The 72,089-nt window shown below is 38.6% G+C and overlaps 1 long non-coding RNA gene and 1 other non-coding gene across 4 annotated transcripts; both read right to left on the reverse strand.

Annotated features, from left to right (window-relative positions):
* Positions 1–28,145: 28,145 nt before the first annotated feature.
* Positions 28,146–37,861, reverse strand: LOC148210390 (uncharacterized). 3 transcript variants are annotated; one of them, XR_015792354.1, is made up of 5 exons: positions 32,155–37,860; positions 29,016–29,183; positions 28,681–28,753; positions 28,486–28,581; positions 28,163–28,406 (listed from the first exon to the last, which is right to left on the reverse strand). It is a non-coding gene; the product is annotated as an uncharacterized LOC148210390 (long non-coding RNA). The 3 variants fall into 3 exon arrangements; XR_015792353.1 differs by having other exon boundaries at positions 28,160–28,406; positions 28,681–29,183; positions 32,155–37,861; XR_015792355.1 differs by lacking the exon at positions 28,486–28,581 and having other exon boundaries at positions 28,146–28,406; positions 28,681–29,183; positions 32,155–37,861.
* A 31,521-nt stretch (positions 37,862–69,382) lies between these two features.
* On the reverse strand, positions 69,383–69,489 carry LOC148210391 (small nucleolar RNA R71). Its single transcript, XR_015792512.1, has one exon. It is a non-coding gene; the product is annotated as a small nucleolar RNA R71 (small nucleolar RNA).
* Positions 69,490–72,089: the final 2,600 nt, after the last annotated feature.

Raw genomic sequence — 72,089 nt, forward strand, 5'->3', positions numbered from 1 at the left:
TGAGACATATAAATAGTTTCTTCAATATTGACATTCAGAAAGGCAGCAGTCTTGACATCCATTTGCCAAATCTAATAGTCATAATTTTTTGCAATATACAAGAGTATTCTTATGGACTTGAGCATAGCTACAAAGAGAAGGTTTCTTCATAGTTCACCCATTTCTTTTGTGCGTATCTTTTCGCCACAAGCCTCGTCTTATAGGTTTATAGCTTTCTTTCGACGTCTCGTTTTCTCCTATAGATCCATTTGCACCCTATAGCTTTTCCCCTTCGGGTTGATCTACAAGTTCCTAAATGGAATTAAAGTACATAGACTCCATTTCTAGGTCCATGGCTTTGACTCATTTGTCAGTGTCAACATCTTCTATTGTCTATTTGTCGGTCAATGGATCCTCAATGCCGACATCAGGAATGACAACTTGGGATTTAGTTAAACCCACGTAGCGGTAAGGTTGTGACACAATCTTCCCACTACGTCGAGGCACCTTCAATTCTCGAGGTGGATGTAACTTACGTGATGTACTGGCTTCATCAACTACTTTTGTTTAAGTGTCATCTTGATCTACAACTCTTGTTGACGTTTTTGTAGCCTCCACCAACAAAATCGGGTATGATTCCTCTTGAACCTCCTAGGATTTCTCATGATAAATTAGTTTTTGATCCTAGGGAACAAAGAAGAAAATATGAGAAAGCTATAAGAATGAACCCTAGGAGAAATCTATCCATAGGTCGTACAAATTCTGAAAAAATTAATATGGAATCTAATTATGTTAGGGTTAGTAAAAAAGATTCTAGTGAGAAGAAATTAGGAGGTATTAGTAAAGTCTATCTTCAAAAAAATCAATCTCTAGAGGAAAAAGGTGCTGCCTTAGATGAATAAATAGCTCGACCTCAAGAGAGAGGGGAGATGTTCAGTAAAAATAAAGAAATTAGGGATAAAGAAAATGATAGGGTTTATGCGAAAATTGAGGAACTAAACATAAAAATGGCAAGAATTCATGGAAAACTCAAAGAAAGTGAGTGAGGAGATTGAACTTTAGTTAAATAGCATGAGTATACGTCGTAGGATGAATCTTTCTCAAGATAATCCTGTTTCAAAGTCTTTAGAATTGTCTATCCCTCCCCCTTTTTCCAGTACTGTTGCTGTGCATGTTGAAGGTCAAGAATAGGTTAGTGGGTTTTCAGAACACGACACGGAGCCCTTGGAGCACTCAGATTCGGCCACGGTCGAAATTCAATGCCAATTTGCGTCTAGCGCAATTTTGGATGAATCTCCCCGGCCACTAGGGCAGGTATTTTGTCTCCATCTTTTCCAGATCCTATATTGACTAAAAAGCCTCTAGTTTTTTATGATTCAGAACAGGAAAGGACAACGCTGAAGCTTTCCTTAAAGCCCCTTGACATTAATGAGCAAGCGACGGTTTGGATGTGTGTGGTGAAGAACTGGTTGATCCCCACTTCTCACGATTCCTCCATTAAGCGCAATAGGCGATGATGGTGTACATTCTCATGAAGAGCATTGAGTTCAACTTTGGGGAGCTCATAAAGAACGATATTCAGAGTGGCTTTGAGAAAATGGTAGCTCTTCTTGTTTTTCCTGGACTAATAAATGAGCGATGCTTGCAGGCGGGAGTGGAGGCCGATGATGCTAATGTTGTGATGCCCAAGAAGCCGTTCACATCCCTAAGAAGAGTTCGGGGGTATGCCATTGTTCGAGAGGAAGATTCTCTCATTACCGCTGCGGATCCCAAGACCTGAGGGATGGTGACTAGGGAGTAGTATGATGAGCTTAGGCACAGGTACGAGCTTCTTTTGGTTACTCAACGTGCAACATGTGCTTTCCTCAATAAGATATACGGTGATGAAGCACCTTCATTCCCCGATGAGCTTGCGGCCGACTTACCATCTTCTTCCCGTTTTCCTAGCATGGACCATCAGCTGAGAATGTGTTCTCGTGGAGCCTTTCCTGAGACTTATATGATTCATTTACTTAGAACATTTGGATTCTTGATCATTCATCTTTCTAGCATGTTGATTGTTTTAGATTTGTTGTCGTTGTTTTTACTTGAGGACAAGCAAATGGCTAAGTTTGGGGTGTGTTAAGGTTTACTTTTTACTGCAGAAAATGTGTCGGTAGCCCTGTTTGACCATGTTATTTACCCATTTTCCATTATTATTTGCCAAAAAGGACCACATATTCCTAAAGTAGAACATACATGGATTATTTATGCATAAATGTCAAACTATGGTACTTTAGGAAAAATATGAGATAAATGCGGTCAACATTAGAAGAAAATAACAGAATTTAGTTTTTTGCAGAATTGCGCCCGGCACATTTTTGGAGGGCAATTTGTCAAAACGCACGTTCGTATTGCTTTTCCACCTAAAATGGAGGGAAGTTTCAACCAACCTATTGTGCTATAAAAGGAAGTCATTCATCCCTCAGCAAATCGTCCCTTTCAAGATTCATTTCATCTTCTTTTAGATGCTCTCTAGTTGTAGAACACGTTTTTAGGGTTTATGTTCATGTTCTAGTTGTTCATTTCTTCGTCTTTTACGCTTTTACCGTTCATAGTACTTTTAATTAGAGTTCTTACTTTCGTTCCTTGTTCATTCTATTATCTTAAAGTTCTTTAGCAAGTTTCAACTTCCCTCACGCTCGAGAGAGAAGAGGGTCAAGCTAGAACTTCTTGTACGACTTATTTATTCATTTAAATTCAATGAAAAAAACTTTCTTTATGTTTCGTGCATTTACTTTCATTTAATTATGTTCTAAATTTGTTATCAACCTCCTTGTGGAATGCCTTAGTCAAATGATTTGATTTTCAACAAATCGGGATTTTTGCCAGATTGCGCCTGACACTTTTTTGGGTTGGTTTATAAAAACTTCTCTTTATGTCTTTTTTCCATTTGGCCAGTGGGAACTTGATTTATACAGCAAAGCTCAACCTTGGGAAAGGTGAGTTAGGTAAGATAATAGAAAAACAATATGGGATGTGACTTATGAATAAACACATAAAACATGGTCCTAGGCATAGGCCCTCTGACCCATAATGCAAATGAGTTGGTAGATATTCTCTAGGATTATAATCACACATAAGAATATGATTATAGGTTGCCCTAGCCTCTACGACAACCAAAAGCGGTAGTGAAAGAGTAGAACTCAAATCTCAAGAAAAGTCAGGAATTGCGCCTGGTGCATTTTCTCAACATAGTGTGTTTTCCATGTTTTGCATCAAAACTAAGGTAGGAGACAAGGAGGTTGAGTTTTATTAAATTGTTTGTTAGTTAAAACCCCAAACAACAATATTTCATCACATTTTTCTTCTTAAATCACAATTGCATTTTTTAACTGTTCACTTCTTAAAAATTGTTTTGAACAGGAATAAGTCCCTGAGGATTCGACCTTGGATTACTTCCGAGTATTACTTGTGACCGTGTGCGCTTGCACGAGTCTCTAATCTTTTTAAAGGTAGAGAAAATCCCAACAATTCACATGGGGGTAAAGCATCGTCTTCTAACTCACTCAGAAGGCCACTCTTAACCAACAGCTTCCAATCCTATTGAGATTAATGTGACCCAATCTTAAGTGCCAAAGATAGATATTTTCTTTAAGAGAAACTTTTTGTCTTTTAGTTTGAGTTTTAGCACTTTTAAGCAACTCAATATTTCAAGCTGCTTTACTATTAGTTGGTCTTAGCTTATACAATTTATTCTCAAGTTTAGCCTAACAAATATTCACACCATTTCTAAAAATGAACGTTTCATTTGTATTAAAAGAAATGGAGTACAAATGTTCTATCAAACAAAAAATTGAAATTAAGATCCTTTTGATTTTTGAACTACGTACACATTATCTAATAATGTATACATATTCCTGTTTGTAAACAACTTGAGCTCCCCTACCGCCACAGTTGAGACGACTTCTCCTCTTCCTACCTTGAGAGTCATCTCTATGACTTCAGGCTGCCTCTAGAAACTAACTCCCCAAAACGAATAACAAAAGTGGTTAGTGGATCCTGAATGTAATATCCAAGCAAAATCATCGTTCTCCACTAAATATGTTTTCAAACCAAGTAAGTCATATTTACCTTCGTCGGCTTTCTTCTTTTCAGCTAAGTACTGCGGGCAGTTGCGCTTCTAATGCCCATCCAAGTTGTAGTGGAAACGTTTTCCCTTGTCTGCAACCTTGACCGCGCCTTTGTTGGTAATGGCAGCGGCAGAGTCACGCTTGGGCCACTTACCACCAGCCTTCTTCTTCATAAAGTCTTAATTCCAGAAAAATAGGGTGTAGATTTGGTTCCAGAGGTCGAACCTTGGTGGAATCTTTTGGAGGCTATAATGTGTGCCTCCCCTTCGTGTCCCTTCTTTTTCATAAGTGACTAGTAGGTCTACAGCTTCTTTAAGAGTGTGGTAAGAGTGTATTCTAACTTATTCATAACCACATTACTGCAGAATTGTAGGAAACTCTTCAGAAGAGATTCCATAATGAAGCTGACCTGATTCTGCTCGTCTATGACAACCCGTTCGTCTCTGAATGGACCATCAGCTGAGAATGTGTTCGCGTATTAACAAGCCCTCCTTCGTGCAAGAGTTATCTATGAACTTAACGACTTCATGTCGAGCCTGTGAGGACGGTTATCCAAACATGGATTGCAGCGAGTCCATGATCTCCTTGGCGGTGACCATGTTCTCGTGCTTCTTCGAAAGCACATTAGATATGCTCATTAAGATGTAGATTTTGTTCTTGTCATTGGTCTTGATCTATTAGTAATAGACTTTGCACACCGCCATAGTGGCATCAGATGCAGGATTTGGCATCAGGGTGCGTGCGTTGATGTTTGTTATTTATTTGCTGATGTGCTGTTTATGACGTTTAATATTGGTTCTGATATGTTGTTGGGCAGTGTAACTCTTGTTTATGTTGGTTTGTATGCCTGGGTAGTGTTGAATGTCCGTCGGTGATAATAGTGGGAATTTTGTATTGTTGAGCTGCTGACATCTGTTGTAGAATGATGTATGTTATAGGGAATGTTCGTTAAAGTGGATTTATTTTGGGAATGTTTGTTGCCTGAACCTGTATGAAGTGTTTGGCGTGTCTCATGAATTGTTTATTATATCTGGCAATGCTTATTGGATATGGACGTTGGATATTAAGTGTTTGGATGAATTGTGTTGGGCTCCAATCGTTTGCAATTTGTTGACTATGCTTTGTTATGACTAAACTCACGGTGGCGCGGTTGTTAAGAATTGATATGTTGTGAAAGCATGTTTGGTTTATTTTTTAGCTACTAGAATGATGATTATGTTGTGAAAGCATGCAAAACTGTACTTGTGAGTCGAAAGATGCAGGGTTAGTGGTGAAGGAAAATATCTAGTAAGACTCTGGTGAAAGATGGAACTTTTGGAAGGAATGAAAGGGGTGGGTGTCAGGGCCTCGGGTATAAATGGTCGGGGGCTGATACGTCACTAACGGAGTAGCGAGGCCTCGGGTACAAATGGTCGAGGGTCGATACGAGAAGTCCTTTGGAGGAAAGACTATTGGGGCCATGGGTATAAATGGTCAAGGGCCAATAGATGGTGGAGTCATCGGGGCCTCGGGTATAAACGGTCGAGGGCCGATGCTGCAGGGTCAGGGCTCTGGGTATAAATGGTCAGGGGCCGACTCTACTCGAAGGAGATAGTTGAGGAAGGGTAGGATAACTGTGAAAAGCATGGAGGTACTGGTAACGTCATGGAGACAGGAGGTTGGGTGTTAACATGTTTTCTGGTTGTGGTTCTCACTAATATGTTATGAAATTTGTATATGTTTAAATGCATAATGTAATGAAAAGCGTGATCTCGAATGTTTCTTGATATAGTTGAACATGACGTGTGTGTGTGTCGGTGAGGGCTACTTACGGAGTATATTTTATATACTCACCCCCCCTCTATAATGATTGTTTTCAGGTGAAGGACTCGTGCGTGACCATGGTGATGGGACGGAGGAGACATGACGAACAAGGACCATAGGCTGCTGAGTTACTCCGGTTTAGTTTAAGTCATTGGTTAAGTCCTTATGTTATGGCCAATAAATGGTTTATTCGTATTTGAATAATTGAGAGAGTTTTCTTCTTTCCTTGTTGTTAGTTCCCTTTCGGGATAGGAGCCCATTTGAGTTTTATTCCATTTATTTAGATTCATATAGATTGAATAATAAACTTGCCTCGTGGAATGGATTACGAATGTTGTTGATTGTTATTCTTTGAGATTGAATTATCGATAAATTGATGAGGATTGAAACTTTATTTTATATGTTTGTTTGCATTAGAAAGTTAATTTAATTAGTTGGGTAGTAAAGGTGACCTAGAGGTGTGCGGAAAAGTCTGGGTCGTTACACTAACAACCTCGAATAGCTTAGATCTGTGATACCCGGTAACTTTTCTTTGACCCGCATTTGTTCGAAGTTAGATTTGGATTACCCACATCCAAACGAAATCGATTTGGAATACCCACACCTAAGCGAAGTTGTTTTGTAGTAACGGACATCAAAACGAAGCCGTTGGAGGTCGTTTTGGGCACTTTTCGCTGCTGCAAAAAAACGTGGACAGTTGTGTTTTGGTGGTGTTCGGCGATTATCTTCATCCGTTCGAAGCCCGATTTACTCTACCCACACCTTTGCAAGCTAGATCTAATTTACCCACACCTACACGAAGTCATTTTGCGGTAATGAGCCCTTTGAACCCTCGTACAGTCGTTTTTCGAAGGCTGAACAGTACATTTAAATTGATGTATTTTTCTGTTTTTGGTGCTTAGGTGTGAGATCAACGCAAACTTAAAGACGTGGTTGAGTAAGTAGCACCAGGGGGCAAGTGCGTGCGTTATTTAGCGTTAACGGAATGGTTTTGATGCTGTTCTTTTTCTTGTTAAAATCATTTAAATGAGCATGTAGGGATTGTTAGTTTGATTTGTGGATTTCAAGCGATCGTGTTGCCGTCTTTCTATTATTGAATACTTTTAAGGAAACATGCTTCCTATTCTTATTGTTGTAGGTAACTAGTAGGTTCTGAACTGTTGTAGTTAGAAGTAACTGGCTCATGACGTTTTGCAAATGGGATGTAAATGAAATGCTAGCGTGGTTATACCGATAATTTAATTCATATTGCTCTGGTTGTGAGCTATTGGATGTATTTTGTTTATTACGTGGAACAACATGCTTGTAAACGGTGTAGTGATTTAGAATGTGGGAGTTTTACTTGTAGGTGGCCATGGAAGGGTTAGTGAAGTGGTGAAGGGTGAAGGGTAAAGGGACGGGTTGATAGTCCGTTAACCACGGGTGTTCTGACCTGAAAAATGCATATAAATCGCTTGGAGGTTCAAAGCCCTGAGTAGTGGCCTTGGGAATAAATGACAAGGCCGAACGTCAAATCTCTGTAAACGTGTATTGCGGTCTTGGGGATAAATGTCAAGGACCAATACGCTGGGAAGTCATCGGTACCTTGGGAATAAACGGCAAGGACCAGTGCACAGTTCAGGCCTTGGGAATAAATGGCAAGGTCGAACGTCAAGTTTCTGTAGAGGAGTATTGAGGCCTTGGGGATAAATATCAAGGGTTAATGCGACTCGAGGAGTTAGGCTTGAGGGATAAAAGTAGAGTGGTGTTTGCGAAGTAGTGGTGCTTGGCCTTGGGAATAAATAACAAGGTCGAACATCAAGTACTGGAAAATGAGGGGGTACGGTGACTTGGGAATAAATGTCAAGAGCCGTCATGCCTCGATAAGTTAAGCGGGGAGTAACACAGGGGGGTGTAGAGGAAGGTTTAGTACCATGAGACGAGGGCTAGTGAATCATGGGTTGTGGTCTTGGTAGTTCTGACGCATGGTTGTTGTATGTAAATGTCTAGTTATTGTTTGCTATCTCTCACTGCTTATTTGATTGCCTTGCTATCGTTTTATTCTTTATGCCTTGACTATGAGCATGATTTTTGTGTTAGTTAGGAAGTGCTACTTACGGAGTACCTTATGTACTCACCCCCCCTTTCTACCCTTATATATTTTCAGGTGTGAACAGGGCCGACCGCGGTGATGACGTGGAGAGGGCTTGACCGAGGAAGGATCACTAGCTTAGTTAGTGAGGATAGAGGGAAGGGTCGTTGGGTACGAGTAGCATTGAGATTTATGTTATTGCTAGGTGTGAACCGCGGAGGAAATTTTGTATTCTTTAGAACTACTTTATTTGTTATGGATGTTGCTGGTAAACGCGTCACTGTCGTCGTTGGAGTTTAGGTGTACGGTTGTTTTATTTATTTATGAATTTTTGCCACTAAGGCGGATATGAGACGTTTCTGTTTTTTTTTAATTGCCTACGGAGGGCGAAGTCCTGACAGTATGTGACATTTGTAATTCTGACATTATTTCGTTTAAATTATTTTTCCAGGGAGTTGCTTATCGCGTGTTTAGAGTTAAAGCCAGCCAGGTGAATTATTTAGCGTTGCCTAGGATGATATATAAAATCCTGGGGCGTTACAATGAGCCCTCCAGGGCTGGTGTCAACAACTCACTCAGGATTGAGAATGAGTTGTCTGGTTATCCTGTGAAATAGCAATCTGGTCGCAACGTGATCGCGACGCGGAGCGACCGACATCCTCTCTTAAGGTTTTCTTAAAATAAAATAATTTGGAGTCACCACCAATCATGTTGAGGGTTTCATTGGTCACCTAATTAGAAATAGGGTACAGAAAATTGGTCTGCATAAATTATATCGAGTTCGGGAGTCATTTGTGTGTACAAAATGTGCTAGCACCCTACCACACCCGTGAAAATGGTTACTGATATTTTATTTTTTATTATCTTATTTATTAAATTATTAAAGGTCCACAAAAGTTTATTTTATTTTATTTTTAAATGTCTCATGTTTATTAATCCACATTTTATAGAAATAAAATATGAATTAATTACTATGGGTGACATAAATGCACTTCAAAATATTAAATTTTCTTTTGGGAGAAATTTCATGTATTTAACAAATTTAACAAATTCTAAAAAGAGAACACTACTCAATTTCCCTTTTATTTGTTTAGAAAATTGTGAATGACTTTGAAATTTGTTTAAATTGATTTATGATAAATTGTTTTTAATTATTGAAATTCATTTTAGAATGGAAATTTCATGTATTTATAGTATTTATAACATCCACAAAGAGAACACTACTTTTTCAAAATCGTGGAAATTGATATTTTTATTTGTACGAGAATTTTCATGTAGTTATGAATTTAAAAAAAATCCACAAAGAGAACACTGTTAATTCTAAAATGATTGATTGTTATTGTTGGTAAAGTAATCGGCTTTTTGGAACTTTGTAAAATTACATTTTTGGAGGAATTTCATGTATTTATGAGATTTTAATAGAGCTTAAAAAATTTAATATTTATTTTGAAATTATAGGAAAAAAAACTGTAGTTGATTAATTTTCTATTTTTTATTTGACATTTTATGTTTAGATAGATGGAATTTTAAGGAATAATAATATATATAACAACAAATTGCAAAACATGATTCTAATTCTTATAAAATAATAATTAATAAGAAAATAAATTAGATCTTCCATGTTATCTAATAATAAAATATTTGAATGAAACTAACAATAAAGAATGGTTCAGTGGATAGATATTACAAGGTAGAAAAGATGCCAACATCTCAAACACATTAACAAATATATGAAATTGAAACTGTGATGTAAGTCAAATCATCAAAATATATTCTACAAAATAACAGTGCAACAAGATTGCATTCCCTCCTATTCTAATTTAAAATAATAATAATAATAATAATAATAATAATAATAATTAAATAAAGAAAAGGAAAGGGAATTTCAAACCTTTTGGGTGGATTAGAGATTGCCAACTAAGAGAAGGAAGAGATTTTCAGGAGAATACCTCCGATATCTATAAGAAAAAAGGAAAAAAAAAAAGATATTATCAGGGAGCAGTGATGAGAGAGATTTTGGACAAAATCCCGTATGTTAATATTACACTAAGTAAAAAATGAGGATATTTTGGAGAGAATTACCTTATAGATTTAGATATTCCACCAAAAATTGACAAAGAACTCCCCTTTCCCTATGTGTTTTTTTCTCATGGAGATACCCTGAGTTGAACCAAAACATAAGTGGGGGCTTAAGAGTGTACCAATTGGAGAGATAATAAAGAAATAAATTTCGGTAAAAATCTCCACGTATTTTTTCTCTTTGTCCTTTTGTGTGTTTCTTCCTTCTTCCCTTTTATCAAAAAAAAAATCAGTCATTAGGGAAGATCAAACAAGTAAAGAAAGGATGTGAGATGTATGTGAGAGAAAAAGAGAAAGATTAGTGGAATCGACGGAGAATATGGTGGAGGAAAAAAAATAGTTCCGATGAGGAAAAAATGTGAGAGAGAGAAGGAGATACTTTTTGGGAAAGAGGGAAAAGTTATCCGATAATCGGGGAGAGATAAGGAGAGAAAAAGGGAAGTCAGATAAAGATATTAAGACAAATTAAAGAGAAATATTTTTGTATTTAAAAAATATTTTTTATTTCAATTTTCATTTCTAAATCCATAATTTCAATTTCAATTTTTTATTATTTTGTTATTTTGTTATTTTTTGTATTTTTAATAACACATACCAAATACCACACGAGAAATATCAAATAAAATTAAAATGACTCGGACGAAATACGGTATCTACATATTGGTCTATGCAATTAGATCTAAAGATTGGCTATTTCGAAGTTCAGTCTTATACAAACTCATTGTATAGGATACCTCGCTTGCATGTCTCCAGATGACGACTTGGATTGGGTCGTTTGTTACATTTACAAAGTCGGCCGTATCCATAGTGTTGCCAAGATAAGGTATCCAACCTTATCCATATACGATATGAAGGGATCGAATCCTCAGTGGAAGTGGTTGATCGCTTCTTATTCTACTCCGTTTAGAAAATGTGAGAGAGAATGAGTATTGTTGGGAAAGAGGAGGAAGTTACATATAACTGGGGGAGTGGGTGAGGGAGAATGAGAGAAAAGGGAAGTGAGATAAAGATGTTAAAGAGAAATTAAAGAGAAATATTTTGTATTTAAAAAAAATATTTTTTATTTCAATTTTCATTTCTAAATCCATAATTTCAATTTCAATTATTATTATATATTTTTTGTTATTTTGTTATGTTCTGCATTTTTAATATCACATACCAAATACCGCACAACAAATATGAAATAAAATTAAAATGATCCGAACGAAATACGATATCTACATAATGTCATCTAAAGATTGACTATTTCGAAGTCCGGCCTTATACAAACTCTTGTATAGGATACCTCCACTGGCATGTCTCTAGATAAAAGACCTGGATTGGGTCGTTTGTAACATTTACAAAGTGGGTCATATCCGTAGTGTTTCTAGGATAAGGTACCTAGCCTTATTCGTATACTATATGAAGGGATCGAATCCCCAACGGAAGTGGTTGATCGCTTGTTATTCTACTCGGTTTCGAATACAATACAATACCGGTTTTAAAACATAACAATTCTATTCTAAATTAAAGGTTAAGTCTCTTGGGGAAAAAAATGACGTACATTTGAAGATCGTTGGCAAACCTGCTTCCTCGAGCACGGGATTGGATTTAGCACGAACGCACGAATGAACACCACCACAAAGCAACCTTGCTATGTCTTTAGAAATAAGAACCCGGATTGTGGGATCTTATCTCTTGAAAAGAAAAATTTAGGGGATTGATAGAAGTTTTTAATGTAATGAGAGACTTGATTGCTCTAGAATTTTCCTAGGAGAAGCAACCAACCCAACATAGAGAAACAAGTTGTGTTTTTAAAAAGAACGAGGGGAGAGAGACCTCTCACTCTCCACCTCACCACTTCCCACCAAAATTGCTAGGAACTACTCGATATGTTAATTATGTTAATTAACAAAATTATCATATTTAATATATATTTATTTAAATTATATTTAATTTAAAAAATAAACTAAATTAAACCTATTTTATTTTAATTAATAATTAATTAATTAAATATAATTTAATCAAATCATATTTAATTAAATCAAATGAATTCAAATATACATTCCCTTCGTAACATATAATATTAACATGAATCTAATTCACATTAAACTTAACCTATAGTTTTAATATGAATCATATTCACATTATTCTTTAATAATATATAGTTTTATAATGTATCATCATACGTTATATTAAATTATGTTAGACACAATTAACTCAAATTTCCTTTAATAAAATTTGAACAATTAAAACTCATTCAAAGACTTAATCTTCTTAATTACCCTTTACGAGCTAGCAAGGAGACCTAATAGACGTATAGATCAGAAACTCCAACGTTACAAGATTAATTGGTTAAACTCATCAACCACCTCAATCTACATTTGTTTACCCATGGGTTACTCCACTAAAAACTCGGAGCTGCACTCTTGTCACTATAGAATATTTTTGTGTCCACGGATATTGACCATTAACGGCAAGTCAGTCCTTCACAAGTGTTCGTAACTCAACTTGCGTCAAATTACAGTTTTACCCTTGAGTTACATCTTACTCTTTAAATACCACTGCTCCTCTAATGAACAACCCGTTATGGTTCGACCAATAACCGGAAGTCTCTCTCGGGCCAATGAGAGGGTGTGGCCCCTTGTTCAAGTCCCGAAGTTAGCATTTAAGAGAACACTAATCTACTCCCCTAAAGTTGGGGAGGCGTAAATTCCATCTCGTTAAATTATGTTCCCAGCTTCCTACTAGGTCTCGTCCCCAAAATGGTAGGAATGTTAAGTCAGCGACTCGGGCCAGTCTCACCCATATAGATCAAAGAAAGAGCTCTCACGGACAGGAGTCCATAACTCACTCAAGATTGATAATGAGTTACCTGGTCATCATATGAAATAGCAATCTGTTAGTCAACGACGTTACATCTAAAGATTGACTATTTCGTGGTACAATCTTATACAAACTCATTGTATAAAATACCCCACTCACATGTCTCCATATGAACCACCTAGATCAGGTCGTTTGTAACATTGTCTATGCAACTCTTGAATCCTAAATAAATTAAATGTCAAATTATGTTTAACGGGTAAGAGAGCCTATGCTAGGATCTTGTTTCAGTTTTTATTTCTCAGTAACTTCCCGTTTTACCTTGATGAGATCCATTTGACTCTAACCTTCTCAGAATTAAACTCAAACTAGTGTGATTTTAACAAGTGGCCAATAAGAAAATCAACTGGATAAATTGTATCAATCAAGATAAGCAAAGAGATCGTAATACGTCGTGCTCACTTATAGATGTAATTTAAAATAGATGAACTAACCATTCCTATGAGGGTTGAAGAATTAATTTAGCTACTCATGGAATTAAAATAAATGCAATAGCAAAAAAAGATAACATAAGAATGCATTTTCATTGAATTGGGAAAGAAGAACACAAGTTAGAGTAACTAGAATTGCGATAAAATAAGCAAAGAATAATTGTAAAAACAATAAAGGAAGAATAAAACTTAAGCTGGAATTAAAACTTATAAGCTAAATTTGACAAGAATTTAGAAAGAAAAGGCAAAGCATGGAATTGAGATGTCTATAAGTGATGTTTGGAGGCTCCTTTTATAGGCCATGGAAGTAACAAGGATTTGAGAAATTCCAGGGAAGTTGGCAACCGCTTGTTGTAGAGATATTAGGAGTAAAACCGAATCTTGGACCAATAATTTGTCAAAAGTTGTTATTCTCGTTATGATAATTTATGCATCAAATGTGGCTGGCGCATTGTGAAGCTGGAATTTCCAAAGAAATTGGCTGGCGCATCCTTCTAATAATCTAGAAATACTTGGCATGCGATGTGCCTGACGAATTGTAGTCATCATTTCCAATTCTCCTTACAAAATAAACAAATTTTCATCAATTAGCCTCTATTTGCTTGTAACTAATTGCCCAAGTCCTTAATAACGAACTATGCACATTTTCCACGAATTATATGCACCAACATACATTTTCCATCATAATTAACTCCCAACTAAGCATAAAAACTACTATTTTTAGCCTTTAATCAAGTCTTATCATGGCCTTCGACAAGCTTAAGAGCTACATGAGCTCAACACCACTATTGTCAAAACCGCTGCCTAGCAAGGAGCTCACGCTGTACTTGGCGGTTTCTATAACTGCAGTGAGCTCGGTGCTGGTAAGGTAAGATGGAGGTCGGGAGAGGCCAATATACTATGTGAGCAAATCCATGACAGATGTCGATACCTGCTACCCACAAATGGAGAAGTTCGCACTGGCGCTAACTATCGTAGCGTAACGTCTCCGACCTTACTTCCAAGCTCACAGGGTGAAAGTCCTGACTAACTTCCCCCTTAAACAAGTCTTTCACATGCCTGAGACTTCCGGGAGACTTATGAAGTGGGCTCTTAAGCTGAGCAAATACGATATCAGCTTTGAACCTATAGCCGCGATGAAGGGCCAAGCTGTGGCCGACTTCATAGTCGAACTCACTCCACTACCCTGCTCGGGGGAGAAGAGCTTGGACAAATGGATCCTTAACATCAATGGATCCTCGAATGAAAAAGGTAGTGGGGCTGGAATCCTACTCCAGGTACCCAGTGAAGATTGGTTTGAGTACGCAGTGAGGTTCAGCTTCCCAGCCTCGAAGCATGAAGCCGAATACGAAGCACTGATAGCAGGCCTACGTATGGCTGTGGCCATGGGAGCAGTGCACTTTCATATAAGGAGCGACTCGCAGCTTGTAGTCAACCAGATTATTGAGTACCAAGCCAAAGATAATAGGATGGGGAAGTATTTGCACAAGGCGCACGAGTTGTTGTCTCGGTTTCACGGGTATACCATAGAATGAGTACCGTGCTGAGAATGTCAATGCAAATGTCTAGACGAAGTTGACATCTTTTTACCCTACCGAGCTGCCCAGGTCAGTTCTAGTCAAAATTTTAGAGTTTTCCTCTGTCCCGGAGCTGGAAGTGATGAATATTGAAGCTTCGACGCTGACCTGGATGGACCACATAAAAGCTTTCTTCCGAGGGGAAGGTTATCAGAAAAAGCCGACGTCAGGAAGATGCAACGTAAGGCAGCGGGTTGTATCCTCCTAGGTGATGTGTCGTACAAGAGGGGGTTCTCTCTACCGCTTCTAAGGTGCCTAGACCTATACGAGGCAAACTACGGAAATACACGAAGGGGTTTGCGACAACCGTGTAGGGAGACGATCCCTCGTCGCTAAGCTGGTCAGCACTGTTATTACTGGCCAACCATAGGGTGAGACTCCATAGAGCTCGCGCGACGATGTGATATATGCCAATGGTTTGCTACGGCCATCCACCTGCTGCCTGAGCTCCTTATACGGATCTCAGCCCCCTAGCTATTCGCCCAATGGGGGATCGACCTCATTGGACCTCTCCCACTTGGGAATGGCCCAATGAAATTTGGGTAGTAGCCGTGGATTACTTCACTAAGGGGGTGGAGGCCGAGCGGTTAACCACCATAACCAAGGCCAAAATTACAAACTTCATGTGGATTAACCACTTTTGCAGGTTTGGCATACGCCATGCCATCATAACTGGCAATGGGAAGTAGTTCGACAACCCAAATTTCAACAAGTTTTGTGAACAGCTCCGCATAAAGCATTTCAGTTCCCCATTAGATAATCCATAGGCTAATGGCTAGGTTGAAGCTGTGAACAAGATCATAAATTGTGGCCTAAAGCTAGGCTAGAAAACCACAAAGGTAGATGGGTCGAGAAACTGCCCAACGTGTTATGGTCGTACAAGACGACTACGCGAAACTCGACCGGAGAAACCCCATTCGCCCTGGCATTTAGCTCAAAAGCCGAAGTACCAGTCGAGATCGGACTACCGATAACTCGGATCGAAGTCTTCGATGCAACCAAAAACGAATAGGAACTCCACCTAAACCTCGATCTTCTTAAGGAGAGAAGAGATATCTCATAGCTCGAGCTCACTGAATACCAACGCAAGAGTAAAAACACGCCGCTTCCAACCTGGAGGCCTCGTCATTCGCAAAGTCCTATGAGAAGGTAGAGCCCTGGAGCCCACCTGGGAGGGTGCATTCCAGGTGAACTACGAAAGGCGACTCGAGACCTACGCCTCGATCGAACTGGAAGGAAACTAGTTACCTCACCCATGGAATGCGCAACAGTTACGCATATATTACCACTAAGTATAAACGAGTGAGCTGCTTAGAAACGTTGTACATCTAGTGAAATTTAAATGCAACTCCTCCTTAATTGGCAAACCGAGCTACATTTAAATGGGCACTAAAGAGCAACATTTATTATTGATTATTATCGTTAAGTACGAAAGTCAGAGCTATTAAAGAAACAAGATGCTAAAAACAAGAGAAAGAGATGAAAAACGGAAGCGCCGAAGTTTTATTTCAACTTCTGAGGAAAAGGCCTCAGACTCTGGTACATAAGTGAAAGAGGAAGGGACAGAGATGTAGCAGAAGAGTGTAGGCAGATGGATCATTCTTCCAAAAGGTCGGATTGGGCAACCTTGGCCAAAGGATCGTCATCCACGAGAGCCACAAGGACGAGCTAATCCATTTTTTTCACCCCAGCCTGGATGACTTATTTGGAAGCCATGGTGCCATCAGGAGAAATGGTCCATGACTTAACGTAAGCGTGCTTCAGAGGGGCCAGGTCCATCCCTTTGTGATTTTTCTCCCTGTATATATCTTGATAGCGAACATCCCTGTATTTCTCATTGTACTTTCACTTTAAGTTTAGGGGTATGCTACAACCTTACATTCTAGATCTCCTTAGTCGCATTAAGGACAATACAACCTTTTAAATATGAGGGAATGAACCTTCATCTCTTACATCTTTAAAAGTAATTGTACAGAACCATGAATCTTTCAAATCCTGTAATTCAGCCCTTCAAAAAAAGTAATAAATAAAATAAATAAGGAAATAAAGGAAGGGCGGCTAGTAGCCCACCTCCAGAGCATAAGGAGGCTGCAGGATTAGGAAGGGCTAGTAGCCAATGGTTAAGAAGCCCAAACTGGTAGTGCAAGGTCTAAGAGTTTAGGCTAGTGAAAAGAGCTGAAGAAATGAATCCCAAAGAGGAGTTAATATTGAGGTTGGGAAGTAGAAGAAAGCTAGAGTTGGGTAGAAAATAACGTCTTCCAGAGTTTGAATAAACTTAAGCTTTCAACATTTCTTTGCTCCAACTGAAGTACTTAGTAGAGTATGTAAGTTCTATACAATCTTGATAAGACGGAAAGCTTGAGGCAAAAGATTAGATTGTTTAAAGTGCATATTTCCAGTACATTCTCTTTGTTTTTTGAACTGAAATGCATGCTCTTGCTTGGGGACAAGCAAGATTTTAAGTTTGGGCGTGTGATAACTCACCAAAGGAGTGTTATTCTCATGATTATTTGAGTGAAAATTTGAATTAAAATGTCTAAGTTTGTTGGTTTTAGGTCATGAATAGCTTGACTAGTGTTAAAATGTGAATACTTAGCTAAATATCCTTAGTCTTGAGAGCTTTGGCAAAAAACAACATAGACTCTCGTATTGTTGGTTCATTTGCACACGTTTTTAAAGAAAATATAAAGTAGGAAGAGAGTGCTGAACCACAGAAAAGCAGTAACGACATCTTTGAGACAGAGCATGTGAAAGCTGGAGCAAAGCGGTGCTCAAGCATGGAGTTACTGCACAGTTAAAGTCAAAACACGGGATTTACCCATGTCTGTACCAACTCCAGTTGGGTGCGCTAAAAACGGAACCCGGTATTTAAGGGATGTTTTGCCCTTGCTGACAGGTACATTGATCCCAAGAAAGACAAAGTTAGAGAGCTAAAAGGACAAAAGAAAGGAATATCTCTATTTTCGGGGCAACAACTGATTCGGGAAAGAATGACCTCACCTGCTTCGACGAGCTGACAGCTTCTTCTTCTCTACTTCGTTCTGCTGCTCCCCTGAAACGGTTTGTATTCTTCTTTCTTCCATTTTATTTTCTTCACCCATTATGAGCTAAACCCCATATTGGGGGAGACTCGCATGTTGTAACTAACTTGATATCGAACCTCTAGCTGCAACATCTATTTTTGAATAAAGTTGTTTTATATTTCATAAATCTTGCGTGACACTGATGACACGTTTGCTAGCTGCTGTATTGACCCTTGACATTTATCCCCAAGGTCCCGACGACTACTTAACGTATTGGTCAATGACCGCCACCACGTCTAGACCCAATACTCATCATCAAATAGAGACTCATCATGCCGACCCCCGACCTTTTGTACCCGGAGCCTCGACACTCCTTTCTACCAAGACTGGTCTGTCAACCCCCGGCCTTTTGCTCCCGGAACCTCGACACCCAGTGGTGACGTAATCGCCTCGACCATTGTCCACGAAGCCATGAACTTGTATATCCCCTTTTCATTACACGATAGGCCAGACATTTGAATCATAACCCTCCACTAGGTTTCAATCACATAAACCCCCAAGTCATTCTCTATAAGGGCTTTGGATAACCAAACGACTAGTCTGCAATTCCACTTCAGACAAGTCACGGAATAACAAACCACTAGTCCGTTCCACCAATCTAGACGACTCCAACTAATCCCTCCAAGACATCTATAAGTCGTGCACACTTCTAATCACAAAACAGTATTCCAGCATGCTTTTCGTCATACATAACGATAAAAAAAAATAATCCAGTAGCTTCCAACTAACAAACATACACCAAATAACATGAAACTAACACGTGCATTTTATTCTCAATACATGTTTTCAAAAATCACAACTTAACCACCTCCAATCATACCAATAAAAAACTCCCAATATTTCAGTCGACAGGCATGGATACAAGTTGTATACCTATCAAATAAACAAAAATAGCAAGTTACAATAGTGGTATCAACCTCACAACTATGTCCAATATATTAAAATGGCAAGAGAAACACACTTATAATAACATCCAACAATAACAATTTTTATTAGCACATCACAACGCACACACCCACCCCTCATACTACTTACACACTGCTACGCTCCTAAATCTTGCGTCGATTCAACACCCAGGCAACAAAAACAAACAAAACAATAATTACAACAAAGCTTCTACCAAACGAAAACGATACCAAAGGGATTTGAAAGGTCCGTTACCGCCGAACTGACTTCGTTTCGATGTGGGTAGTTTGAATCTAACTCGAATAGGCGTGGGTTGTGTAAAATGGGCTTCAAACGATTATGGGTAGACGCCGAACGTCATAAACGATGTTGTACACGTGGTTGCCACAAAGAGATAACGCACCGAAGGGAGCGACACTGTTGTGCGCCGTGGAAAAACAACACCCGAGGTCGCCAACCACCACGAATCACCGCCACCAGACCAACGCCCCACAACCCGCACCCAGCTGCAGTAGAATCGTCGCCACCGCTGCCAAGAGTTTTATCTTGCGCCGTCCACTACTGTTCGTCGGAATTGGGGACGCGCCGCGGTGGGATGGAGTCGCCGGCATCGGAAAGTGAGGGCACCACTGGTTTTCAAAGAATAAGAAGAAGAAGAGCACGAGGGTGGCTGGTGGTTCACGAACTAAATGATTTGGAGGTTAAGTTTTTCCGTTATTTTTCTCATTTGTTTTAAAAAAAAAAGGAAGAAGGCCCACTTACCCAATATTTTTGTTAAAACAAAACAAAGACCATGGACTAAAAGATTAGAATTCTAGTTCCCAACATCCATAAACTTAATTATCTCCAATAATAGAAGTAAGAAATCGGCCCAACGACCTAGGACAATTGCCAAAGAAAACAAACTCTTTGTCAAACAATAATTAAATACACACATAAAAGCCAATAACTCACAACAAAGACCGTAACAGCTCAAAATAACTGAAATAGAACAATTAAATTAAATTAATTTCTATGAAAAGAACCCTGAGACTCGAGGGTAATTTAACCTGAGTAACGTGGGGCGTTACAGACTTCCCCCCTTCAAAAACTTTCATCCTTGAAAGTTCGTTGATCGAAGAATTCAGGATAGCGGGTTCTGATCCCGTCTTCCCTTTTCCCAGGTAGCTTCCTCCACTTGGTGATTCCTCCACATAACCTACACCAAGTCAATCGCCCGATTCCTCAGCATCTTGGTCTCTTTTGCTATGATATCACAAGGTTTCATCTAACTGCAGTGGTTCGGGAATCCAAGACATGAAAAGGGTCATGGCATACTTCCTCAGCATGGACACATGGAACACGTTATACATTGCATCCAACGATGGTGGCAAGGCCAACCTGTAAGCGATTGGACCAATTCGCTCCAAGATCTCAAAAGGACCAATAGACCTCAGACTAAGTTTTCCCTTCTTACCAAAACGTAGAACTCCCTTCACCGGCGCCACACAAAGAAAAACGTGGTTGCCGATGCCAAACTCCAACGCCCTTCGCCTTACATCAGCATAACTCTTCTGTCTGCTCTGAGCCATCTGCATTCTTGCCCTAATCCTTTGGATGGCGCCATTAGTCTCCTGCACCAACTCTGGTCCCAACAGGACTCTCTCACCGACCTCGTTCCAATGTACCGGCGACCTGCACTTTTTCCCATACAAAGCTTCATATGGAGCCATTGCAATTGTTGCCTGGTAGCTGTTGTTGTAAGCAAACTCTATCAAGAATAGGTGTTTGTCCCAAGAACCACCGAATTCCAATATACAGGCTCTTAACACGTCTTCCAAAATCTGATTCAGATGCTCAGTCTGACCATCGGTCTGGGGGTGGAACGCCGTACTAAAATCAAGCTGAGTCTCAAGTGCTTTATGCAAACTTCACCAAAAAGTTGACGTGAAATGGGGGTCCCCATCTGATACTATGTATACTGGTATGTCATGAAGTCTAACTATCTCCTGCAAATAAAGCTCCGCCCACCTTTCTACTAAATAAGTGGCCTTGCCTGGTATGAAATGAGCAGACTTTGTTAAGCGATCCACAATCACCCAAATCACTGTGTATCCTTTAACCGTCCTCGGCAACCTTGTAATGAAGTCCACGACCACTTGTCCCATTTTCTAATAGGTATTCTTAAAGGTTGCAACAACCCAGCGGGTCTCTATCTTGAGGCCTTCACCTGTTGACACGTAAAACACTTACTAACAAACTGGGCAATTTCTCACTGCATGTTGTGCCATGAATAGTGTTTTTTGAGATCCCTATACATCTTGGTGCTCCTACGATGCACTGAGAATGGGGTATTATGAGCCTCGGTTAGTAAATCCTTCCTTAAAGGGAAGTCTCTTGGTACGCACAATCTTCCCTAATAGAGCAAGGTCGTATCTTCTGAAAGAGAGTAATCTCTTTCACCCACCATACCGAAACCTTTGATTAAGCTGGGATCTCCCTTTTGTGGAGCGATGATCTGCTGTCTTAAGGTGGGTTCAACCGAGAGTCGAGCTGACACTGCCGAAACATCTTCCACCGCTAACTCCACCTCATAACGGTCTAACTCATCTAATAGCGCTCTATGATACACTGCCGGGGGTGCTAAGCTCGTTGCTCTTCTACTAAGTCCATTGGCCACCACGTTCGCCTTACCCGGATGGTAATTGATCTCACGGTCATAGTCCTTTACCAATTCTTGCCATCTCCTCTGCCTTATGTTAAGTTCTTTCTGAGTGAAGAAATATTTCAAACTTTGGTGGTCAGTGAAGATTTGGATTCTTTCTTCATACAGGTAGTGCCTTCATATCTTCAAGGCAAACACCACCGCAGCAAGCTCCAAATCATTGGTGGGATAGTTAAGCTCGTGTACCTTTAACTATCACGAGGCATAGGCAATGACTTTCCCGTGCTTCATCAGAATGCAACCCAATCCTCTCCGTGAAGCGTCACTGTACACCACTAAACCTCCCGTCCCATCAAGTACTGTTAGCAACACTGCCATGACCAATCGCTCATTTAGTTCTTGGTAACTTTTCTCGCACCCGTCGCTCCAAGCCAAAGTGGCATTTTTACTAGTCAACTGAGTCAAAGCCGCTGCCAGCCGGGAAAAATCTTGGACGAACCTTCTATAATAGCCAGCTAGTCCGAGAAAATCGTGGATTTCAGTCACTATACGAGGCCTGGACCAACAACTGACCGCTTCTACTTTCGCTAGGTCGACGACAATACCCTCCCTAGTGATATGTGACCAAGGAAAGCCATTTTATCCAACTAAAACTTGCATTTCGAGAACGTCGAATACAAACTGTTTCCCTCAAGGCGGTAAGGACCTATTGCAGATGCCCTTCGTGCTGCTCTACTGTCTTGAAGTAGATCAAAATGTCGTCGATAAACACAATCACAAACAGGTACAAAAATTCCATAAAACCTCATTCATGAGGTCCATGAATGCCGCAGGGGCATTAGTGAGTCCAAAAGACATTACAGTAAACTCAAAATGTCCATACCTGGTCTTAAAGGTTGTCCTCGGTATGTTGGCGTCCTTAATTCTCAACTGGTGGTATCTCGATCGCAAGTCTATTTTCGAGAACACCCTTGCTCATTTTAGTTGGTCAAAGTGGTCAACGATGCGAGGGAGGGCGTACCTATTCTTTGTCGTCACCTTGTTTAACTCTCGGTAGTCAACACAAAGTTTCATAGATCCGTCTTTCTTTTTCACTAAAAGCACTGGAGCACCCCAAAGAGACACACTCGGACTAATGAAGCCCTTGTCTAAAAGCTCTTCTAGTTGTGCCTTAAGCTTCTTAAGTTCCACTAGAGCCAAACGATACGGTGCCTTCGAAATGGGGACTGTCCCGGGTAATAAGTCGATGCAAAAGTCCAGTTCGCAGACAGGAGGTAGCCCAGGAGATCTTTATGGAACACATCTAGGAACTCTTTGACCACGTGAACGGAGTCGATACTTGGTGTAATCTTACTAGTGTCGACGACACTTGCTAAATAACCTCAAGCACCACGCTGTAAGAGATGCCTTGCCTTCAACGCTGAGACTGCCCCTGGAACTCCACCCGTAACTCCTTTAAACGTGAAGCTCTGACCAGAAGGTAGTTGGAAGAAGACTTCCCTTTTCGAGTAATTAATGTTGGCTTGGTTGGTAGCTAGCCAATCCATGCCCAATATAATGTCAAAATCCTGCATGTCCTGTAGAATCAAACTTGCCTCCAGGGTCTGATTGTCGAAGGATAACTCGTCTACTCTCACTACTTGACTAGCAGTGAAATAAGAAGGAAGCCCTCATGAATATATATATGCGCGCAGTCACACGATCCAGGCCGTACACATGTCCCCTGCAGATGGCCCAGATCGTCTCCTAAACGACGATTAAGTGCTCGAGATCGTATCGAAGGTCGCACTGGACGTGAAACCCCTAGGCGGCTATTGAATGCTCCTATCGAGGCGATCGATTGGTCCACGTCACCCATATCAGCTAGGGGGCAGGATGGAGAGCAGGACGACCACTTTCCCATCAACGTCTCTTAGACGAGTGACCCGTCAACCCCCCTGAAAGGGGGCCAATGTTGGAGGAGAGAATCGCTGACCACCGACTAGGTGGAGTCAGCCCAACAAGGTCGACCTAACAGGTCAGTCGCAGTCACTTGAGAGGGAAAGAAAGTCGTCAGATCTCGCCAACCATAATCGGGAATGGACCGATCAATAGCAGGGACCGAAGGTCACTAGGGAGAGCCCTTGTAACGCCCCGAGTCCCTCAAGTTAGTTAGTCTTGAATCGGGAGATTTTCCATTTAAATTTCAAAGTGAATGTTAATTGAATTTATCGATATTTATCGGGCTCTAACAATCCAATTAAATTAATATTAACCGAGCTTGGTATGTTGGGTCTTGTGTTGAGGGAATGGACTCCTCCTTCTACTTACGGAGGAGTATGACGATGGTCACCCACGAGTCCTTCACCTATGGTCCTCGCTCGTCAGGTCTCCTCCGTCCCATCACCATGGTCACCCACGAGTCATTCACCTGAAACAATCATTGTAGAGGGGGGGGGGGATGAGTATATAAAATAAACTTCATAAGTAGCCCTCACCAAGCACACACAAACATCATGCTCATAACCATAAAGGAAACATACATCGTCATGCTCTACCTAGTCGGTGGAGTCCATTCCCTCAACACAAGACCCAACATACCAAGCTCGGTTAATATTAATTTAATTGGATTGTTAGAGCCCGATAAATATCGATAAATTCAATTAACATTCACTTTAAAATTTAAATGAAAAATCTCCCGATTCGAGACTAACTAACCTGAGGAACTCGGGGCGTTACAGCCCTGCACTAGCAGAACAATACCCCGATGGGACAACTATCTGCCCATTTCAACTGCTATAAATATACCACTTCACCATGAGCCTAGGTATGAAAATATGTTTGATACTGATCTATTGAGCTTGAACTCTATACTAACTTGGGCGTTGGAGTGGCTTACCTCCTTGCAGGTGCCCCAGAAATCGCTGTAAGTGCTGTCGGCCGATCTCCCAGGTCGTCATCCGTGTCTTGGAAGATTTTTGCATCAACAGTAAGGTTGGTTCATAAATTCTACTTTAAGTTGAACTGAAGCCAACCCATTAATTAAAAAAACAAAAAATAAAATAAAATAAAAGAAAATACGATTTTACTTGGAGACTATATCAAACTATATAATAATATCTTGGCACTATTTATTTTACCAGCTTTATAGATTAAATGTTGGTCAGTTTTAATCTCATATTTTCACAAGTGACTATTAAGATTCATATGTAGGATCGAATGGCAAACACAAAATGGACTAAATAGGGTTGTTTACCACTTTTTTCAAAAGTAAAATTTATTCAAGGTAATGAACAATTATGGAATCAATAATAGAACATTAACAATGAAGATGAAATATTGAACAAAATATTTAAGTAAACCTATATGCAAACTACCAAGATTTAAAGTAGATAAGTACCGAGATTTAAACGAGAGAAGAGAAGAGAGTGGTTACACCGATAATTTTTATAGTGGTTCGGAAATTCCTACCCCACTCTCCAAGACTCCTTCGGTATTTTACTGTAGTGGCCCTCTTACGAGTGAAAACCAAACTGATCGACCTTCGTTTTGTCCTAGGCTAAAGAGAAACCAAGATCCTTTTTACTGGTTCAGGATCCAAACAATTTACTTTTCTCTTAACCCAAGGTGTACCCACACCTTAATACAAAACTCAATTTGAAAATAAAGAATTCAAAAACACAAGTGGATTACACAAAATTTTGCACAAAAGTAATGGCTAAAAAGTCACACTCTAACGAATCTCTCACAAAAAGATAAAGAAGTTATGTCTAGGAGAGAATGAAAATTTTGCAAAACTTGAGAGGAGGATTTGAAAACAAGAGATTTAGCTTTGATAGTTGGTGTGTAGAATGGTAGAATTTAGTGGCTTTAAATAAAGTTTCTATGATGAATTTTGGACATTGAATTTAGGACAACAAATGATGAATGATATAGATTAAGAGGTGACGTAAATGAATTAAATGAAAACATAATTATGGTGATTAAGAGAAATTGGTGGAGATTGAGAAATTATTGAGATTGAGAAATTATTGAGATTGAGAGCGATTGAGAGTGATTGAGGAGATTGAGAGTGATTAAGGAGATTGAGAGAAATTGGCAGAAATGGATTTGTTAGAGATTGAAAGTGTCACATGTCATCTTCTCATTTATTCGATTGTTGGATGTCACGTCAGCATAAGTATGTCCTCTTGATGCCACATGTCAACTTCTGAGTGGTCCACTTGTCAATGTCACCCACCACATAGGATTTGTCCACTTGTCCACGTCACTTGCAACGTAAGTTTTTTCTCTTGACTTGTTTTGACCATAACTTTTTTGTTTAAACTTTGATTTGAGTGGTTTGACAACTATTAGTTTTGTCTTTTCAAACTATACGCTGTGGGCACCTTGAAACACGCAAATAGTTAGTTTATACTTGGTTTGTGATCATCAAAATATTTGGTTTGATTGAAGCCATAAAGCTAACAATCTCCCACTTTTTTATGATGACAAACCACTCAAGAAAGTACATTTTCAAAGTGGTTTATTCTCCCCCTTTTGTTATTATAAAAAATAATTGTCATGAAACTCAGCTCCCCCTTCATAAAATAATTATTGCATGGTAGAAAAAAAAAATTCTCCCCCTCAATCAAACATACATATAGAAAAAATCTCTCCCTAAAAAACATGTTCAGACAATTAAATGCGAATGATACCAAGTGTAAGTCTATTCCTACAAAATGCTTATTCATTTAATGGTTTAGTAAGAATATCTGCTACTTGTTTTCAGTGTGAAAATAATTAAGTACAATATTTCCATTTTGCACATGTTCTCTAAGAAAATAATGTCGGATATCTATATGTTTTGTCCTAGAATGCTGAATGAGATTATTGGTTAAAGTAATTGAACTAGTTTTATCACAAAAGATAGGAACATGTTAAAAATTTAAACCAAAATCACGCAATGTTTGTTTCATCGATAAAACCTGAGAGCAATAACTAGCAGCAGCAGTATATTAAGTCTGAGTAGTAGATAATGCAACAGATTTTTGTTTTTTACTAAACCAATACACGAAGAGCTACCTAAAAACTAGCAAGTTCCACTACTACTCTTCTTATTGGTTAAACTACCAGCAAAATCAACATCGGAATAAGCAATTAAATCAAGAGATGTATTCTTAAGATACCATAAACCCAAGTCAACAGTTCTGCAAGTATTTAAAAATTCTTTTAATAGCATGAAAGTGTGATTCTTTAGGACATGATTGAAATGTAGCACACATGCATACACTGAACATAATATCCGGTCTACTCGTAGTTAAGTAAAGCAAGGATCCAATCATACCTCTATCAGCTTTTATATCCACATTTTTACCTTTTTCATCTTTATCAAGCTTTGTGGTAGTGCTCATCGGAGTGTTTGCTATTTTGGCCTTATCAAACTTGAACCTCTTCAGCAGGATCCCTTGTATATTTTTCTTGATTGATGAATATTCCCTCACTAAGTTGTTTGATTTGAAGCCCAAGGAAGAACTTGAGTCACTACAACAAATTCGGCTTTTCATGACGGACATTGCCCGTCATTAACGAGTATCCATGTCGGTCAGTGACCGACATCTATACAAGTGTCCTTGTTTCCTTTCAATGACGGACAGTTTTAATGTCGGGCATTGCCCGCCATGTAAATCTTCTTTTCCATGACGGACATGCCCGTCGTGAAAGGATAACAATGACAGGCGGTGACCGACATCTTTATGAGTGTCCTTGTTTCGTTTAATTTTACATGGCGGTTTTTGCCCATCATTATATGTGCGACATTGTTTGTACGTCATCGTTTGTGCGTGATTATTTGTACGTCATCATTTGAGCGTCATTGTTTGTACGTCATTATATCTACGTCTCGTGCATCATGGAATGACTATATTTCATGACAGACAATGACCGTCATTATTTCATGAATAATTTAATTAAAAAAATAGTTGATTGCCGAGACGTGAATAACCAACTATATATTTCCTTCAGACTTATGATAATATTTCACCTTAGACTCAAAACACACAAATAATAAAAAGTACAAATTTCATCCTGACCTCTCCACTTTAGAATATGTAACACTTTAGAATATATAACTCAATACTAACCCCAACCATATATCTATTTCCCACCTAATCACGCAAACAATATCTCAATATTATTGCAACTCAAAAATTAATATGCAACTAAAACTTAACTATTTCAACACCATATTCGAAAAACTTAACTCAAAAGCTAACCTTTAGATTCAAAAGACAAACAATAAAAAAAGTATAAATTTGAACATGACCTCCCCAGTTTAAAATAGAACTCAAAACTGACCAACCAATATATCTCCTTCCAACTTATTGACACAAAATAATATCTCAATATTATTGAAACTGAAAACATAACATGCAACTAAAACTAATTTCAACATCACGATCTATTCTAAAACTTAACTCAAAAACTAACCTTAAACTCAAAACACTTATTTAAGAGTTGATCAAACAAGTACAAATTTCAACATGACCTCTCTACTTTAGAATAACTCAAAATTAACTTGGAAAGCAATAATATACTACATTCAGCAACAACCAAACACTTCTATATATTAACACCCTTCCACACATAAACAAATGGGACCGCCCATCCCTCCAACAAAACTACATTCAGCATAACAATCCAAAGTTCTATATATTATAAACAAGACCAAGTATTTCAAATCTACTAAGTACTACTACAGAAAGTAACCCGAACAAAATACTTACATCAAATAAACAAAAGTAATGAATCCATAGGTACTAAAAAATCGTCCAACAAATGATGTCCATTCTATTCGAACTTCGTCGATTTCTTCTTGTTTGTAGGCATTTTTTGTATTAAACTAAAAAAAAGAAAGATAATACTGATTAATATAAGGATAAAGCATATATAAACACATAAAGGTATACGATAATACGTACAAGTTCAGTTATGGGAGTATTAGGGTTCCGCACTATTTCTCGTATATAATTTTGCAAATAGTACCCACACTCGATAAAACCTAGTTGATGAGGACACTACATATAGAAAATTTGAAAAATAACATAATTATGAGTTAACAAAAGATTTCAATGCAAATTTGAGCATATTTAAAATGTAATCAAATGCAAATTTACCTTCACAAGTTTCCAAATTGTAGTACTACGACAATGTTGAATAGAGTGTTTGGCTTGCCACATTTTCAATGATCTAAATAACTTGAAACATTAGAATGACATAATTATAAAAATTATAACTATAAGAGTTCAAGACACTTACGTGTTTATGATTCCCTAATAATTTTCTTCAATCTTACTTCCTAGAGAGTCCAATACATAAACACAATTGTCTCGAAGATGTATAACAAACAACTTTAAGTGAAAACTATTAATAACCAACATGATAATATTACCTTCATGGATGGACTAAAGAAACTGTAAATAATTAAAATCAAGTTAAATTGATAGCTTACCCGCGGTTATTTGGGATGAGTACTACTTGTTCCAAGTTACTCATGTCTAACCTATTGACTAGATGTCTAGAACAAGCTTCTTAAGACATAATTTGTAGTACAATGTTGTCAGGGTCAACCACCAAGAACTTCTTATGTGTCTCCTCCTCACATTCATTCCAAAGATACCTAAACATATAATTGTAAAACATTAAACTTCATAGTTAGCGACATTAAGATATGAAATAGATTTAATATACTTACGCGATGCACGTGAGCATACACATATAGCCTATTTAAATCATTTCGTAGTATTGCATGATGTCATCACGTATTAAACCAATGATCTTCTCCATTCCAAATATGTAATCATCGATATTGAATTCAATTACATCCTTGTTGTTCATTGAACGAACGTCATATTGATTTAGGAGTTTAATAGTCATGTGGACATCAATATGTTCAGATGATTGTGTTCTTGGCTTGGATGTTCGAGGAGAAGCAACATTTGACAAACAAAATTACAAACAACATTTAACAAACGAAAAGTTAAAACTTCACTCAAGTTAGAACAAGACATACATTTTTCTCCTCATTTAAAATTACTAGTCGACGAGGCCATGCCACAAAGCTACCAATGGTTTGATTTAATGTCTCTATCTCATCCTTCATAAGAATTGGTATCGTAGCATCTTCGCCCGTGACAATGTCTACCATCACTCTGACGTTGTCCACACCTAATGGCACTCCATGAATTGTTGACTTTTAACGTCATTATCAAATACTATGCCAACTACAACAATGTTCTCCACCGATCCAATATCCATATGAGACAATTTTCCCTTAGAAAATTTAAAAGCAAAATGTTAAATATTAAGCACAAAAAACATAAGTGTCGTGCCCAAAAACAGTAAGTGACAAAACTAAAACAAATTAGTTACCATTGTTGGTTGTTCGTTTGGGATAAAAACTTTAGTAGGTGCATTGACAACTTCCTTCCCTTTCTCATTTTTCTTTGAGACATTACTGACTTTAGTTGTGGATTTTTTTGGTTGTGAGCTCTGAGTCTTCAATTCAGCTTGGTCTTGAGGTTGCAATCCCAAATTTGACTTCCTTTTGGCAACATTAAAATATAGGGATGGTGAAACAAACTCACCTAATGGTTTCTTCAAATTATATAACTTCAACAATGCAGATATTTTGGTAAAGTTCATACAACTTGAATATAATGGTTTCTTCGCATCACTCAGTAGCTCCTCGAAATTTTGTGGATTTTCATCAAAGTAATCATATGCAGCCTCAAACATCCCTATTGTGTCATCAAAGTCGTCATCCTCAACTTCTTCTTGTACACTATCAGACATACTTTCAATGTTTCTCTTAATCGATAGTGATTCACCATGCAAAATCCATGTCTTATAGCTTTAATCGATACCATAAACAAATAAGTGATCTCTTACTACATTCACATTTTGAGACTTTGCATTCCACACACTTTAAACATGGACAACAAATGACATTTGATCTTTTTGAATGTCGTAATCCATTTTCAATAAACATCTCAACCCCTAAACTATACTCGGTTGACATTTTATTTTTTGTCATCCACGACTTATCCATGACTAAATTTATGAAAGTTTAATCTACAAAAAGAAAAAACAATGGTTAAGCTTGTGTACTTTGTCGGGTTCTTAAGAAGTAAAACAAGAATGATTAAGAAACAAATGGTTGATAAGGTGGGGTGTGTAAAGTGGTAGCTAGTAAACATGGAAGGTTATAACAGAAATATAGATGGACCCCACCTGCTTGTACTCTACACTCACCCACAGAAGAAAAAGTGTTTGTTATTATTGTTTTTATTATTATTATTTTAACTTTCAAAGGTATGTAGAAAATGCTGTAAAAAAGGAAAAGAAAAAAAAAAGATCTGATTCGGGTCTTTGATCTTATTTGTTTATTTTTTTCAATGATCAGATGGAAGCTCATCTGCATGCTGATTTGGGTCAGTTTGAAGGGTGAGTGAATATAGATCTGAAAGTAGTATTATTATTGATGGGAGTAGCAAAGTGCACAATAGAATTGAGAAGACAAGAAAGTAGAGACTAAAAGAGGGTGAATGGCGTGTGGAATTAGAATTTTAAAATATGCCAATTGCCATTCCATTTGGCTTCACCTTTTTGTCGACTTTGGTTAAATTCTATGCCCAAGACAAGACAAAATCATTCTATGCCCAAGACAAGACAAAACCAACTGCTTATATGTCTTCTAAATCCACGCATCTTAATTCAATTCACCGAGCAGCAGCAACAACACTTAACCAATTCAAATGATGACTAGGACTACCGATCTAAAATCTACAAGATGAGACAGAGAGTGGGTGAAGGCGTAGGCGGCAGATGATTAGTTTGTCAAGTGGTGATAAAGTGAAATGGCAAGGGACAAACAACATTATTTTCCTCCTTCCCTAAGGTTCTTTAGTTTTTTTCCTCTTCATTTTCCATTTTCCGAATCTTAAAATCCCTCCAACAAACAATATTATCCCCTTCCCTTCCCTTCCCTTCCCTTCTCATCCCATCCCATCTAAACCCACTCCAATTTTTTTTATTTTTTTATTTCATTCGTGCAACAGGGCACAACAGAGAAAGAGAAAAAAAACTAAAGTTATAGATAAAATAACATAAACTCAAACCATAAGAAAATGAGAAATTACCAAACTAGAAGGAGATGAAAAGGAGCTAATACTAGGGAAGAGAAGAGAAGAAGAATGGAATCTTCGATGTTGTGGCCGCTACATAATATATTCGCTCGTCGCCGCCGCCTACCGCCGAATTGAAGCTCACCTCTGCCACAAAATCACTCCTGGACCGTCGCTCGCACTGCCGTTCATGCCTATTCGTTGGCCTTCCCACGTAGTGAAGCTGGGTTCACAACGATGGTAGAGATGGTTTTGGAGTTGAAGCTAGGTTCGCAAAGGGAGGTAGGAGGCAAAAAATTATCGATTGTAAAATTTTGGGTGAAATTTTGAAGTTAGGGTTAATTAAAATCACACATTATCCATGTCGTGCCTGGCCCGCCATTAAAACTAAACTTACAATGGCGGGCTAGACCCGACATAGATACTTAAAAAATATATATATATTAAAATTGGCGCGTTTTTTACCTTGTCCGACATGGTTTCCTCCATGTTTTTCTTGTCCGACATCATTTCCTCCGTGTTTTTCTTGTCCGTCATCATTTCCTCCGTGTTTTTTTTTGTCCGACATTAAAACCAAGATTTGTTGTAGTGAGTTCTCCCATCATGCTCGTCTCAAACTCACTGTGCACACTATTAGAGAATTCTTCATCTAATGAAGTGTCAATGACACAAAAAATAATGTCATCTACATAAATTTGCACTAACAAAATATCATTTTCTTTGGTTTTAATAAAAAGTGTAGTGTCAATAAGTCTCATTTTAAAACCTTGTTCAAGCATAAATTTACTCAAACGGTCATACCAAGCTCTAGGAGCTTGTTTACACCACAAAGAGCTTTCTTTAATTTAATAACATGATTTTGATTTTCAACACTTTCAAAACCAGGAGATTGTTCAACATTTACTTCTTCCATTATAAAACCATTTAAGAAAGCAATTTTAACATCTATTTGATATAAAGTAAAGTTTTTATGATATGCAAATGCAAGCAACATTCTAACTGATTCAAGTCTAACAACAGTAGCAAAACTTTCCTCATGATCTATTCCTTCTTCATTACTATATCCTTGTGGAACTAGCCTACCTTTATTTCTAGCAATATTACCAGACTCATCCATTTTATTTCTAAAGACCCATTAAGTATCAATAGCCTACCTTTATTTCTAACAATATTACCAGACTCATCCATTTTATTTCTAAAGACCCATTTAGTATCAATAACAGGATGATCATTAGGACGTAGGACTAATTCCCAAACGTTATTTCATTCAAACTGATTTAACTCATCTTGCATAGCAATTAACCTGAATTCATCAACTTCAACTTCTTTAAAAGACTTTTGTTTGATTTGAGATACAAATGCAACATTATTTAATGTATTTAAAGAAGATTGAGTTCTTACCTCTTGTGATATATCACCTATAATTAACTCCTTCGGATGGTAAGTTGAGAAACTCCAATCCTTAGGAAGGGTTTCCTCTGTACTTGTTTAGTCTCATTTACTACATCCGAGTTATTATCTTTAAAGTTCAAATTCTCAAAAGGCATTTCTAATTCATCACTAGCTGAAACTTGATTAGTAGTAATATGAGATTTATAAAAAACATCTATTGACTCTTCAACTACAACGGTTCTTTTATTAAAAACTCTATATACTTTATTACATGCTGAATATCCTAAAAATATGCCAAAATCAGTTTTTGACTCAAACTTTCCATGTCTCTTTATTTTTCAAAATAAAACAACTGCAACCAGAAACATTGAAATAACTGATATTAGGAGTTTTTCATTAAAAAGCCCGTAGGGAGGCTGCAATCAAGGCGACACGAGGCCGAGTATGGAACTCACAGTGTGAATATAAAGGAGAACGTGAGAGAGAGAAAAGTATGTTATTTATACTTTGTATATCAAATATATACGCTGGATATTACAGATTCTATTTTGCTCCCACTTATATTCTAAGACTAGAGTATATTACTTAGATAAATCCCGACTAAGTGAAATTAACTAAGTGAATTTTTAGTCGGCCTAATATAACTATAATATTGGTAGTTGTACATAAATGTTTTAGTTCATTAAACATTTTAATAAACCAACGACATTAATTCATGTATGTAAAATATTGACTAATTCAACCCCCAGGTCGATTCCCAGGTAAAGATGTTCCCTTACGATCAGCTTAGGTACCTCAACCTAGATAGAACCTTCCTTAGAAGACCTTATAGACAATATTTTATATTTAGTCTTTTATCATTTCATTTTAAACCTAGTTAAAACAAAATAAAAGACTATCCCCTAATCATATTAGAACCTATAACCTAAGGTCTAATTAATTTTAAACCCGTTTAAAATTAATTAACATAGACCATGTATTTGCATGCAATTCTTTATTATAGATTTTAATTTCGATCTACCACATTTTATAACTCTTATAAAATTTAAGAAATTAAAACTATAATCATGCCTGGTAAGCATACATCAATATAACAATTATATTAATGAAAGTAATGTCATGCTCAATGCAACTTTATTTCCATCTAATTAATACAACACTTATATTAATCCTGAAAATAAGACATGCATTCATACATTATAACATTTATAACTATTGATGCTTGATAATACATACATATCATATATCAAACATTCATATTATGCATGTAACCTATAGTGGGATTTTAAAACTATATGGCATACAATATACAATATGCTTTTAATTAAAATATACATTCATAATGAATAAAATAATTTAAAAAAAACAAAGTTGGACCGGTTTTTGGCACCCTAAGAAAACAAAATAGTGCAAAAAAATAAGAAAACGACTGCAACTGCCCTCGAACCACGAACCGGAGCCACGGAAGCATGCCGAAAAATACCCGGGACAGTGCCTCGGCGCCTATGGGCAGCGCCACGGCACTACTGCAGCAAAAAACCGTATCAGCAGCACCGCGACGCTACAGTGCAGCGCCGTGGCGCTCTGTGTTGTCCCCACAATGCCATGGCGCTGTCTGCGTAGTTTGCTTCATCTTCTTCGCTGTTTTCTGCAACTTTTTGCCCAATCTGACGCCACGAATGACTTTCGAGCTACTCGGACTTACAAAATCAATACAGAAACTCAATGCCCAAAACACCGGGCCTTTACATGATCAAATCAAGAAGGAAAAAGCTATCTAAATGCCAAAAACTGGGAAATTTCCAACCCGCAAACCCATATTTCGAAAATAGGAAAACACCCACCAAGAACACCGATTTTGCTCCCAAAAAATCAAAACATCAACGCATCTCTGATACCAATTGTAGGGATGTGAATCCCGGAGCGGAAGCGACCCATCGTTCATGATTTTTGGGAAACAAAATCAAAATGTTCTAAGATGAAAAATACAGAGGAAAACTAGTTTTTCCTTACCTTTAAAGAACTTTTCTTCAACAATTTCCCCTCGAACACTGGGCCTGATGGCTTTTTGGCGTTCTTCTACCATAAGTACTGGGCATCGTGGGGAATAGAACCATCGACAGTTGCCTTGATATCTTGAACCAGAAGTGCTCCATCCAGGATTGGAATCATACAAATATTGCTCTCATCCCTAAAGTCTAGAGCCGTAGAGAGGTAGCAAACTATGGACCCATGATTTTGTGTAATGTTTCGTACAGAATAATCACCATGGTTCTGGCAAATCTTTAAAAGTTGTACCAGGACATATTATATCAAAGAGCCAGTCAACTTTCATTCCAGGAAGAACTATCGATAATATTATGGTGGGTCATGAGTGCCTTCATTATGTTCGAGGGATGAAACAAGGAAGGACAGGTCGTGCTGCAATAAAGTTAGATATGAGTAAGGCGTATGATCGGGTAGAATGAGTTTATCTGGAGAAACTAATGTTAAAGTTGGGTTTGATGAAAGTTGGGTGTCCCTGGTTATGGAATGTATATCAACAGTTTCCTTCTCTATCCTCATCAATGGAGAAGCCAAAGGTCGCACAATTCCAACAAGGGGTCTGAGACAACGGGATTCATTATCCCCTATCTGTTTTTTATTTGTGGGGAAGGACTCTCTTTTCTTCTTAAGGGCTCACATGATAAAGGGAGGATATCTGGTGTCACCATAAATGGTAACTGCCCAAACATCTACCATCTATTTTTTGCTGATGACAATATGATCTTTTGTAGAGCAAATGCTATTGAATGTGGTTGGCTCAAGTCAATCCTTGGGATCCATGAGGAGGCTTCAGGTTAGAGTGTTAATTTCAACAAATCGGCCATGTGTATGTCCTCTAATGTTCGGGGGGAATGTAAGTCTTATTTGCAGCAAATTCTTAGTGTCAAGGTGGTTAAAGATCTTGGAAATTACTTGGGGATTCCCTCTAGTTTCTCTTGCAGAAAAAGGGAAGCTTTTAGCGTTGTGAAGGAGCAAATCTGGAAGGTTATCCAGGGGTGAAAAGGCAATTTTTTCTCAGCCAGTGGGAAAGAAATTCTAATAAAAAGCATAGTTCAAGCAATTCCTACGTATGCGATGAGTTGCTTCAGGCTTCCAAAGAGTTTTTGTAAAGATGTGGAGCGGATGATCTCTAGATTCTGGTAGGGAACGACGGTCGACAAAAAACGCTTGCACTGGATGAGTTGGGACAAGATGTGCCAGCCTAAGGAGGGGGGTGGTCTGAATTTTAGGGACCTCGAAATCTTCAATCAAGCTCTTTTGGCGAAACAGGTTTGGAGGATGCTCAAAGGGCCCCATCTCCTGGTTTCTAGATTCCTGAACGGCTGCTATTTTCCTGATTCAGATATTTTAACTCATAGCCCTCACTCTTCAATCTCCTATCTGTGGAAAGCTTTTCAATGGGGGAGAGAATTGCTGCTGAAAGGGATCCGAATTCGAGTTGGAAATGGCAGAGGAACTCATGTCAATGATAAGTGGTTGCCGAGAGAAATTACCTTCAAACTCATTTCTCCTTGTTTTGATGGGGCGGATTTGAAAGACTCGGAGTTTATGACGGCCTCTAAACAATGGAATATTAAGAAGTCGAGACAGTTTGTTATAAAAGAAGAAGATGTTGAGATTATTAGAAGAATTCCCTCAAGCTGGACTGAAATTGAGGATGTTTGAGTGTGGCACTGTGATCGTAGAGGGGTGTATTCGATGCAAAGTGGCTATAAATTGGACATGAACTTAAGAGACATTCCTTCTTCTTCGAGTAATCAAAGGAACAGAGAATCGTGAAAGTCCTTGTGGAAACTCAGAATTCCCCCAAAAATTAAATTATTTATCTGGGGGGTGTTCAGAAAGTGTGTGCCTTCGATGGAACTTCTCAATTCGAAATGTATCAGTGCTAATCCAACTCGTGCAGCGTGTGGGAAAAATTCGGAATCTACAGACCATGCTTTATTTCAACGTAAACATGCAAAAGCAATGTGGGATTTAGTCTAACCTCAAGTAAGAATCAACAAGGACCAGAACCGTTCTATGCAAGACAGGCTTCTCTTGCTCTAAGAAGTTCTTTCTACTAAAGAATTTGATATGGTCTGTGTCAGTTGTTGGGCAATTTGGAATGACAAAAACGCATTTAGGACTCAAGATAAAGTACCTCATGTCAAGAGCAGAAGCGACTGGATTCAAGCGTACATGAAGGAAATCGATGGTTGCCGGCAGGTGAAGGACATGGCTGAGACAAATCTCCAACAGCAAAGCTCTCAATCTGGATTCCTCCCCCCTGTGAGTGGGCGAAGTTCAATGTTGATGCAGCGTGTAAACCCACCACCTCCCACGGAGTTATTGGCCGTAATCGTGAGGGGAAAGTTCTTGCGGCGATGGCGAAATGTTTTGATGCACACTTCGAACCGCTGGCAGCGGAGCTATTAGCCATTCGGGAAGGTCTGCATCTTGCTATCTAGTGGAATTTCAAATTTGTGTAGCTGGAATCGGATTGCTCTCAAGCAATCAAGCTAATTTCTGGAAATCAATAGTGTTAGCTGGAAGCAGGTACTTGGATTGAAGACATCCGCCAGCTAGCTTCTGGGTTCTCTCAGATTTCCTTTATGCATGTGAAGAGGGACGGAAACCAGATAGCTCATCAATTGGCATCAAAGGCGTTTGTGGGTGAGCGGCGTCTGGTCTTCCAATTTTCCCATTTGGATCTTAAATAAATCTAGAAGGGAGGTTTGTAATGGTTGGGAGTTTGTCGGCCCGCTTTAGCTTTAATAAAATATTTTCTCAAAAAAAAAAATACATATATATATATATATATATATATATATATATATATTTCATTTTTATTTTTTTTCATATGATTAAAAAATCAAATAATTTATTTAACATGGGTAATTTACTATTAAATATTATTTAAATTCAATATTCAATGAAAAATACATTTTACTTTTAAATAAAATTTCAATATAGCTCATTTGAAAGTTAGTTATTTTTTATAATTTTAATATGATAATAGTAAATTAAATATATATTTTTTAATTTTAATATAAATTAGTCGATAAAAAATGAATATTTTTGTCTTAAAATCACTTATTGAAAATTAAACATATATTTTTGAATTATTGCTATTTAGATAGGTATAAATGAAAAGAATAAGGTTTTCTAATAAGATACCATTTCTGGTCGAGGTCAAGTGCTATTTATGGAATAGAACCAATAATTGTAACTGGCTACAATTATTGATTTCTTCCTATTGTCTTAACACTTGTCTCAACATAATTGGATACAACAAAAGAGATAAAAATTAGCCGACAAGACAAGTCCTTGACTGACATCTTATCTCTTCAGAATCTACTTTATAAAAGTAAAGATAAGTGTGGCCAACAGAAGGCATCTTATCTATTAAAAATTAAGAAAAGAAATAAAGTAAAGCGGAAAATTATTACAAACTGACAAATTAAAGTAAAGACAAAAAGTGAAAGGTGATATGACTGTTTTTGGACTGGAAACTTGCTTCAGAAGTTTTGATGAAGTCACCCGGCTTCTTCTGATTTAGAGAGGATTGCGGATTCTGTATATCATCGTATAGGCTTCTCCGACGTCAGATTAGGTTGTTCCATCCAGGGTCTTACTCAGGGCCTCTCGCCTAAACTGCCCAAGGAACACCTTCGATCTTCGACCAGAGTTACATTATGAGATATAGAATCCTCTCAACTGAGTCAATCCTATACGCTAACTGCGCTGCCTCGTGGTTGGTTACTCCACATTAGAAGCTTGCCATCTACTTCATCTTAATTTCTTCTGCAATTTCTTCACAAAAACAGACTGGGATAGTGATGATAAGATCGGAATACAATTATCTTATCCAAAAACTAAAACAAAATTTAAACAAATTAATTTACATTTAATTTACAATAAGAAAATTAAATTAAACACTTGAGATATCTAGCTTCAGAATCAGCAGGGCTGTGAATCTAGGTATGGATCATTGATGTCGTAGCCTTCGAAGGGATCAAAGTCGTCTTCGTCGTCTTCAACATCATTATTGACAGAGGCGGAGGAATCAACATCCATCTGAATGTGGTCTGCATAAGAGATTTGAACCGCGACTGTATTGAGAACTGAGTTGAAGACGGCTTGAGATCCGGCTCCAGCTAGTGAGCTCATGACGGCGTTTTTGGCTAGAAGGAAACTCTCGTCTTCTTGCCTCGTCATGTCTTGAAGATGAACATTGGTCTTGAACCAGTTTTTCATCTTTTCAGCTTTTAGGTAGGAGTAATCAAATTTCTCCCACTACTTGATGCATAAAGCTTTGCTCAACGTTTTGAAATTGCCATTGGGTCCTATCTAGAAATTCCAGAAAAAGATCCATGGAATTTGGAAATACAAAGCAAATCTAAATGTCTTAGAGAGAAGAGACGAGTAGATACTTTGTTGGAAGAGATGATACGATCGTTGAACTTCAACCGGGAAAATTTCTTCGGAGAGTCCAAAATATGTCCACCAACTTTGAAACCAATTTGGAAAGTGAGATTTGTAAGCTTGCTTACAAAAAGTCACAAACCAAGAGTGATTGTAGCCTTGAAGACAGAAAACAACATACCACGCCTTTATGTAGTCGCGATAGTTGTAGGTTTGTGATTGGAAGGGCCTTGTAAGTTTCTTCCCTACAAACATACCCTATTTCCAGGAGGAATGGGTAAGAATTCGGAAGATTCTGAGTTTTGAATAAATGGTCCTAGAAGGACCATTTTTATCTGGAACATGAGTTATTTCTGCTGAATTAGAATCAACCAGAATAAACTCATAAAAGCTGCGGGTTTTTTGAAGATCCTCTGGCAAGAAGTTAAAGCCATGATGAAATATTTGCTTGCATACTTCTTGGACCGAGGGTCCGTTGAATTCTGGTTCGATGGTTGAGTCCACCATGGTAGTTTTGGTGAAATAACCATTGATTGGAGGCCTTGGTTGAAAAACCTTTGGTCTGACGATTTGAGAGAACGAGGAAGGATTCCTCGGAACAGTAGGTTTTGAAGAGGTGGTTGCTGTAGCAGGACGCCTATTTTTCGTTGTAGTGCCGAAAGGGCGTAACAACGTACTTGAGGGAATTGGAAGGCTAAAAGGGCCTGATTGAATCGACAAGGTTTTTTGTGAAGAACCTTGTTGACGTCTGGATACAGTCTTGAACTGAATATGCACGGCGTAGTTTTCTGCACTCATCGGAGATGGTACAGATGATTGAGAGATGGGCCTTTTGCCCTTTGAGGTAGCAGCTCTTGAAGAGGATGTTACGGCTTGAGGAGAAATGATGCTTTCATTTCTCGGCGATGGGGGTTGCTGGTTGTTCTGCGGCGGGGCCGCTGAGTGTTCAGCCGCCTTCAGCTGGGAGGAGGTTCCATCAGAAGGAAGAGAGGTCAGGGCTGATTTAAGAGTCTTCAAGAGGTGTTCTCTTGAGAGGTAATCAGCAAGAGAATTCTCACTTCCTTTTATAGGCACGATTTGAAAGTCGAAGCAAGACAGTATGGTGTTCTCTTGCAAAGATTTGCTTTGAGACCAGATTCTTTACATCTTTTTCAAAGATGAATTTACTTACTTTTGAATCTGTCTGGATGGTGAAATCTTTGTTGATAAGATCTCCTCGGAATTTTTGAACGCAAAGTACTATTTCTAATACTTCTTTCTTTACCGTGGAATAGTTTTTCTGGGCACTATTCCAAATGCCTCAATGGTAACGCATAATCATGATTTTTCCGTTAACTTCCTGTTTGAGTACACCGCCGTAACAAATTTCTGCCGCGTCGGTGTCTACTATGAGACGTGCCTGATCATCCACTAGAGATAAGCATGGGGTGCTTTTCACCAGAGATTTGATGGATTGGACTGCGCGTGTATGTTCTACAGTCCATGGCTTTGGATTTTTCTTCAATCTATCATAGAGTGGCAGACAGATTGTACGGAGATCTTTAATAAAGTCTCCAATGTAATTTACACAACCCAGAAATTGTTGTAGCTGCGTTTTGTCTTGTATGACATCTGGGAATTTATCAACAAATTCCAGAGACCGTTGGATTCGCTTGATGATTTCTTGATCAATATCATATCCGAGAAATCTTACCTTTGTTTGGAACAACTTGATTTTTGGCTGGGAAACCACAAGACCATTTGTTTTTATAATATTGTGAAATAACTGGAGATGCTTGAAATGCTGATCTACAGTATTTGAGAATACCAGAATATCATCAATATAGACTATTGTGAAATCTTGGTATTTGTTGAAGATATCGTTCATAATCTTTTGAAATTCAGAAGGAGCATTCTTCAATCCGAATGGCATTACGTTCCATTGAAATTGTCCGAATGGAACATTGAAAGTCGTCTTGTAATGGTCATTTGGATGAATCTGGACCTGCCAAAACACAGATTTTAAATTGAACTTTGAGAATACCTTTGCTAAAGTGATCATTTTTAACAAATCTTGTCGATTAGGTATATGATACCTAATCCATTTGAGGACTTTGTTAAGAAGTTTGTAATTTATCACAAGCCTGGGAATTTCTCATTCTTTCTCAGCTTGATTGTTGACATAGAAAGCCGAACAAGACCAAGGGCTCTTTGAAGGGCTAATGAGTCCTTTTTTTAGTAGATCTGTTATCTCGTCTGTACACGTCTTGACCAGATCTTTACTCATTTGAATAGGCCGAGCTTTAGTTGGGATTTTGGCTTCTTTGAATCCATCAACATATGGTAGATTAACCATATGCTTTTTCCTATCCAAGAAGGCATTCAGGATGTTTGAACAAACTTCCTTTTCAAGCTTTTCTTTGAAGTTCTGAATTTTTTGTTGAACGGATGGCATGTTAATCTGAATAGCCACCTTGCATGTCTTGATGTCAGCTTCAAGGAATTCAATTTGCTTTTCCTTCTTCGCGATGCTATTGAGAAAAAAGGCTAATATCTTCTTCAATTGATGAAATATATCTCGAAATTATCGGATGACTGAATTCGAAGATAATCTCTTTTTTGAACTTCTTTGAAACTATCCCTTTATCAGTGACTGAAAAAGGATATAATTGAGTTAAGAAGGGGGTACCTAGTATGACTCCTTCATTAAGGTTTTTGACTAGGATGAAGGTGTTGTTGATAAGGCACACGTCGTCTTTGCAGATATGGACCTTAGATAATTTGTACTTGATGTTCAATAGATTTCCACCAGCTCCGCTAAGAACTTCTTTGGTTTTCTCGAAGTATTTAGAAGGAACTAAACCTTCTTGGATGACGTTCTTATCAGCTCCAGAGTCGATAAGAGCGAAAGTCTCCAGTTGGAAGTCTCTGATTTTGAAGATAATCTTGGACATCCACTTCTGGTTTTGAACTTTACTAATGTAATTGATTCCGCTTGGTGAACCAGTTAGTAATGTTCTTTCAGGTGTTGAGGAAGTTTCTCCTTCCGTGGGTTTTAACTCTTGAAACTTTCTAAAGGTGTATTGAAGAATAGAAAGACGTTGCTTACTATTGGCAACTTCCCTTTTGAGAGTGTTCACTTCATTGTAGAGATCTTCAATTTGGATAGGCTTTTTAGCTTCTCCTTTGACCCTTTTTAGAATATCTTGAAAAGATTATTCTATTAGGTTTAATTCTGGCTTCCTTTGAAGAGCTTCAGCTTCAAGGCTTTCTCTTAGTTTGATGAGACACATTCGTTTAGAGTCTTCATCAGGTAATTGCTCAATTAGATCAAAGAGTGCTTTTTGATCCTTGCTGATGATATGACCGTGGCATTTTCCAGCGTAGTGGCCAGTGCAGGGAATAACTCCATCTTCTTCAGAAGAATCACTTTGAGAGAAAAAGGTTTCCTCGCTTGAGTCTTCTTCATTTATGAGATTGATCTCATCATTATCAGTTGAAGACTCGGAATAGGAAGATTATTCTTCTTCATCTTCCTCCCTTCTGATGGATAGGGAAGAGATTGTCGTGTTTCTTCATCTATGGTTAGAGAATTGATTTTTTCCTTCAAAGGGAATTTGCTAGAATAATGTCCTTTGCGGTTGCACTTGTAACAAGTAACAAAGGATTTATGCGAATGATTCTTTGAATAATTCTTCTTACCCTTGTTCCTGTTGTAATATTTCCTCTTACGCCGAGGTAATTTGGAATCTTTTGATTTACTCTTGCTAAAGAGTCACTTGTTCGAAGATTTCTTTTTCTTCTTCCTTTCATCTCTGGGTCCACAATCAAAACCATATTGTTTGCAGAAAGTTCCCAATTCCTTTCGGTAGTCAGGATCTTTGATTACTTTGGCTGTATGCTTATTCTCCAGGCAGAGATTGACGCATATTCCTTGAATTGTGGCAGTAATATCTCCAATGGTTAACTCTGACCAATTGATCTGATTGGTTGTAGAGTTTGCTACTGCCGTCTGATAAAATCTTTGAGCAATATAATGCGGAAGTCCTTCAACAAATTTTTGTTTCCAGATGTCTGCTCCGCATGTTGTAATAGTATGAAGACGTGTTAGGAAGGTGTCTTTATACCATTTGTAGTTGCTCATCTTTCGACATCGGAGGCCTAAAAGAGCTTCGGCATTGAGGTCGGAGTAGATTTTAGTGCTGCCAATAAAATTCTTTGTCATTGCATAAACTAATTGATTTACCATGTCTGGTTCATCAACTTTCATAGCATTTGATCCTTCCTCTTTTACAACGTTTTGGTCGCCGTCAGGATTCTTTGTCTATCCTCTTCTGTCAGCTGGTTATGCCACCAACTTCTTAGGTTTCCGGAGAGACCTGAGATTAGGATATGGGCGGTTTGTAGAACCGTCTTTTTGGTGTTGAAGGCTGTAGTGGCCATCATCATCTCTTGAAAAGTATTCATCATTTGAACTTCAGAATATCCATCAATTTCCAAGTGACTATAGATGTTCCGTCATAAGCCCTTTGATCATGGCGGAGATCGTCCCATCCTAGATCAGGAGGAGATGGTTGAGGATAATGGCTCTTCATTTCCGTATGCATGGTGACTGTAAGGATTGTTGAAGATGAGGCTTGAGTTGTAGTTGGTATCGCAGCAACTACGTTTATGATTTTAACCACATCATTCTTCTTGGAAGAGTCTCCTCTATCGATAGACAAAGAAGAAAGTCTTCTGTTGATCTCAAGCAAGAGATTTGAGAGATTTTCTTTGAGAGATCCAATCTTAAAACTGTTTGGTTGAAAGATTGGATGACAGGGGTCTACTTGTGGGATCCCTGGGCTTTTTGAGACTGTAGGAAGAACCGGATTCTCAATTCTTTCAACAGCTCTAGAGACTCCAGAAAGAATCTTGTTTGAGTAATTAAGTTGATGCTAGATATTCTTAATTTCTCGAACACAAACTTTCTGGACCTTGTCTTCGTCTATCGTCTTATAGGGCGAAGACACCATCTTTATGGCAGGTATCACTGGGTGAGAGAAGGTAGCTTCTTTCTCATGAGGGAAGGTGGAAGCTATCTCCTTTCCTCTTGCCATGACCCAAACAGTGCCATTTTTGATGACTGCCACCTGTCCTTTGATAGCTAACCCATGAGGTTTAATATAAATACTATTCAACCCCAGGGATTATAGCTTCCAAGGTTTCCAAGTCCATGGGCCATACATGGGTTTGGATTTGGATTTCAAAGCCGTTCCAAACCAAACTTATAGCCGGATAGCTCTTTAGTATGTCAATTTTACCCCTACTAAAATTATGATGGAAATAAATGAAATAAAAATAAAAATGAAGAGATTAAAATAACAACATTTTAAAGGTATAGAGATCAAAACGAACGTTACAAAAGTATGTGATAAGTGAACAAAATAGTATAAAAACCAAAACGAACATTTTAAATGTATAGGGACCAAAGAACTAAATGCTAAAAATAGAGAGACAAAAATAATGTTCAAACACTTTATAATTGAGATCAAAAGCAGTACAAATTAAAGGCTAAATTTATGTATCAGTCCTTAACATTTGAGTGTTTTTAATTTAGTTCCTATTATTTAAAATATTTCAATTTAATCTCTTATATGTTAGATCACTTCTCAATTATACTCTTTTCATTAGTCAATATCGTTAAAGTTAATTTATGAAACTTATATGACAGTATGCTTAATGAGTTTAGAAAAACAATTAGACCTGAAACAATGAATTTATGTCAAATTCTTAAGACATTTGGAGAAGGTACTCTTTGAGAGAAGTGATTCGAATAGGGGAATCTCATGGTAAAATTATCAGAGAGGGAGTATATAAGATTTTTTGCTCTCTATATTGGTATTGTTTGGAGAGCTTTAGTCTCAAGCTCGGCTTAGATTCATCGAATCCAATCTGCCATAAATCTACACAAACAAATCTCAACTTGAAATTACCATGCGAATACACTATGAAAAGAAAAATTAAGAGCTCCTTTGATAACAATTTCTATTTTTGATTTTTGAATTTTCTACTTTTAATTTTTAAAAAACAAAAACTATATTGGTTTGATAACTATTTTTTTTTTAAATCACAAAAACAAACATATTTGGTTACCATTTTTAGTTTTATGTTTTTAAAAAATGTTAGAAAATTTAAAATATATATTATAGAGATAAAATTCTAGAGTAGAGATGACAATGGTGTGGGGGCGGGAGTAAGGATGTCCTCATCTATTCACGTGCTCGTAAAAATTTTTAGTTCTCTGTCTCCACCTCGTTCTTTGGTCCGAGAATCGAGGTCGAGGTTAAAGAATCTTATTTGGGGATGAAGATATTCACACGAAAAATTACCGATTTTATAATTAATTTTAATTATTTTTAGAATCTAAAACATAAAAAAGTTAATAAATATATAGTAATATTTTTAGAATTATTATTTGATAGTTTAAATAATTAGTTTTAAAAAATATTTAATATTTTATTCAGAATTTAGTAAATGGGTCAATAAACAATATGTCAGTTATTAAAAAAATAGAATCGGGGGCCGGACCGGGACATGCATTTCCTACTCTAGGAACCAGACCTTGCAGGAAGTTTTTTCATCTTTATTGTAGAGACATAAAAATACGAGTTTGGAGAGATGAAAATAAAATTTTGAAAGAGAAATTTTAGATACATAAAGATAAAGATTTAGAAAAAAAAACGATAATAAACAAAAGTTAAAGACAAAAATAGAAAATCCTGAAAGGAGGAGAGTAAAGTTGAGAGGAAAAGATACGTTAAAGAAAAAAAATATGTAAAGTAGAAAGAAAAAGAAAAATTATAGTGATAAAAAATTTAGAGAAAAAAACAAAATTCGAAATATACTTGATCGAGAAAATAAGAAATAAAAGTTATAGTGAAAGAAAATTAAACGATAAAAAAAAAAATTTAATTTTCAAATGTAAAATTAGAGAGAGAAAGTTTGAGGGGATTTGTATTGGGTAGCATATTATTTTTCTATATTTAACAAAATGACATGGTTTTTTCATATTTTCAGATATCGCGTTTTTTTTTTAAATTTTGATTTTTAAAATCTTAGTATTCCCAAATTAGCCTTTCCAAATCTCTCAGCATAAAATTCCCCAATTTATTTTTTTTCTTGATTCGATTTTGATTTGATACTCTCTCGAATCACAAAAAACTACTAAAAATCTTAGAGGTAATATCAAAAAACTACAATTTACTATATCAAAAAACATATTAGAGGTAATATGTTCGAAATAATTGGTACATATCATAATTAGTAATATGTATAGGTCCAACAAGGTTAAAACAAAAAGTACGCAAACCTAACCAATCAATGAAATCCGGAGGTAGAAAACCATTTGGTAAAAGATAAAATAGGTTAAAAATCCAGGGGGTGTTGATTAACTTATTGTAAAAAATCGGCAAAAGTCAAAAGGGTAGAAACCCAAGACCGACTAGACTTAGGGTATAAAACTATTGGTGAAAGTCAAATAGGTTAGAAACCCTGAATCTTGGGGTATAGAACTGTAGGTAGAAGCAGACTTAAATTTGAAGTTCTTACGATTGAGCCATCAAAAAGGAAGGTGCACCTTGTTGGTATTGGTAGTTACTATCAATTCTTTTAAGCCTTTCTTGACCATTCTTCCATCATCCCTCCCATTAGGATGTGGTATGTAACACCCCGAGTCCCTCAGGTTAGTTAGTCTCGAATCGGGAAATTTTTATTTTTATTTTTATTTATTTTTTTAAAATTAAACTCTAATTCAATTTATATTTATCGGGCTCTAAACTCTAATTAAATTTATATTTATCGGGCTCCGTGTGGTTGGTTTTGTCTTAAGTTGGGATGAGTTTCTTTTGCTCTTGGGCTTGGTTATGTTGGGTTTTTTTTTTTTTTGGTTTGGTTTGGTTTTTAAAACAAAGGAAAAGTAAAAGAAAAGGGAAAAAGAAGGAAAACAAAAAAGAAACCCTATCACCCAAGTTCTCTTTCTCTCTTCTTCTTCTTCCTTCTTGCCCTAGCCACCCACCCCTCTTCTTCTTCTTGTTCACCGGCGACGTCACCACTCCGGCGGCAGACGACTCCTCACGCAGCAGCGCACGGGGTAGCAGCAACTCCAACGTCCTTCTCTGCGGCGGTGCGACGAGATTTCAGCCCCCACCCGCGTTGTTGGAGTTCGACGACCGACGACCACATCCCGAGACGGCGGGTTCGTAATAGCAGCAGCGGCGGCTGGCGACACATCCAGCGGCGGCGCGACTTCGACCCGACGTCCCGACGATCCATAGCAACGGCGGCGGTACCTTCTCCTCGGCGGCGTTCGAGCAGCAGCGGCGGCGACTTAGTTTCCGGTGTCCCACGGCGTCGCTCCCTCCTACACGACCACATCGGCGGTGGCGCACGGCAGGTGGAGCAGACCCACAATTTTTCAGCGACGTTTGACGCTTACCCATCATTGTTGAAGCTCGATTTAGGCTACCCACACCTTGGCGAGCTAGATCTAGGTGACCCACACCTATACGAAGTCAGTTTTGGTGGTAATGAGTCATTTGAACCCTTTTAGAATTGATTTTGAAGGCTGAATAGTGTACGTAACTTGCTGTATTTTTCTGTTTTAGTGCTTAGGTGTGAGATCGACGCAAAACTTAAGGGCGCGGTTGTGAGTAAGTAGACAAGGGGCGTGTGCATGCGTTAATGTGTGTCGGAGGCCTCTAATATGCTGTTTTTGTGATGTTCGATATTATTTTTGATACGCTGATTTTGTTAGGTAGCTCTCGGTTGTAGTAATCTGTATTCTTGGAGTATTGTTGAATATTTGTCGGTGATAATGGTGTAATTTCTGCTTTGCTAAACTTCTGAGAATTGCTGTGGGGATGTTTGTTGTCTGAATATGCATGAATTGTTCGGCGTGTTTCGTGTGTTTATTATATGTAGCAATGCTTATTGAATATTGATGTTGGATATTAAGTGTTTTGGGTGAACTGTGTTGGGCTCTAATTGTTTAAAATTTGTTTGGTTATGCTTGTTGTGACAAAACTCATCGTGGAGCTGTTGTTAAGAAATGTCATATTGTGAAAGCATGATTGGTTTATCATTCCATCATTAGAATGTTGTTTATGTTGTGGAAGCATACTGAATTGTGTTTGTGAGCTGAAAGAAGCATGGGTCATGGCTTAAGAAAGTATATAGTAAGACTCTGGTGAGAGTTGGACTCTTGGAGAAAGTGAATGGGTGAGTGTCAGGGCCTCGGATATAAATGGTTGGGGGTGATACGTCACTAATTGAGTATCGAGGCCTTGGGTAAAAGTGGTCGAGGGTCGATGCGAGGAGTCTTTTGGGAGGAAAGCTATTGGGGCCTTGGGTAAAAATGGTCAAGGGCCGATAGATGGTGAAGTCATCGGGGCCTTGGGTAAAAACGGTCAAGGGCTGATGCGGTAGTGTCGGGGCTCTGGGTAAAAATGGTCAGGGGCCGACTCTACTCGAAGAATTAACTGTGGAGGGCTAGGATAGCTGTGATAAGCCTAGAGGTACTCGAGATGTTAGAGAGACTCGAGGTTGGAAGTTAATGTGTTCCTGGTTGTGGTTGTCACAGAATTTTATAGAATGTGCCTATGTTTGGTTGTATGTGTGATGATGAGCATGACTATGAATGTCTTCATGATTTTGTTGAGCATGATGTGTGCGAGTGTTGGTGAGGGCTACTTACGGAGTATATTTATATACTAACCCCCCCCCCCTCTGCAATTATTGTTTCAGGTGAAGGATTTGTTGGTGACCATGGTGATGAGACGGAGGAGACATGACGAGCGAGGACCATAAGCTGCATAGTTACCTTTGCTTTGCTTAAGTTTAGTTGGTTAAGACCCTTTGTTTGGTCGATAAACTATTTGATCTTATCTGAATAATTGGGAGGTTCCCACTTGTTGTTTATTTTATTTCGGAATAGGTGTTTACTTTAGTTTTCTTCCATTCATTGAGTTTTGCCTAGTTGGAATAATAAATTTGCCTCGTGAGGTTGTCCACGGATGTTGTTGATTGATATTCTATGGAATTGATTTATTGTTAAATTGATAAGAGGTAAAGCTTGATTTTATATAATTATTGCACAGGGAGTTGACATCTCGTGTTTGGGGTTAAGTTTAAACAGTTGGGTAGTTAACGTGACCTAGAAGCGTGTGGGAAATTCTGGATCGTTACATGGTATTAGTTCATTCATGTACCCCTCCTATCTAGTCGGGCGTCACATGCCCACCAGCTTCCGCCTTGGTTCGTCCCCGAACCACATCTTACTGGTTGAGGTTCCACTCTGATACCATCAAATTCTAATATTCATCTATTTCATAATTTTGTATCTAATTCAAAATTAATTTTATATGATAATGTATCAACATACATTATATTAATTGCATCTCATACAATTAACCTTAATTCCTTTGAACTAATTTGAACATTTCAAATTCTTTTCAAGATTAAATGTTCTTAATTATCCTTTACGAGCTAGCAAGGAGACCTAATGGACCTACAGATCAGAAGCTCCAACGATACGAGATTAATTGATTAAACTCATTACTCATATTAATCAACATTCGTTAACTGTCGATCACTCCACTAAAGACACACAATTGCACTATTCTCGCTGTAAAATATTTTGTGTCCATAGATTTTGAACATTACCGGCAAGTCAATCCTTCACGAGTGTTCGTAACCACAACTATATCAAATTACCGTTTTACCCCTGTGTTACATCTTGTACCTTAAGTATCGCTGATCCTCTAATGAACAACCCGGTTATGGTCCAACCAATAATCGGAAGTTCCTCTCGAGCCAGTGAGAAGGTGGGGCCCCTTATTCAAGTCTCGGAATTAGCACTTAAGAGAACACTCATCTACTTACCGTAAAGTTGGGAATGAGTGAATTCTATCTTGTGTAGTTATGTTGCCAACTCTCTACTCGGTCTCGTCCCCAAAATGGTAGGAATATTGAGTCGGTGACTCAGACCACTCTCACCCATACAAATCAAATGATGAGCCCTAATAGGCAGGAGTCCATAACTACCTCAGGATTGATATCTAGTTACCCGGTCATCCTATTGAAATATTAATATGTTATTTAACTGTGTTACAGCTAAAGATTAATTATTTTGTGGTCCGATCTTATACATGAAGGGATCGGATCCCGCAGCAGAAGCGCGTGAACGAGTGCACTTCGATCTTGTTTTAGAATTACAACAAAGAAAATGCACATAAGCATGAATAACAAGAAGTTAGTGATACATACCTTTGAACACACCTCTTCAATGTAGATATGAACACCACCACAAAGTCTTCCATGCTATCCTTTGGACGTTAAGAACTCAGTTTGTAGGAACCGTCTTATAATTGGAAGGGAAATCAAGAGAGCGAGAGAGATTTTCTCATGAACCATGGACCAAAACGGAAGGGGAGAGCCTCCCTTTAATAAGGGAGGAAGAGTGGTGGGGAAGTCACAACTTCCCCACTCACCACTTTCTCAGGAACTGTGGAAAGTGGAAGGTTTTTCCTCCCATTTTCATTTTCATTTTTTTTCATTTTTATTTTAATTTAATTAAATTAATCAACATATCCCATTAATTTAATTAAATCATATTTAATCAAATTAAACTTAAATTAGTTAACCATATTAGAATCAAATTCCAATATACATCTCTCTCATAATTTTGAATCCAATTAAAAAATTAACCTTTTGTTATAATGTATCAATATACATTATGTTAATTGCATCTCATACAATGAACTTTAATTTCTGTTAACAAATTTGAACAATTCAAATTCTTTTCAAGATTAAATGTTCTTATTATCCTTTACGAGCTAGCAAGAGGATCTAATGGACCTATAGATCGGAATCTCCAACGATACGAGATTAATTGATTAAACTCATTAACCATATTAATCAACATTCTTTAACTGTCAGTCACTCCACTAAAGACCCACACCTGCACTCTTATCACTGTAGAATATTTTGCGTCCATGGATTTTGACCATTAACGGCAAGTCAATCCTTCACGAGTGTTCATAACCACAGTTGGGTCAAATTACTGTTTTACCCCTGTGTTACATCTTGTACCATAAGTACCGGTAATCTTCTAATGAACAACCCGGTTATGGTTCAACCAATAACTGGAAGTCCATCTCCGGCCAGTGAGAGGGTGAGGCCCCTCGTTCAAGTCCCGGAGTTAACACTCAAGAGAACACTCATCTACTTACCCTAAAGTCAGGAAGGAGTAAATTTCATCTTGTGTAGTTATGTTCCCAGATCCCCACTTAGTCTCGTGCCCAAAATGCTAGGCATATTGAGTCGGCGACTCGAGCCACTCTCACCCATACAAATCAAAGGACGAGTCCTAAGAGGCAGGAATCCATAACTCACTCAAGATTGAGATCGAGTTATCTGGTGATCCTATTGAAATATTAATCTATTAGCTAACGGTGTTATAACTGAAGATTAATTATTTCGTGGTCTGGTCTTATACAAACTCATTGTATAGGATACCCCTACTCTCATGTCTCCACACGAACGACCTAGATCAAGTCATTTGTAACTATTACAAAGTGGGTCGTATCTATAATGTTATCAAGATAAGGTACCCAACCTTATCCATATACTATAGACCTTTTAGGTTACTACTGGAATATTATCCATCTATATATCAAATATATACTACATATATATACATTGTATATCAAATATATACACTGTATATTAAATATATACTGTCTATCTGTTATATATTATTCCATTTACATGACATTACCTTGGATGTTAGTTTATTAGATTTGGGTTAATGCAATTCTAAGAGAAACATCAATAACAACTTTATTGAATTAATATTTGTTTTATGTTTACAAAAGACAAGTTTTAGGGCATAAAACCCAACAATACAAACTTATTGTATAGGATACCTCCAATCGCATGTCTCCACACAAACAACCTGGATCAAGTCGTTTGTAACTATTACAAAGTGAGCTGTATCTACAGTGTTACCAAGATAAGGTACCTAACCTTATCCATATACGATAGACCCTTTAGGTTACTACTGGAACATTATCCACCTTTATATCGAGTATATATTGTATATATATACACTGTATATCAAATATATACTTTGTATATCAAATATATACTGTTCCAGTTACATGACATAACCTAGGATGTTAGTTTATTGGATTTGAGTTAATGCAATTTTAAGAGAAACATCAATAACAACTTTATTAAATGAATATTTGTTTTATGTTTATAAACCACAAGTTTATGGCATAAAACCCAACTAAAATAACATGTTTAGAAATGAACACTCTATCAGAGGATGAGTCTAGATATCTATTGTTGGGACTTCCTCTATATTTATAAATATTAGAGACTCGTGCAAGCGCACATGGTCACAAGTAATACTTGGGAGTAATCCAAGGTCGAATCCTCAGGGACTTGTTGCTTTCAAAACAGTTTTTAAGAAGTGAATAGTTCAAATATGCAATTGTGGTTTATGAAGAAAATAATGATGAAATGTTGCTGTTTGGGAATATTAATATCAAGCAATTTTAATAAAACTCAACCTCTTTGGTTCCTACTTTAGTTTTGATGCAAAACATGGAAAACACACTTTGTTGGGAAATGGCGACATGTGCAATTCTATGTTTTCTTGGGAAATTGAGTTCTACTCTTTCACTACCACTTTTGATTGCTGCAGAGGCTATGGTAACCTACAATCATATGTCTATGTGTAATTATAATCCTAGAGAATATTTATCAACTCATTTGCATTATGGGTCACAGGGCCTCTGTCTAGGATCATGTTTCATGCGCTTATATCTAAGTCACATCCCACATTGGTTTTCTATTATTTTACATAACTCACCCTTCTCAGGGTTGGGCTTTAGTGTATAAATCAAGTTTCTACTGGCCAAATGGAAAAAAAGACGTAAAGAGAAGTTTTTAGAAACCAACCAAAAAAAGTGTCAGGCGCAATTTGGACAAAATCCCGAGCGTGTTGAAAATCAAATGATTTGGACTAAGGCATTCCACAAAAAGGTTGATAACTAATTTAAAACATCTTTAAAGGAAAGAAAACGCACGAAAACATAACGGAAGTATTTTTAATTGAATTAAAATGAATAAATGTGCCATAAAATGAGTTTTAGATTGATCCTCTTCTCTCTCGTGTGTGAGAGGAGTGTAAACTCGCTAAAGAACTTAAGCAGAACATAATAAATGCAAAACAAAAGGTAGAACTTGAATTAAAAACAATACGGTAAGCAAAAGTATGAAAATACAAGGAAATAACAAGTAAAACTTGAATTTAAAGCCTAAGAACGAGTTCTACAATGAATGAGAAAGTAAATGAAGCTGAAAAAGAAATTGGAAGGGATGATTTGATGCTGGAAGAATGACTTTCTTATACACGCCCTTGAAGTTGTTGAACTTCCCACCATTTTAGGTGAAATGAGTCGAGATACACCTAACCACCTCCATTTGATTTAGACTCATGGTTATAGCATTTATTCTAACACATAGGAAATGTCCTACTTGCCCTTAATTAATCAAAATGCACGTTTTGGCAAAATGGACTCCAAAATTGCGCCTGACACAATTTCTGCGAAACAGAAAACTATTATTTTCTTCCAACTTTAACCGCATTTTTTTCATATATTCCCTAAAGTACCCTAGTTTGACTTTTAGATAAAAATGTTCTATGCATGTTCTACTTTAAGAATATGTAATCCGTTCTGGCAAATAATGATGGGAAAGGGATCAAAATCGTGGTAAAACAGGACTATCGACACATGTTTCTGTAGTAAAAAGTTAACCCTAACACACCCACAAACTTAGTCATTTGCTTGTCCTAAAAAAAAACAACAACCAATCTAAAACAATCAACATGCAAGAGAGATGAATGAGCAACAATCCAAATGTTTAAGTAAATGAATTACATACATCTCAAGAAAGGCTCTACAAGCTAAACGTCCTAACTTTAATCTCAAGCCAACGAACCATAAACCATCATTTGTTCTTAAAAAAAAAATTCCAAACTCCTTTTCTAAAACACAAAACTTTTTTGCAAAACCAATGAATATGCACACTTCAGTTTTGATTCAAAGAGGTTTTACATAAAAAAGACACGTGGACTGACTACTAGTCCTTGAGGTTTTCAACACGCTAACGTCGGTTTCAAACCACAGCCACTCATAGAAACTCGTTAGGTAGCAACCCGACATAAAATAATGTTGACAATGGTTTTCACGAAGTCATCTTACATATAGGCTACTAACCTCCAAGATGCTAACGTCACCCATTAAAAAGAAAATGAATGTCTATAGTGTGGACTCGCGGAAAAAAGTAAGTGCGTTTTCTTGCCGCTCGTATACTTTACCACTCTTATTTTACTCTCCCTTTTATTTGTCTTTTCTTTTCTCCACTCTTATTTTCTATCAAGACTCCTTTTTTTAACTTGATTTTTATTCTTTTAAACTCTTTTTTATACTTTTTTCGATTTTTTTTCCTGGCATATAACTTCTTTTGCATAAAACTCTTTTATTGCACGCATTTTCTTTTTGACTCTTTTTCAAAATTCAAAAAACATTTTCTTTCTAAAACAAAAAGACACATATTGTTCCCCCCCCCCCCCCCCAAACTTAAGGGAAACAGTGTTCTCACTAGGGAAAGAAATTTTTAGAGATGCAAATTTTTGGCACAAAAAAAGACAAGGATTCCAAAGTAATGAAAATCATAGGTTTCAAAACAAAAAGAAGCAGAACACAGTTTTATAACCAAGACAAAAAGATGGAAACTGACTTAAAGGAAATCTAATCTATTCATGCCCTTAAAAATCCTCATCGACATGAAACAAAAACAAAGAACTAAGGAAAACATTTCATTAAAAAGATGAACATGTTGAGAGTTTAGAAAAGATGCATTGAAGAAGCTAAGGACAAGCTAGAAGCTAGAACAAGGAAGCATGCAAGCTTGAACATTAAACATATGCAAAAACACAACTTATATACATTTCTAACAGCATAACATCCCCACAACTAACCTAGAACTAAAACTAGGCTAAACAACCTATCATGCAAACTAGAAGAACAAAAACAACCTACACAACCTAACATGCAAACTAATCTAAACAACCTATAATAAACAACCTAACATACAAAATCAAGATCCAAATATCAAAGCAATGAGTGGGAGATACTCTCCTAATCATCATCTGAAGATTCATCACCGGTGGAATCGGTAGGAATAGGGGAAGAATGTAACGCCCCGAGTCCCTCAGGTTAGTTAGTCTCGAATCAGGAGATTTTTCATTTAATTTTAAATTGATTGTTAATTAAATTTATTGATTGTTAATTAAATTTATCTATATTTATCGGGCTCTAAGAAAAAAAAATCCAATTAAATTAATAATTATCGAACTCTGTATGTTGGGTCTTGTTTTAAAATTCCCCTCCTTTCTCTTGGTCTTGGATGGTTGGGCCTCCATTGAGGTAATGTGGCTTTTAAAACAAAACAAAAGGAAAAGAAAACCCTAGCCCCAAGCTCCTTTTATTTCTTCTTCTTTTTTTTCTTCTACCCTAGCCGTTTCCCGACTTCCTCTTCGTTCCCAATCCCGCTGCGCCTCCTCTCGTTTTCCGGCAGCTTCTCCGACGCCTCGACGCAGCACCGGTGCTGCTAGCCACTCCGAACGGTACGACGACCCGTAGCAGCAGCGGACGAAGACACCACGAGCGGCGGCCGGCGACTCCCGGCGCTCCAGCGACGGCGTTTCGTAACAGGTACAGCGGCGGCGCGACCCTCCTCGCAGCGGCGCACGGCGGACTGCTACAGTGGCGGACCGGTAGCGCGACTCCCCAACGTTCTGACAGCCTGCAGCAGGCGGCGCGCCCCGACGATCTGCCACGAACCAGTGCGGCCTCCCCCTCGCGGTGGCGCACGGCGAACGGCGGTACAGGCAGCGGAACAGCGGCAGAATTGTAAGTTACAGCGGTGTTTAGGACGTTTGGCAGTGACCCACATCCGTTCGAAGCTTGATTTACGCTACCCACACCTTGGCGAGCTAGATCTAGGTGACCCACATCTATACGAAGTCGGTCTTGGTGGTAATGCGTCATTCGAACCCTTTTAGAGTTAATTTCGAAGGATAAATAACGTACGTAACGTGCTGTATTTTCTGTTTTGGTGTGCTTAGGGTGAGGTCGACGCAAAACTTAAGGGCACGGTTGTGGGTAAGTAGACAAGGGGCGTGTGCGTGTGTTAATGTATGCTCGATGGTCTCTAACGTGTTGATTTTGTAGCGTTTAATGTTAATTTTGTGACGTCGTTGAGCTAAATAATTTTTATGGTGTTAGTCGATAAACTTGGAATGGTGTTGGATAATTGTTAATGAAAAATGGTGAGTTTTCTGCTTTGATGAACTGTGAGCATTGCTGTGGTAATGTTTGTTGCCTGGATATGCATGTTTTTTTCGGCGTGTTTAGTGAGCTATTATCCTTGGTAATACTTGTTAAATAATGATGTTAGATATTGAGCATGATTTGGGTTATTATTTCGTTATTAGGAAATTGTTAAAGTTGTGAAAGCATGCTGAACTGTACTTGTGAGTTGAAAGATGCGGGGTTAGTGGTAAAAGAAAGTATATGGTAAGACTCTGGTGAAAGTTGGATTTTTGGAAGAAATGAAAGAGTGGGTGTCAGGGCCTCGGGTATAAATGGTCGGCGGCTGATACGTCACTAATGGAGTATCGAGGTCTCGGGTATAAATGGTCGAGGGTCGATACGAGGAAGTCTTTGGAGGGAAGACTATTGGGGCCTTGGGTACAAATGGTCAAGGGCCAATAGATGGTGAAGTCATCGGGGCCTCGGGTATAAATGGTCGAGGGCCGATGCAGCAGGGTCGGGGCTCTGGGTATAAATGGTCAGGGGCCAACTCTACTCGGAAGGATGACCGTGGAAGGTTAGGATAGCTGTGATGAATGTAGAGGTATTTGAGATGTTAGGGGGTCTAAAGGTTGCTTGTTAACATGTTTTCCTAGTTTTGCTTGTCACTAAATTTTATGGAATGTGTTATGTTTGAATGCATAATGTGTTGAGAAGCATGACTATGAATGTTTCGTGATATGGTTGAGCATGATGTGTGCGTGTGTTGGCGAGGGCTACTTACGGAGTATATTTTATATACTCACCCCCCCTCTAAATTGTTTGTTTCAGGTGAAGGACTCGTGGGCGACCATTGTGATGGGACGGAGGAGACATGATGAGCGGGGACCATAGGCTGCTTAGTCACTCTTGCTTAGTTTAAGTGATTGGTTAAGACCTTATGTTATGGTCAATAAACTTTTGTCGTTTTTGAATAATTGGGAGGTTCCCCCTTTGTTGTTAATTTCATTTCGAGAATAGGTGACTATCTTAGTTCTATTCCATTTATCGAGTTTTGCCTAGTTTGATTAATAAACTTGTCTTGTGGGGTGATCCACGAATGTTGTTGAATGCTACTCTGTGAGATTGATTTATTGTTAAATTGATGAGAATTGGGACTTGATATATATACTTGTTTGCATAAAGGGTTGGCATGCTGTAATGCCCCGAGTCCCTCAGGTTAGTTAGTCTCGAATCAGGAGATTTTTCATTTAATTTTCAAAGTGAATGTTAATTGAATTTATTTATATTTATCGGGCTCTAAAATCTAATTAAATTAATTTTTACCGGATCCCGTGTGGTAGGTCTTGTTTAGGAGGGGGGTAGATTTCTTATCTTTGGGCTTGGACTTATTGGGCCTCCTTTGGGTTATTTTGGTTTTAAAACAAAGGGAAAAAGAAAGAAAACAAAAACAAAACCCTAACCCAAGTTCCTTCTTTTCTTCTTCTTCTTCTCCCTAGCCCCCCCCCCCCCCCCCCCGTTCTTCTTCGTTCCCAATTCCCGCCGCCCCTCCTTTCATTTTCCGGCAGCACCTCCGACGCCACGACGCAGCACCGGTGCTGCTAACCACTCCGACCGGGACGACGACTCGTAGCAGCGGCGGACGAAGACAACCACGCGCGGCGGCCGGCGACTGAATCTGAAGCAGCAGCAACAGACGGCGCAACCTCGACGTTCCGGCAATCTGCAGCAGCGGCGGCACGTTTCCCCCGGCGTCGGCAACGAACCAGTGCAACTCCTTTCCGCGGCGGCACATGGCGGCGGCCCAGATCTGCGGCGGCGCACGGCGAACGGGTGTACAGCGGCGAACCGGCGACGGTCGGCTGCTACGATCCGACGGACAGCGACTCCAGCAGCGGGATTTGTACGTTACAGCAGTGTTTAGGACGTTTGGCGGCGACCCACATCCGTTCGAAGCTCGATTTAGGCTACCCACATCTTGGCAAGCTAGATCTAGGTGACCCACATCCATACGACGTCGGTTTGGTGGTAATGTGTCATTCGAACCCTTTTAGAGTTGAATTTCGGAGGCCAAATAGGTTGTGTAATGTGCTGTATTTTCTGTTTCGGTGTGATTAGGTGTGGAGTCGGCGCAACATTTAAGGGCGAGGTGTGAGTAAGTAGTACGGGGGCGAGTGCGTGCGTTGATGTTTGTTATTCGGTTGCCGATGTGTTATTTATGACGTTTAATATTGGTTCTGATACGTTGTTGTGCAGTGTAACTCTTGTTTATGTTGGTTTGTATGACTGGGTAGTGTTGAATGTCCGTCGGTGATAATAGTGGAAATTTTTGTATTGTTGAGCTGCTGAGATCTATTGTAGAATGATGTACGTTTATAGGGAATGTTCATTAAAGTGGATTTATTTTGGGAATGTTTGTTGTCTGAATTTGTATGAAGTGTTTGGCGTATCTCATGAGTTGTTTATTATATATGGCAATGCTTATTGGATATGGACGTTGGATATTAAGTGTTTGGATGAATTGTGTTGGGCTCCAATCGTTTTCAATTTGTTGACTGTGCTTTGTTATGACTAAACTCACTGTGGCGCGGTTGTTAAGAATTGATATGTGATGAAAGCATGTTTGGTTTATTGTTTTGCGATCAGAATGATGTTTATGTTGTGGAAGCATGCTGAATTGTGTTGGTGAGCTGAGAGATGCATTGAAATCATACTAGTGGTGGTGTTGTTGATGGGCGTTGTGGTGGTTGGAGTTGTTAGGGAATTAATACTGGAATCTTGGTTGGAGGCTAGAAATGATATGTGGAGCTTTGGAAGTTATAAAGTGAATGGGTGAGTGTCAGGGCCTCGGGTATAAATGGTCGGGGCTGATACGTCACTAATTGGGTATCGAGGCCTCGGGTATAAATGGTCGGGTGTCGATACGCCAATATTGGATAAAGATGAGCGTCGGAGCCTCTGGTATAAATGGTCGGGGGTCGATGCGAGGAGTCTTTCGAAAGGAGAACTATTGGGGCCTTGGGTATAAATGGTCAAGGGCCAATAGATTGTAAGACATCGAGGCCTCGGGTATAAATGGTCGAGGGTCGATGCACTAGTGTCGGGGCTCTGGGTATAAATGGTCAGGGGCCGACACTACCAATAGAATGGTTTCGAAGAGCTTGAATAGCTGAGGTGAACATAGATGTATTTGAGGTGTTAGGGAGCCAAGTGGACGGTAGTTGTTTTTATATGATTGGGGTTAGCATCGGGTCTTATAGAGCATGTTTATGGTTGAATGTATAATGTAATAGTAGAGCATGTCTATGGTTGTTCGCATACTGTAATGATAGAGCATGACGATGTACGTTTCCTTTATGGTTATGAGCATGATGTTTGTGTGTGCTTGGTGAGGGCTACTTACAGAGTATATGCTATATACTCACCCCCCTCTTTACAATGATTGTTTCAGGTGAAGGACTCGTGGGTGACCATGGTGATGAGACGAAGGAGACATGACGAGCGAGGACCATAGGCTGCTTAGTTTTCCTGTTTAGTTTAAGTCATTGGTTAGGGCCTTATGTTGTGGCCAATAAATGGTTTATTTGCATTTGAATAATTGAGAGATTTTTCCCTTGTTGTTAATTTTGCTTCGGGATCGGTGCCTATTTGAGTTTTTATTCCATTTGTTTAGATTCATATAGATTGAACAATAAACTTGCCTCGTGAAGTGGTTCATGAATGTTGTTGAATGTTATTCCATGAGATTGATCTATCATTAAATTGACGAGGATTGTAACTTGATTTTATAAGTTTGTGTGCATAGGAACTTGACAGGTGTAGTCGGGGTTAAATTTGATTAGTTGGGTAGTTAATGTGACCTAGAGGTGTGCGGAAAATTCTGGGTCGTTACACATGCCGTATTTGAGGGTTAAGTTTAAGTAGTTGGGTAGTTAACGTGACCTAGAAGCGTGTGGGAAATTCTGGGTCGTTACAAAGAAGATGGTAAGTCGGCCGCAAGCTCATCGGGGAAAGAACGTGGATCATCATCATATATTTTCTTGAAGAACTCACATGTGGCATGTTGAGTAGCTAAGAGAAGCTCGAATTTTCGCCTTAGCTCGTCATATTGCTTCTTAGTGACCACTCCTCGTGTCTCGGGATTCACGGCGGTAGTGGGAGAGTCCTCGTCCTAAACAATAGAATATCCTCGAACTCTTCTTAAGGGTGTGACCGGCTTTTTCGGCGTTACTACACTCGCATCATCCGTCTCCACTCCCGGCTGCAAGCATAATTCAGTTATTAATCTGGGAAAAATAAGTGAACGTACCATTTTCTACGAGTAACTCCGAATTTCGTTCCTTATAAGTTCTCTAAGATTGAACTCAATGCCCTTCAGGAGGTACACAATCGCCCTATTGCACTTAATGGAGAAATCGTGGGAAGTGGGGATCAACCTATTCTTCACCATATACGTCCAAACTGTTGCATATTCATTGATGTCGAGAGGCTATAATGAAAGCTTTCCCGTTGTCGAAACGGTCCAAGACCTGATGTGATCATATTTGGGCCAAATATCCAAAAATCAAGCCACCTCAGTAAAGAGATAAATAAAGATTGGAGGCTCCCTAAAATGAGGAAGGAAGAACCCAAAAAGGAACCAAGAAACCGCTCATGCCAACATGGAAGGCCTGCTGCACGCACATGGTTTGGCCATCGCACATAGCCCGCGTGCGCTAACCTCACAAGGCAACATCCCACGCACGCACGCCTTCATACTGCAGCACACCCACCAACAGCCTACCATGCCATGCCCGCGTGCCCTTGCCGCCAATGCCTCCACACCAAGTGCTATTGCCATGCTATCCTCGTAAGAATTCAGCACCTGCCCAGTGTGCATGCCCGCCTGACCGTCGCCACCACACTCTTTAACACGCGTGTCCGTCAGATGCCAGTGCTTACTACTGCCCACGCCGCACATCTTTGCCTGCGCGACTTATGCCCGCCTGCCTACATTGCCCCCAGCGCACCCGCGCCCCTATCAGCTGCACAGGCCACGCGCGCACGCCTACCACAGCGCTCGCACATACATTGTCTTCCAGCACCCATGCACACTACCCCTGCATGTCCGCGCGCCTCACTCACCCGCTCGACCTCAGCCCCAACCCAACGCCCGCGCGGCCCTACACGCCATCAGTTCCCAGCGTCAGCATTCCAGCGCGCGCCCACCTGTTCCATCTGCGCGCCGATGAGATGTCACCCACCTACCGTGCCAACGCTCCTGTGCACCTCACCTGCCCTCGTCCAATCAACCTCTGCCGCTACACCATGCCAGCGTCGCCTACCCCCAATGCTAGCTTCTTAGCGTCCACGCCGCAGCCCCCATGGGCATCTCCACCATTTGATGTTGCTAGCTTCCTTGCATGCGCACCGCAGCCCCTATGGGCATCTCTACCATTTGATGTTGCCACCCTCCATGGGTGCCTCCAACTTGCCTTGCCACCCACTCCATCTCTTTTAAGGAAAATATTTCCTTCTTCTCCTTGGATTGTTAGGTGGGATTTTATTTGGATTTGTTTTGGGTTTATTTCTTTTAAATTATGAAATTTAAATTCACTTTTAGGCAAGCTCTTTACTTTTTAGGAATTTATCAATTTATCAATTTCTTTTTAATGTTGTTATTTTCCTTTAAAGGTCATGGGTCTTAGCCTATAAATAAGCTTGTACCCCCCTCATTGTTGAGACATCTTAGAATCTTGGAAAGAGAAAATTTAGAGTGTTTCTCACCCTTGCCTTGTGCAACCCCCCCCCCCTTCAAATTTCGAATCCTTTGTGCGGTTGAACTTAGGCTTTCGTATTTGACCCCTCGGAGCATGCTTGTTTTATTGGTCATCAAACTCGTGGAGTATTTCTGGCCTCGAGCATAGTGAGTAATCTGTCTGCTGAAGGTAACGACTGCAAAGGTAATCCCTCTAACCCTTAGCCTTTCGGGTTGAATCATCTCTACGATTGGATTCAACTGGCTTGTGGCTCGAGTAGCTCAGTACGCTTGGGTTGTCCCGTATTATATCTTGTGTGGTCTACAAATAAGTCTACGCGCCTTTTCCACTTGCTCATTTGATGGATGGATCAAGACTTCGTTTCCTATGGCATCAAACACATCCAAAAAACCATCATGAGTGTTAATAATGGAACGCGAAAACTTTACCACTTTACCCTGTACTCTCACTATGACTCCACGGTTTGGGTTGATGGCAGCATACAATTCCTTTACCAAGGCCTCTGAGACACACGTAGTTGGGGCAAACAACGTCTCTCAACCATTCTTCACAAGCTGTCTCTTAAAATATTCCGACACGGGCTCTTGGGCTTCATAAAAGCCCTTCTCAATTAAGATCTCACGCGCTGTGAAGCCAGGCCATTTCACTTCCAACCACACCCTTTTGGCCTTTGATGGTGTTTGTTTGGTATAAGCGGGTTCCTCTTTGTTGGCCTGCTCAAGTGGTTATTTTACCCCTCTTGGCACCCTAGCCCTCTTGGATTTTCTAGATGGACCAGCTTCGACCTCTTTTTGGGCACCCAAACATGCTACAGTAGCCCGGGTTCTTGGCCTCGAAGTTATGTCTGACGCAATTTCGGCCAACTTTTTCTTCTTTCATGTTTTCTTCACCACTTTGATCAAGCATACCTTATCCTCTAAGCTGGTCTCTGCAATAGCAACAAAGTTGGGGTAAAAAATGTTCAAACTTAATAAAGAAGGGGTCTTACATTTTGAGGAAGATCAAGATGATTCCTCCATGGCCTCATCAGGGACATCTACAGGACCAGATGTTCCTTCTTACTCTTATACAGGGAACTACTCATTCTCTTGGTGTGACTCATGCACCGGAGTACGAATTCTCACTTCATATTATGAGATATCGTCATTTTCTTCTTCGTCCTCAAACTCATCGCCATGCATTTATTGGGGTAATTCTCCAAGATCCTCATTTTCTCCCTCAATATTCAACCTTTTTTGTGCTGCCCTACTGTTTGTTTCCATCATCCTCCAATGGATCCTCTCCTGCGCTTCATTCAATGCCACTAAAATTTCGGTAATTTTTTAGATTGTCTGTTCTTGATCTAAATCATAAAAAACTAGGGGCTTTTTAGTAAAGATAGGATCTGGAAAAGTGGGAGACAAAATACCTTCTAGAGTGACCGTGACCGAATATGAATGCTCCAAGGGCTCCGTGTCGTGTTCAGAGTCTCCACTAACCTGTTATTGACCTTTAACATTTATAGCAACAGTAGCAAAAAGAGGGGGAGCGATAGATACTTCTAAAGATTCGAAAACGGGGGTTCTCTTGCGAATAATTCAACGTAAGGTGTTTACTCATACTGTTTAATTCAAGTTGAATTTCCTCACTCATTATCCTCGAGATTTCCAAAAATTCTTTTCATGTTACGTTTAGCTCCACAATCTTGGCACAAATTCTCTTATTCTCTTTATCCCTAATTTCTTTCTTTTTATGTACCGTATCTACTCTCTCATTAAGTCTAGCAATTTTATCATGTAAAGCAGCACCTCTTTCATCCAATGATTGATTTTTTTGAAGATATACCTTACTATATTCTTTTAATTTTTTCTTAATATTACCTTCTTGATTAACCCTAGCATGATGCGATTATACATTGATTTTTTCATAATACCTTTGTTTTAGGTGGTTCTAAGGGAATCATACCCGGTGGAGTCGGTGGTGGCAACAACACTTTCTTCTTCTCCTTCTCTTTGTCGCATGGCTTGGAGGAGGAAGAGCCTTCCATGGTTCTTGATCTTTTGCTTCACGATCAACACAAAATCTCCTCCCTCAAACCCTAAGCGTGCCGAAAAAGAGAGGGAAGTGAGAGGTTTTAGGATTCTTGAAGATTTTTTTAGAGAAGATTTGAAAACCAAGTGAGGGAGATGTGAGGAAATCGCAAATGGGGGGGGGGGGGTTTAAAAACTTAGAGTTTTTTGTTTTATGTTTGAAAACATATTAAAAATATAATAAGGTTTAGTAATGGGTCCCGTTTGATTTAAAAATAACCCAAAGCCCATTTAAACATAGCCCAAATACAGTCCACGAAAATCATGCTCCAAATTCGAAAATCAAAATTCTTTCTCGAAAATCAAAATGTTTTAAAACATATTTTGACATGGATAAAATCTTGACCCTGCAAAATTTAAATGCAAGAACAAAAACTAGATTTGGATTCTACAAAAAAAAAAGCCTAAATAAAATGTAAAAATTTCGCAAAAAGAAGACAAAAAATATTTTACATAAAAACGCCCTCAACACTGACCGAGGGACTGTTATCGCTGTATTTTTCATGGATCTTTTAGTAGTACAGAGGTTTGCCTCTGTCAATATGCTCACCAAAGTATTTATTTACTCGATGCTCATTTACCTTAAAAATATTACCTTTCGAATCACTTAGTTTCACATCTCCATTTGGATAAACACGTTAAACTACAAACGGGCCCAACCATCTAGACTTAAGTTTACCTGGAAACAACCTTAATCTAGAATTGAACAACAAAACTGAGTCTCCAGGTTCCAGATTCTTATCCATTATTTTCTTATCGTGCCACTTTTTGGTTTGTTCTTTATACATCTTAGCATTATCGTAATAAAACTAACGAAATTCATCCAACTCATGTAATTGTAGCAATCTTGCTTCACCTGTAACAACATAATCAAAATTTAGTTTCCACGTAACCCAAAATGTTGTATACTCTAATTCTAGCAAAAGATGACATGCTTGACCAAAAACAATGCGATAAAGGGGACATGACTAACGGAGTTTTATAAGCAGTTCTATAAGCCCACAAAGCATCATCAAGTTTAATAGCCCAGTCCTTCCTATTCACATTCACATACTACTCTAAAATTGATTTTATTGCTCTATTTGATATCTCCGCTAATCTATTAGTTTGAGAGTGATAGGCAGTAGCAATCTTATGATAAATATTATACTTTTTTAACAAATTACTCACTTCTCTATTCAGAAAGTGTGTGCCCTCATCACTAATCAATCATCTAGGTGTACCATATCTAGTGAAAATAAACTTTTGCAAGAAGAGAGAAACTACATTGGCATCGTTAGTAGGGGTGGCCAGAGCCTCAACCCATTTTGAAACATAGTCAACAGCCAAGAGAATTCAATTCTTACTGAAGAAGGTGGGAACAGACCCATTAAGTCGATGCCGCAAACATCGAATAACTCTACTTCCAATATTGGGTTTAAGGCCATCTCATGTTTTCATGTCAAGTTACCTGATCTTTGACAGCTGTCACAACTTTTAGCGAAAATATTAGCATCTCGAAATAGGGATGGCCAAAAGAAACCACTTTGGAGGATCTTCGCTGCAGTTTTACGTCCAGCAAAATTTCCACCATATGGTGATTTGTGGCACGCCTCCAGAATCTTCTTCTGTTCATGCTCAGCTACAGACCTACGAAAAATATTGTCGGGTCTCAGTTTAAACAAGAAAGGTTCATCCCATCTATAAAACCTAACATCATTAAAAAACTTTTTTATCTGGTGCTTACTCAAATCATTAGGAATTATATTGCTAACCAAATAGTTCGCATAATCAGCATACCAAGGGACTTCAGAAATATCTAACAGATGCTCATCAACAAAACGTTCTTTAATTTTCGAGTTATCATGTTGCAAATAAGACTATAACCTAGAGAAATGATCTGCTACTTGATTTTATGTTCCTTTTCTATCTTTTATCTCTATATCAAACTCTTGTAGCAATAATATCCATCTAATTAACCTAGGCTTGGCTTATTTTTTAGCAAACAAGTATTTTAATACAGAATGATCTGTAAAGACTATCACTTTAGTCCCAATCAAATATGAACGAAATTTATCAAATGCAAAAACAATAGCCAAAAGCTCTTTCTCCGTCACAGAGTAGTTTAACTGACTACTATTTAAGGTTCTACGTGAATAATAAACAGGATCAAGAACTTTATCTTTCTCTATCACAAGTGCATCCTTAAGTGACTCAAAATCTTTCAAACAATCTTTATAAAAAACAAATGGTTGATCCCGTTCCAACAACTGACACAAAGGTTTATAAATTTTCGCAAAATCTTTTATAAAACGACGATAGAAACCCGCATGTCCTAAAAACTTCTAACACCTTTTACAGTCGTAAGAGGGGGTAATTTGGCAATCAAGTCAATCTTAGTCCTATCGACCTCAATTCCTTTTTCTGAAATTATGTGACCTAGGACTATACCATTACGTACCATAAAATGGCACTTACCCCAATTAAGACCAAGGTTAGTCTCTTCACATCTTTTTAAACATTATCTAAATTCTCTAAACAAAGCTCAAAAGACTCACCAAACATAGAAAAAATCATCCATAAATATCTCTATCGTGCTTTCTACCATGTCAGAAAAAATAATGGTCCTGAATCTCTAAAAGATGGCGGGAGCATTACAAAGATCGAACGACATCCTCCATAACGCAAATGTCCCATAGGGACATATGAAAGTAGTCTTTTCATGGTCCTTCGAAGCTATTGTAATCTAGTTGTAACCAGAATACCTGTCTAGAAAGTAATATCACTCTCCAACGAGTGATCAAGCATTTGGTCACTAAAGGCAGGTGCAAACTGGTCTTTTCGAGTACTTTACATTCCTTTATTGAGCTTTGTTTTGTTTCCATTTGTACTTAGTTATTTTCTACTTATTCAAATATATAAAAATCCAGCACTTTGCTTCTCTTCTCTTTGCCCTTACTTTATTTGTTAAGAGAGTTATGTTTTTGGAGGAAAGAGCACGTGACACTCCCCCTTACTTGAAAGAGAAGGGCGAAGCTCTCAATCCCGAGAAAAGCTCTCCGTTAGTTAACTTTTGTTTTTCACACATGCATTCCACATTCAACCATTTTACTTGCTGTATTTTCTTCAATATGTCTTTCTAAATTCCCGTCTCTAGCCCGGTTATGGATAGTTAGCCTTTTATTTCTAAAAAGGGTTGCTAAGAAGTAGTGTTTTTGCTTTCCATTCATTGCTCAACATGTTTTCTCAAAAAGTTAGGATTTAGAGAAGGCCACTGTAAGTCTTAACAAGTCAATACTGAAAAGGTTGCTTATTTGCATTGTTGAGTGGTTAAACCGAGGAGAGGAGCGCCTTAGACATAAGGGTTCCGCTTAAGTAGCCTAGACATAGGACCTTAACCCGAGGTTGCGACTATTTCCATCCTAAAACTAAGATATCTCTCGTAATAGACATATTAGGGAATGTCTTAGGACTTTGAACTTGCTTAGTCATAAGTCAAGTGAAAAGCGTAGTCGTTGGTTCCTAAAGTAAAATGCATATCGTCCTTAGCATATCCTTGATTCTTTGTTGGCTAACTTGAAGTGATTCGGGCTAGGTTTTATCATTATAAGTCCAAATCCCAAATCCAAAACCATTATTTGTGACCACTTCCCATTTACAACAATCACTCATTTCAACATTCACTATTCTTTAAAACTTTAGAGTTTGGAAATTATTTAGAAGTCCTTGAGGATCGATACTTGGATACTCCATCCATTTTATATTACTCTGACAGGTGTGCGCTTGCATCTATATAATTGTTACCACGCTTAGTGCGTACGTTCAGCAAACCACCAGTCAAGTTTTTGGCGCCGTTGTCGGGGACTTTAGTTTTAAAATTATTTTCAAATTCTTTTAGTTTTTATTTTTGTGAATTGTTGTTGGGTGTAATTTCCATCCACCATTTTTGTTCTATATTTTTGGTCGTTTATCTCACAAGGGTAAGTTAAAGTGCATGAGCACAAGATCTTTTCTTCTACCCCTTGACCCTGAGATTGAGCGGACCCTTCGAAAAACTCGAAAGGAGCAAAGACTTCGAAAACAACTAGAAAAGCAAAAAGAGAGAGAAGGTGAAATCAGTCCTGAAAGTGAGGTAGAGAGTACGAGCACATCAATGGCAGATATTCCACCTTGTGATCCGGTGGATCCACCTACTGTTAACGGTAAGATGAGGGATCATGCAAGAAATGATGAATTCAACCATATCCAGATGGCAGACAACAGAGACGTGGCAATGCGAGAATATGCCGCCACGACTTTTCAGAACTTTGATTCAGGGATAGTCAACCCTATTCCAGCCCACGCAAACTTTGAGCTTAAACCAATGATGTTCCAAATGTTGCAGACAATTGGACATTTTGGAGGGCAGGAACATGAGGATCCACATGATCATCTGAAATCATTCATTCAAATTGCAAATGCATTTCGATTACCTGGTATAACAGACGATGCTCTGAGACTAACACTTTTTCCATTTTCTTTGAAGGACCAAGCTAGAGCATGGCTCAATGTATTTCCACCGGGATCCATCACCACATGGGGGTCGTTAGTGGAGAAGTTCTTAACAAAATTCTTCCCACGTACTCGCCACGCTGATATCAGAGAGGAGATCATCTCCTTTAGACAGTATGATTGTGAACCTGTTCACGAGGCGTGGGAAAGATTTAAAGAACTAATCAGGAAATGTCCGAACCATGGCTTGCCGGCATGCATCCAGATAGAACATTTCTTTAGAGCTTTAGATCATCCTACTAAGATGATGCTAAACAATGCTGCCAACGGAGCCTTTACAAAGAAGACATTCAACGAGATAGTTGACATCCTAAATGACTTAGCTTCACACAACGAACTATGGTGTTCGCAAAGATCTAGGGCAGCACCAAAGAAGCAAGATCCAGCTGGAGTTTTGGCTCTGGACATTGCGACCTCGATGCAAAAAGAGATGGTTACAATGAATCAGAGGCTAAAAGAGATGGCATTGGGAATAAAAAATCCATTAGCCAGGCCGATACAACCTGTGCAGTCGGATTATTGCACTTCTGCCCCTGTTTGCCAAGTCAACGATCTCATTTGTTCATTTTGCAGTGAAAACCATATTTATGATAATTGTCCACATAACCCTGCTTCCGTTTTTTATGTAGGACATGGGAACAATAGGAACTTTAACCCATATTCGAACACCTACAACCCAGGTTGGAGGCACCACCCTAATTTCTCATGGGGAGGTCAAGGAGGTTCGAGCGGTTTTAATCAAGGGCAGAGCCAGCAGAACAAGCAGCCCTATGTTCCACCTACACAGCAATACATCCCACCACCGCAACAGCAGTACAATCAGAGAACACAGACTCCACCAGTTCAAAATAACAACTCAAATCTTGAGAATATGATGAAGGAGTACATGGCCCGAACCGACGCAGTGATACAATCCCAAGCGGCATCAATGAGAAATTTTGAGACCCAATTGGGACAGCTCGCCAATGAATTGAAGAATAGACCACAAGGTTCTTTTCCAGGCCATACTGAATTACCAAGACGAGAAGGGAAAGAACAGTGCGAAGCTGTCACCCTTAGGAGTGGACTGGCATATGATGGACCAACAATGCCAATAACAGATGTACAGATTTCGTCCACTGAACCAACTGTAAAGATACCAGAGAATCCAAAAACACCAGAAAAAGAAAATATTAGAAAAGGTAATGAGGACACCCCGAGTGTTCCTCCACAGGTACAGCCTTCTTTTACCCCTACTTCCCCCGTTTCCACAAAGATTAGTTAAGAAAAATAATGATTCCCAGTTTAGAAAATTTTTAGATATTTTAAAACAATTGCATATAAATATACCATTAGTAGATGCTCTAGAACAGATGCCAAATTATGCCAAGTTTTTGAAAGATATAGTTTATAGGAAGAAAAAAATAGGAGAGCATGAACTGCTAGCCATGACAAAATGTAGTAGTGAAGCTGTAGGCAGCCCGCTACCCATGAAGTGTAACGATCCTGGCAGTTTTACCATTCCATGTTCCATAGGAGGAAAAAACTTAGGTAGGGCATTATGTGATCTAGGCGCTAGCATTAATCTTATGCCATTATCAGTTTTCAAATCTTTAGGCATAGGAGAAGCTAGACCTACTACAGTCACCCTCCAACTAGCAGATAGATCTATCATAAGACCTGAGGGAAAGATAGAAGATGTTTTAGTCCAGGTGGACAAATTCATTTTCCTTGCGGACTTTATCATTCTAGATTGCGAGGCAGACTTAGACGTTCCCATTATTTTGGGAAGACCATTTCTAGACACTGGGGATACAGTTTTTAATGTAAGGAAGGGAGAAATTACAATGAGGATAAATAATGAAGAAGTTAAATTTAACGTTCTAGACGCCATGAAATTACCAGGAGATTGTGAAGAGTGCTCTACTATAAATAGCTTCAATCCTGTTATGTTTGATGAGTTTTATGACTTATTAGTTACAGAGATTGAAGAAGAGCTTGATAAGATAGCAGAAGGACCAGAAGATGTGACTAATCATATTGAAAAAATACAAAAAGAAGAATGCAAGTCGTTACTTCCGTCCATAGTGGAACCACCCACTTTGGAGCAGAAGCCATTGCCGTCGCATTTGAAATATGCGTATCTAGGGGATAACGACACTTTACCAGTTATTATAGCTTCCAATTTATCACCTAGTAATGAATATTCTTTATTGCAGATTTTGGAGAAGCACAAAAAGGTCATTGGATGGACGATAGCAGATATCCGAGGGATAAGCCCGACCTTTTGCATGCACAAAATTTTATTGGAAGAAGATGCTAAGAACTCTATTGAGAGTCAAAGGCGGTTGAACCCGAAGATGAAAGAGGTTGTAAGGAAAGCAATTCTTAAATGGCTTGACGCCGGTGTTATATACCCAATATCCGACAGCAGCTGGGTAAGCCCAGTACAGTGTGTACCAAAGAAAGGGGGTATAACCGTGGTGGCCAACGAGGAGAATGAGCTCATCTCAACCCGAACTGTGAGCGGGTGGAGAGTTTGCATTGACTATCGCAAACTCAACAAGGTAACAAAGAAAGACCATTTTCCTCTCCCGTTTATTGACCAGATGCTCGACCGTCTGGCAGGTAAGGATTTCTATTGTTTTTTAGATGGATATTCGGGTTATAATCAAATTACTATTGCTCCAGAAGACCAAGAGAAGACAACATTTACGTGTCCGTATGGTATGTTCGCTTTTAGGCGAATGCCCTTTGGACTATGCAATGCACCCGCGACTTTTCAGAGGTGTATGATGGCCATCTTCTCT

Source organism: Momordica charantia (assembly GCF_013281855.1).
Source record: "Momordica charantia cultivar OHB3-1 chromosome 7 unlocalized genomic scaffold, Mcharantia_2.0 BLBB01000007.1, whole genome shotgun sequence".
NCBI lineage: Eukaryota > Viridiplantae > Streptophyta > Magnoliopsida > Cucurbitales > Cucurbitaceae > Momordica > Momordica charantia.